Source organism: Scyliorhinus canicula, chromosome 28, assembly GCF_902713615.1.
Source record: "Scyliorhinus canicula chromosome 28, sScyCan1.1, whole genome shotgun sequence".
NCBI classification, from domain to species: Eukaryota; Metazoa; Chordata; class Chondrichthyes; order Carcharhiniformes; family Scyliorhinidae; genus Scyliorhinus; species Scyliorhinus canicula.
Genome location: NC_052173.1, coordinates 518,701 through 590,542, shown reverse-complemented (window position 1 = coordinate 590,542; position 71,842 = coordinate 518,701). Strand labels below are relative to the sequence as shown.

Sequence of the window (71,842 nt, the reverse complement as noted above, 5' to 3'; positions counted from 1 at the left end):
TATATGACAGTGTATGAATGCTTAACGCAAGCAGTTGGAATTCCTTCTCTGTTATTTTACAAGAGGTGCTAACACGTGTAACATGAATTAATGACTTGAATATAACAGCAGTAAGGAATTTCAGATGAAGGTGCTTTTGTACACTAGTTTCCCTCGGTGTCATTTCAGCACCCAAGTTTTTTAAAATTTTCCCTCCTTTGTGCCACACTCCTTTCCTCATGATCAATAAGATGGTATATGTCTTCCCGCCAGGGGAGCTCTGCCATTCTCACCTAACTGACTGGAAGCAGTAATAGGCTTTTCAGTTTATTTCTGCTTTCTCTCTACCTCTGTCAGTTCTGAGTGTTGATTTACAGCCTGTATGGAGTCAGGAACTTGTCGAAAGGGACTGAATTTTCTCTCCAGAATTTTGAATTCAAGTACTCTCTTTGAAAGAAAACGGAGTTGGGTCACGATCCTGTCAAACAATTGTTGTGTCTAGGATACAAAACCCGCCTAATTGTCGAACCCAATTTCAGATGCTGCATGCGACAGCTTTGGCTCAATGTTCTTCAGACAGATTTTTAATGAGCTCGCCAGTAGATTATTTGTGTTTGTGTATTGATGTTGTACTGTTTAGACCTGGAACATGATGGGCAGACACGTAATTGGAAATTGAAAAGAATGGCTACTAATTAAAGCCATCAGTTCATTTTACTCCTCATTAAAACATTATTGGGATATTTATATCTGTTGGCTGAATCAATTTTATTAAGATTTGGAAGATTAATATGCAAACCATGTGGTTTTGTATAGTTTCTGGAAATACAGATGTATTTAATTCAGTGCTAATGGGCCGACGCCAGGAAGAATGGGGAATTTTTTTTCCTTTAAATTTAGAGTACCCAATTATTTTTTCCAATTAAGGGGCAATTTAGCGTAGCCAATCCACCTACCCTGCACATCTTTTGGGCTGTGGGGGTGAAACCCACGCAGACACGGGGAGAATGTGCAAACTCCTCACGGACAGTGATCCAGGGCCGGGATTCGAACCCGGATCCACAGTGCCGTAGGCAGCAATGCTAACCACTGTGCCACCATGCTGCCCAAGAATGGGGAATTTGACACACAAAATACAAGTGTACAAGGTATGACAACATCGATCTCCGAGGCCCACAGGTTCTGTTAATTCCTTGTTATGGTGCAGGACAGTAAGAATACAAATGTTTTATATCATGGTAAAATGTAGGACCATTCCATAAACTCTATACACTGACAGGGGGGTGGTTGCGGGGAGTGTTGTTCTGCACAATGTAACGTGCACAAAGCAAATCTGTTAAACCACAGGACTTGTACATTGGTTCTGTCAAATACCAGGGCCACCTCCAATGTTACCAAAGTCCAAGTGCCCCAGTGCTGCTAATTCCATAAGCACCAACTGCTCAAATGCTGCAAAATATGAGCTTACATTCACTCTGATACTTTCCACCATCTCACCCTTGAATGGAGTAAAAAGGCGAGATAATAATGTGACACATATGCAAAACAATAATCGAGGCCACAGTTAGTTTCTCAGAAAAATGAACAGGATCACAGAAATTTATCCTCCACATTCCAGAATACCATGTAATAAGCACACAATTTGATTTGTTCAGCTGCTGTAAATAAGTGGCCCTGATGGATAACTATTGTTATAAAATAACAACTTTAACTATCCATAAACAACACTGGGGAGCTATTACAATCCAATAAATCTCTCACCAGGAATAATTAATATTACACTTCCCCGCCGGTTAGTTTGGGGCTTATAAAATGCAACACATGGCCTGCCTGCCTGCTCTGAACCTGTCTCCCATTTTACAGGAGGCAGTGGGCAGTCCACCTACTCTTGGTCCTATTGAGGCCCTTAAGTGGCCAATTAACGACCATTTAAGTGCCTCATGCTGCCCCCACTGCTATTTTACCCACTGCCGAGGGAGGCTCACATCAAACTGGAAGCCCAGCAGTTTCAGCTGTGCAGACTGGTAAAAGGGTTCCCGCGTTGCCCATCAGAGGCACCTCCACAGGGTCACACTCCCTCCTTTAACCCTCCCTCCCAGGGGAAACCATTATCGATCTCCTCATTGGGCTACTGGAGTACGAGCTTTCCAGGTGGGGTGCAAAGGCCCACCCAGCTGGGGCTCATTGGAACTGACTATAAAAGCCGGCCTGAGCAGGGACTGGCATGTTGGTTGTCCCAATGGGGACTTTGATTGTAGATAGTTACTGCCATGACCAGATTATTGTTTAGAAGTAAATAAATCTAGGGGTGGCATGGTGGTGCAGTTGTTAGCACTGCTGCCTCATGACGCCGAGGACCCGGGTTCAAACACGGCCCCGGGTCACTGTCCGTGTGGAGTTTGCACATTCTCCCCGTGTCTGCGTGGGTCTCACCCCCACGACCCAAAGATGTGCAGGGTAGTTGGATTGTCCTCGCTAAATTGCCCCTTAATTGGAAAATAAATAATTGGGTTAAAAATATAAATAAATCTTTTCCGTTCTACTGCTGGCTTCCTTGGTCATTAAACTGGCGGAGAGGAAAAAGGAGATTCCGGACTCGCTTCTCAACACACCCAGCTACCCTGGATGACTAACGTGCAGAAATGTGAGGATATAAGATTTGAAAATGCCTCTGTTTGGTAAGCTGGAGGCCTTCGACATGGGCCTGGAGGATTGGAACTAATATGCAGAATGTATGAGGTACTTCTTTCAGGTATCTGGGGGAAGACCGTTAAAAGGTGATTCTCCTGACATTCTGAGGGTCCCCGACTTTTGGAATTATAAAAAGCCTCACCGACCCACCGGACTGTGAATTGTTCGATGAGTTGGTTGCACTGGTGGCTGAACATTATAATGCAATGTTATATGTTCACCACGGCTGTACGGTCTCCGGGTGAGTCGGTAACTGACTTTTTGTCCTGCCTTAAGCGGCTGGCGGAGGGCTGCGAGTTTGGGCCGTCGCTCTCGGAAATGATGAGGGATAGGCTTGTTTGTGGAATACATAATACGGCCACACAAAGGAAGCTGTTGGCGGAACCCATGTTAGACTTGAAATGGGCCATTGAGTTGTCACTATCCCAAGAAAATGCAGAGAAAGGGGTCCAGGAACTTCAGGGGTCCATGGACTATGACGTCCAGAGCTTGATCCGCCCTCTCTACTGGACTCCTGCAAATCACAGGGCAGTGCCAGAATGGCCAGATCACCTCCCAAGAGGCAGCCCTAGGCGCAGGCTCAGTACTCTGGAGCCGCTGCAGACCTCCGGATACGTCCCTGAGGATGAAGGGGAAGTCCGGTCACATTGTCAGGTGTGTGGACGGAGGACATGTGGCGGTCAGGACTGCCGAACTGCTAATGAGAACGTCACCCAGGGCTGCGCGATGTCACCACGAGCCAGGGCCCTGCACGTGGCCCCACCAGAAGATGATAATATGAAAAACATGGAACATAGAACAGTACAGCACAGAACAGGCCCTTCGGCCCTCGATGTTGTGCCGAGCTTTGTCCGAAACCAAGATCAAGCTATCCCACTCCCTGTCATTCTGGTGTGCTCCATGTGCCTATCCAATAACCGTTTGAAAGTTCCTAAAGTGTCTGACTCTACTATCACAGCAGGCAGTCCATTCCACACCCTAACCACTCTCTGAGTAAAGAACTTACCTCGGATATCCCTCCTATATCTCCCACCCTGAATCTTATAGTTATGCCCCCTTGTAACAGCTACATCCACCCGAGGAAATAGTCTCTGAACGTCCACTCTATCTATCCCCCCATCATCTTATAAACCTCTATTAAGTCGCCTCTCATCCTCCTTCGCTTCAATGAGAAAAGCCCTAGCTCCCTTAACCTTTCCACATAAGACCTACCCTCCAATCCAGGCAGCATCCTGGTAAATCTCCTTTGCACCCTTTCCAATGCTTCCACATCCTTCCGATAATGAGGTGACCAGAACTGCACACAATACTCCAAATGTGGTCTCACCAGGGTCATGTACAGTTGCAGCATAACCCCACGGCTCTTAAACTCAAGCCCCCTGTTAATAAACACTATAGGCCTTCTTCTCGGCTAAATCCACATGAGTGGCAACCTTCAGAGATCTGTGGACATGAACCCCAAGATCTCTCTGATGCAGCTGAACTGCGTCGCGTCCCGAAGTTGGGGCCGATCCAGGTCACAAGTGAACAGGCATCCTCTAGTGATGGAGATGAACACAGGTGCTACTGTCTCCACTGTAGACCAACAGACATTTTGCTGACTTTGTACAGGGATCTTACCACTAACACTGCAAGACACCAAGGCCTGGTTGGCAACCTATGCAAGCGAACCGCTGAGCATCTTGGGGACCACCGTGACTCCAGTGTCACATGGACAGCAATCGGTCAGGCTACCCTTGTCGTAATGCAGGGACCGGAACCCAATCTTCTGGGTTACAAGTTTTCCATTTTGATTGGCAATAAATTTTCCAGACAGGCACTGGAAACTTATATGACATCCTGAGCAAGTACCCTGAGGTATTCCAGGAAGGTCTGGGCAGAATAAAGGGGGCCAAGGCTCGTAAATACCCAGAGGCTCAAACCAGGTATTTTTGGGCAAGACCTGTTATCTACGCCTTACTCGCCAAGGTTGATAGAGCTGCAGCGCCTGAAGGATTTGGAATCATACACCCAGTGCAGTTTGCGGAGTGAGCTGCACTCATAACCTGGACCGTTACCCAATGCTCAGGGTGAAGATTTTTACACAAGATTGGCTGGAGGGTGTTCCTTTACAAGGCTTGATATGAGACATGCCTACTTGCAGGTGGAACTGGACTCCACATCCAGGAAATAACGCAACTAGAAAAACCCTTAGGGGGTTGTTTGAGTACGCCCGCCTCCCATTTGGGGTCTTGTCGGCTCCGGCAATCTTCCAAAGAGTATTTTGTTCCAATTAAGGGACAATTTAGTGTGGCCAATCCACCTACCCTGTACATCTTTGAGTTGTGGGGGTGAGGCCCACGCAGACACGGGGAGAATGTTCAAAGTCCACACGGACAAATCATTGTTTGAAAGTAAATAAATCTTTCCCTTCCTACTGCTGGCTTCCTTGGTCATTAAAGGACAGAAGTCCTGCCCTTAGCTATTGTTTTTTAAAATTTAGAGTGTCCAATTCATTTTTTCCAATTAAGGGGCAGTTTAGCATGGTCAATCCACCTACCCTGCACATCCTTGGGTTGTGGGTGTGAAACCCGCGCATACACAGGGAGAATGTGCAAACCCCACCCAGACAGTGACCCAGAGCCGGGATCGAACCTGGGACCTCGGCGCTGTGAGGCAGCAGTGGTAACCCACTGCACCACCGTGCTCCCCTTTGCCGTTAGCTAATTAACACCCTGTTGAATGCTAAATGATGCAGGGCAATCAGTATTGATGTGGATGCGTTCCCCACCAACTCTTGAAATGAATGAAATGAAAATCGCTTATTGTCACGAGCAGGCTTCAAATGAAGTTACTGTGAAAAACCCCTCTTTGGGTGGCAGGGTGGGATACCCCACCATCCAAAAAAATCTTGCCCTAAGTTTCATAAAATTTGAGTCCCACTTTCTTATCTGCATGTTCTGCAAAATGTTCGCAACAGACTGGCTGCTGAACAGATTAATCCTAGCTCAACAGAAATTAATTTCAGTTGATGGGCTAAAAACAATTTATCAATTGACGGAAATTTATGCTGAGGCTGTTTAGCACACTGGGCTAAATCGCTGGCTTTGAAAGCAGACCAAGGCAGGCCAACAGCACGGTTCGATTCCCGTAACAGCCTCCCGAACAGGCGCCGGAATGTGGCGACTAGGGGCTTTTCACAGTAACTTCATTGAAGCCTACTTGTGACAATAAGTGATTTTCATTTCATTTCATAATACACATTCTAATAAGGCCAAATAATCACATTTCACTTTTTTGAAATTTTTTGTCCACCATTTATTTTGACTTCAGGCTGCCAAGTATTGGCTGCAAATAAGGTTTCTAACGTGATAAAGTATTAAAAATGACTCTTTGGAATTTTCAGCTCAGGTTTACACCTATCAGCTGTTAGATACGATCATAGATCATGGCCAGGATTCTCCGAGCCACCGTGCCGAAATCGCGCTTGGCGCGGGGGCAGAGAATGGGGCCTCGACCCACGACCGGAGAATCGGCGCCGGTCTGGGGCCGTTGAAAGAGTCCCCCGCGGTGATTCTCCGCGGTCGACTGGCCGATTCCCGCCGCCGTGGTTCAGGTATGGTTCCACCCGATTGGGAGCTCGGCGTCACGGCTGTGGTGGCCGTCCTGGTAGGGGTGGGGGATCAGTCTCCGGGGGGGGGTGTGTGGCCTCCACGACGGCTAGGCCCGCGATCGGTGGCCACCGATCAGTGTGCACGCGCAATCTGGGGGGAGTCTACCTTCTTCCGCGCCGGCCCGTTGTGTGGCTCCGCCATGTTGTGCGGCGCTGGCACGCAAGCGGCCGCTGCGTGCATGTGCAAGCCCGTGGTGAGCAGTGCTGGGCCGCGTATGCCAGCTGGAGCAGTGCGTCAACAGGCCTCTTGGCCAAGCATTTTTAGAGAATCCTGGCCCATGTACCCGGGACACAGGACAGCAAGCAGGTGAGAGTGGCCTCCTCACAGCACAGGACTGCTCTGGGTCTGGCCAAGGTGGCCATGCCCAGGTACTCTTCAAAAAAAAAGAGGAAGACAATTTCACAGTTACACCATGTGTAACATTTGCTCGAAAAGAGTTCCTTCGAAGAACTGGTTGGCCTCAACCTGACCAATCAGCAGTAAAATCCTGTCTATCGTCCCATCCTTCACTATATGGTTACCTCTTTCACCTGTTCTCGTCATTCTTCCAGACAATGGGCAGAGTACACTTCCCAAAGTGTTGAGGGACCAGTTCTTTTGCGGAACTTTTTTTAATATATAAATTTAGAGTACCCAATTGTTATTTTTTTTTTCACAATTAAGGGCAATTTAGCATGGCCAATCCACCTACCCTGCACATCTTTGGGTTGTGGGGTGAAACCCACGCAGACACGGGGAGAATGTGCAAACTCCACATGGACAGTGACCCAGGGCCGGGATTCGAACCTGGGTCCTCAGAGCCGTAGTCCCAGTGCTATCCACTGCGCCACCGTGCTGCCCTCTCTGCGCAATTTTTTTCATGTAACAACTGTGGTTTCTTCCAGCAAGTTTTACATTGAGTAATACAATTTAGTGGTTACACCATGAAAACCTTCAAACAACTTTTAATTAGCAAAGGGTTGGCATAGTTCCGAGACACTCAGCAATGCAGGGATAATGGGCGAAATTCTCCGACCCCCCGCAGGGTTGGAGAATCGCCCGGGGCCGCCAAAAATCCCGCCCCCGCCGTGGCAGAAATTCTCCGCCACCCGGGAATTGGCGGGGGCAGGAATCACGCCCCACCGATCGGCGTGCCCTCCGCGCCGATCGGCGAGCCCCCAGCGGCGATTCTCCGGCCCGCGATGGGCTGAAGTCCCGCCGCTGGGAGGCCTCTCCTGCCGCCGTGGTTTGAACCACCTCTGGTGGCGGGTGGATCAGCGGCGCGAGCGGGCCCCCGGGGGGGGGTCTGGGCCGATCAGACCCCGGGGGGTGCCCCCATGGTGGCCAGGCCCGCGATCGGGGCCCACCGATCGGCGGGCGGGCCAGTGCCGTGGGGGCACTCTTTTTCTTCCGCCGCCACCACGGCCTCCACCATGGCGGAGGCGGAAGAGAATCCCCCAGCGCGCATGCGCCGGTGGTGACGTCAGCGGCAGCTGACGCACCGGCACATACGCGAACCGGCGAAGGCCTTTCGGCCAGCCCCGGGCGTCAAAGGCCGTTGTTGCCGGTTTTGGCGCCACTCGGTGTGGTGCCAACCGCTCCGGCGCGGGCCTAGCCCCTCAATGTGAGGGCTTGGCCCCTGAAGGTGCGGAGAATTCCGCACCTTTGGGTAGGCCCGACGCCGGAGTGGTTGGCACCACTCTGCTACGCCGGGACCCCCCGCCCCACCGGGTAGGCGAGAATCCCGCTCAATATCTTTCCTCATCCTAATTTGAGTAAATTAAATTAATTTTATAAAGTTTTCATGGAAACAAAGGCCTGTGATGACCATCAGTTGTAGTTGTAAATATGGCTACTTAATTGCAGCTATGCAAGAAAAGGTATTCTACTAGGGAGGCGCGGTGGCACAGTGGTTAGCACTGCTGTCTCACAGCGCCAAGGACCCGGGTTTGATCCGGGCCCTGGGTCACTGTCTGTGTGGAGTTTGCACATTCTCCTGGTGTCTGCGTGGGTCTCACCCCCTCAACTATGGGCGACACGGTAGCACAGTGGTTAGCACGGTTGCTCGCACGGCTCCCTTGTCGATTCCGGTCTTGGGTCACTGTCTGTGCGGAGTCTGCACGTTCTCCCGTGTCTGCGTGGGTTTCCTCCGGGTGCCCCAGTTTCCTCCCACAGTCCAAAGATGTGCAGGTTAGGTGGATTGGCCATGCTAAATTGCCATTAGTGTCTAAAAAAGGTTAGGTGGGGTTTATGCGTTATGGGGATAGGGTGGAGGTGTGGGCTTGGGTAGGGTGCTCTTTCCAGGGGCTGATGCAGACTCGATGGGCCAAATGGCCTCCTTCTGTACTGTAAATTCTATGAACTACTCACTGCTATCCTCTCCACAAATGTCTGCCTTCCTGCCCCTTTAATTTCCTATATGTAACCTTTCCTGAATCTTGACAAACTCATTGTTCCTCTCCAAAACAACAGATTTTCTCAATTAGTGTAAACAATAACAATGAGTATCCACTCTCTCTCATAAACTCTTTCTGAGTTCATGTACATAGATCCTTAAAATGTCACAAACAGGTGCAGAAAAAGGCTTGTGGAATATTGATCTTGAAGGAGTGGAGTGTCGGCCTATCAGAATGATACCTGGACTCCAAAGGTTAAATGATGAGGAGAAATTATACAAACTAGGGTTATATTCACTGGAAATTAGAATTTAGAATGATGTGTAGGCACAGAGAGTGCTTTAGAGATTTACGGGAATTGTTCGCAGGATGAGGAACTTCAGTGTTCTCCTTCGAGAAGAGAAGGTTGAGAGGAGAATAAACTGTGAAGGGCTCGGACAGAGCAGATAGAGAGAAACTGTTCCCATTGGCAGAGAGGGTCGAGAACCAAGCACCAATTTCAGGTGATTAGCAAAAGAAACCATGATGTGGAGATGTCGGCATTGGACTAGGGTGAGCACAGTAAGAAGTCTTACAACACCAGGTTAACCAGGAGCAAAAGAAACAACAGCGACATGCGGAAAACCTTTTACATGCAACGAGTGGTTAGGGTCTGGTGTTAGGATCTGGTGTGCACTGTATGAGAGTGTAATGGAGACTGATTCAATCGTGGTTTTCAAAAATAATGATCTGAGAAGGACAAAGAACAGCTCACAGAGGGCATGAGGCAAGACATAGAACATTACAGCGCAGTACAGGCCCTTCGGCCCTCGATGTTGCGCCGACCTGTGAAACCACTCTAAAGCCCATCTACACTATTCCCTTATCATCCATATGTCTATCCAATGACCATTTAAATGCCCTTAATGTTGGAACTGAATTGTTACTGAAGACAGGCTGAATGGGCTCCTTGTGTGTTGTAGACATTGGCCGGAATTCTCCGGTCATTCACATCGGCGGGATTCTCTGGTCCTGCCGGCAGCGCACCCTCTGCCACGTGTTTCCCGGCGGTGTAGGATGGCTCAATGGGAGACCTGAATATCCGCCCATTCATTTAGGACAGAAAGAAATTATCTCCACTGTTTGGGACGTCTAGAACTCGACAAATAGTCTAAGAATAAGAGCCAGCCCTTTCAGGAGTGAAATTAGGAAACACTCAAAAAACATTTAAAAAGGAAATGGAGAGAGTACAAAGCCACCATGTTCCCGTAAAGGTAAAGGGTGGGACCAAAAAGTCCAGAGGACCCTGGATGTCAAGGGATATACAGGATTGGGTAAGGAAAGAAAGGAAGGCATATGGAAGGTACAGGGGGCTGAAAACAGTGGATGTCCTAGAGGAGTAGAGAAAGTGCAGGGGCGGGTACTTAAAAAGAAATTAGGGGGTCAGGAAAGAACACTGGCAGGCAAAATAAAGTAAAATCCCAAGGTGTTTTGTAAGTATAATAAGGGCAAGAGGGTAATCAGGGAAAGAGTAGGACCCATTATAGATCAAAGTGGCAACTTCTGTGTCGAACCAAAACATGTAGGTGAGATATTAAATGAGTATTTTACATCTCTGTTCACTATGGAGGACGATGTAGGCATAGAAAGCAGGGAGGGGACTGTGATATACAAGGGGAGGTGTTAGTGTAGTGGTATTGTTACTGAATTGGTAATCCACGGCAGATGGAGCAATTTGAATTCAATTTTTAAAAGTCGAATGTTGACTATGAAATCATTGTTCACATGTTTTTTAGGGAAGGAAATCTGAGGGCAACACGGTGGCGCAGTGGTTAGCAAGGCTGCCTCATGGTGCTGAAGATCCAGGCCTCGGGTCACTGTCCGTGTGGAGTATGTACATTCTCCCCGTTTCTGTGTGGGTCTCACCGCCACAACCCAAAGATGTGCAGGGTAGGTCAATTGGCCACGCTAAAATTGCCCCTTAATTGGAAAAAAAAGAATTGGGCCCTTTAAATTAAAAAAAAAAGGAAGGAAATCTGCCATCCTTATCCGGTCTGACCTACATGTGAATCCAGACCCACACAATGTAGTGGATTTTCAAATGCCCTCTGAAATGGAGGGCCTTTAGGGATGGACAATAAATGCTGGCCCAGACAGCAATGCCCACATCGCGTAAATTAATTAAAAATATATATATAATTGAACAGATCAGCATTGAGAGGGAGGAGGTGTTTAGTAGTTTTGGTGGGATTGAAAGCAGTTAAATCTCCAGCCCCAGATGAGATGTGTCCTTGGTTGTTGTATGAGGCAAGAGAGGAGATTGCAGGAGCTCTGATGTTAATTTTCAAATCCTCTCTGGCCACAGGTGAGGTGCCATAGGACTGGGGATAGCTAACATGGTGTCATTGTTCAAGTCGGGACATAGAGATAAACCAGGCAATTACAGGACAGTGAGTCTAACATCAGTGGTGTGGACATTATTGGAAAAAGTTCTGAAGGACAGAATTAATCTCCATTTGGAGAGGCTAGGATTAATCAAGCATAGTCAGCATGACTTTGTCAAGGGGACGTCATATGTAACAAATTTGATCAAATTTTTTTGATGGGGTGACTTGGTGTGTAGATGACTGCAGTGCAGTTGGAGACATGGACTTCAGTAAGGCTTTTGACAAGATCCCCAATGGGAGAATGATCAAGAATGTAAGAGCCCGTGAGATCCAGGACAATTTGGCAAATTGGATCCAAAATTGGCTCAGTGGCAGGAGGCAGAGGGTGATGGTCGAAGGTTGTTTCTGTAACTCGAAGCTTGTGTCCAGGGGTGTACCTCAGGGATCAGTGTTAGATTCGTTAATGATTTTCATTAACGAATTGGATGAGGGAGTTGAAGGGTGGGTCAGTAAATTTGCAGATGATACGAAGATTGGTGGAGTTGTGGATAGTGAGGAGGGCTGTTGTCGGCTTCAAAGAGACATAGATAGAATGCAGAGCTGGGCTGAGAAGTGGCAGATGGAGTTTAACCCTGACAAGTGTGAGGTTGTCCATTTTGGAAGGACAAATATGAATGCGGAATACAGGGTTAACGGTAGGGTTCTTGGCAATGTGGAGGAGCAGAGAGATCTTGGGGTCTATGTTCATAGATCTTTGAAAGTTGCCACTCAAGTGGATAGAGCTGTGAAGGAGGCCTATGGTGTGCTAGCGTTCATTAGCAGAGGGATTGAATTCAAGAGCCGTGAGGTGATGATGCAGCTGTACAAAACCTTGGTCAGGCCACATTTGGAGTACTGTGTGCAGTTCTGGTCGCCTCATTTTAGGAAGGATGTGGAAGCTTTGGAAAAGGTACAAAGGAGATTTACCAGGATGTTGCCTGGAATGGAGAGTAGGTCATACGAGGAAAGGTTGAGGGTGCTAGGCCTTTTCTCATTAGAAAGGAGAAGGATGAGGGGCGACTTGATAGAGGGTTATAAGATGATTAGGGGAATAGATAGAGTAGACAGTCAAGAGACTTTTTCCCCAGGTAGAACACACCATTACAAGGGGACATAAATTTAAGATAAATGGTGAAAGATATAGAGGGGATGTCAGAGGTAGGTTCTTTACCCAGAGAGTAGTGGGGGCATGGAATGCACTGCCTGTGGAAGTAGTTGAGTCGGAAAAGTTAGGGACCTTCAAGCGGCTATTGGATAGGTACATGGATTAGGGTAGAATAATGGAGTGTAGGTTAACTTCTTAAGGGCAGCACGGTAGCATTGTGGATAGCACAATTGCTTCACAGCTCCAGGGTCCCAAGTTCGATTTCGACTTGGGTCACTGTCTGTGTGGAGTCTGCACATCCTCCCCGTGACTGCGTGGGTTTCCTCCGAGTACTCCGGTTTCCTCCCACAGTCCAAAGATGTGCAGGTTGGGTGGATTGGCCATGAAAAATTGTCCAAAATTCTATGATTAACCTAGGACAAAAGTTCAGCGCAACATCGTGGGCTGGAGGGCCTGTTCTGTGCTGTATTTCTCTATCATCTCTTGCTGTTTGTAGTGTACATTTATGATCTAGGTGGGAATGTGGGGGGTATAATTAGTAAGTTTGCAGATGACACATAAATTGGTGGTGTGTTAAATTGCAAGGAGAAAAGCCTTACATTACAGGGCAATATAGACAAAGAACAAAGAAAAGTACAGCACAGGAACAGGCCCTTCGGCCCTCCAAGCCTGCGCCGACCATGCTGCCCGTCTAAACTAAACAAGCTGGTCAGATGGGCAGAACAGTGGCAAATGGAATTTCACCCTGAAAAGTATGAGGTAATGCATTTTGGCAGGACTAACAAGGCAAGGGAATACACAATAAATGGTAGGACACTGGGAGGTACAGAGGATCAGAGGGACCTTGCGGTGCATGTCCAAAGGTCCCTGTAGGCAGTTGGACAGGTAGATAAGGTGTTAAAAAGGCATATAGGGTACTTGTCTTTATTACCTGCAAGACACAGAATATAAGAGCAGGGAGGTTATGATGGGGCTGCATTAAACGATTGTTAGGCCAGAGGTAGTGCTGTTCTGATCGCCACACTATAGGAAGTAATTGACAAGACAGGGTGCAGAGGAGATTCACCAGGATGTTGCCCATGCTGGAGTGTTTCAGCTATGAAGAGAGGCTAGTTAGATTTAGATTTAGAACAGTACAGCACAGAACAGGCCCTTCGGCCCTCGATGTTGTGCCGAGCAATGATCACCCTACTCAAACTCACGTATCCACCCTATACCCGTAACCCAACAACTCCCCCTTAACCTTATTTTTTAGAACACTACGGGCAATTTAGTATGGCCAATCCACCTAACCCGCACATCTTTGGACTGTGGGAGGAAACCGGAGCACCCGGAGGAAACCCACGCACACACAGGGAGGACGTGCAGACTCCGCACAGACAGTGACCCAGCCGGGAACCGAACCTGGGACCCTGGAGCTGTGAAGCATTGATGCTAACCACTATGCTACCGTGATGCCCCAGTTAGGCTGGGGTTGTTCTCCTTCGAGCAGAAAAAGCTGAGTGAGGGGAACAAAATTATGGAGGACATAGATAGAGTACATAGGAAGAAACAGTTCCTCTTAGTAGAGAGGCTAATCACCAGGGGGCATAGATTTAAGGCAATGGGCAGGAGATTTAGAGGGGATTTGAGGAAATACTTTTTCACCCAGAGGGTGGTGGAAATCTGGAATTCACTGCCTGAAAGAGTGGCAGAGGCAGTGTCCCTCACAACATTTAAGAAGCATTTAAATGAACACTTGAAATGCCATAACATACAAGGTTACAGACCAAGTGTTGGAAAGTGGGATTAGAATAGAAAGGTGCTTGATGGCCAGTGCAGGCAGGATGGGCCGAAGGGCCTCTTTCTATGCTGTATGACTCTATGACTATGACACTTCTAATGATAATCTTTATTGTCTAGACTCTAAAGAGTAAGAGAAGTTTGAAATTCTCTTCCACAAATGGCAATTGCTGCTGGATCAATTGTTAATTTTAAATCTGAGACTGATATATTTTTGTTAAACAAAGATATTAAGGGATAAACAAAGGTATTGGGGCAAAGGCAGCTATATAGAGTTAGGTCACAAACCAGCCATCATCTCAGTGAATGATGGGTTAAATGGCAGCCTCCTGTTCTCAAGTGTTCCCATGACAACTCCACAGAATTTACAGTTGAACATCACCTCAGTGGCAGTAACCTTTGGTCCAGCTCATGGAAGTCTTAGCTGATTTGCTGAATATTAAACCAGAGTTGAATATCCTTAGTGGTATGGTAATGATGGTTACAGGAGCATAAACATCTTGATAATGTGGTTCTGGATGCTTACTGATGCTCATGGTTGCTTTCCTGGAAGTCAGAGAAAATATCAAACTTTCATCTACTCACGGAACAAAAGAGTTAAATGGGGAATTATATGATGCCCAGTTGGTGTATGGAAATCAATCAGATCACACTATTCAGTAACATAATAAAATGATTGCCATTTATAAACTTCTAAAAAGCATTGACAAGTTTTACTGTAGCAGATCTGGTACATCTAGCAATACAAACTTGCAGTAGCTGAGTTTATGGAACAGACTGTTCCAGGATCTGAATCTATGTCCACTCTGTAAACAATGTGATAACACTCTTTTATTATGAAGTTCTTATGATTGTCACAAAGAAGCAAAAGTGTTATTATGGCTTGAAAAATGACACATTTTGATGCGGGCAGCGTAAGTCAGCTTATTGAATATTACAACAGATTTTCAAATTGAGAGTCCTTAGCCTCTGGAGTTGTCAGAATTTTTGTAATTCTGGACTTAGCAGCACATTACTTTCCTTCCTTCATTAAAAATGACCTCTGGGATCCTGACACCAACTTGTTGGGCATTAGGACAGGAGCTCTACATTTGCAGGTGATCTCCCACAGAAAAGTTTTGAAAATAACTGTTGCAGCTACCTATTAAATATGTCATTTCGGCAAAGTGGTGATTTGCAAGTCAACTGTCATTTAATTTTTATTCACAAACCAAAATATTATTGATATCAAGCAGCTTCTCCTGACCAAGCTCCTTGCTGTGTTTTTTTCTTCTTTAATGTTCCTCTTCATTTTCAGAAACAGGTTTAGATTTAAAAATAACAGCACTATAATGTTCAAATTGATCTTACAGTTTGATGTTTGTTCCACTCTTGTGCAGGCCGTTTACTGTTTCCTGGGGGAGGGAGGAGGAGTTCCAACTTCAAATTTGACAAAAAAATATTTTCCGTCGGTACAAAGGCACTGCACACTTCTCCGCATGCGCGGTTAACCGGTGCCTGCCGGGAGAGGTAGTCACCCAACGATGCCATCACCAATATAAAAGCCTGGATTGGCCGCGGCGCTGGACTACATTTCCCAGGGAGCATGGCGGTGCAGGTTGGTGCGGGGAAAGGCGGTGGGCGGGAGAACCACCGTGCGGACTTGTGGGTAACAGGAGGGAAAAGATGTCGGACGATGAGAGCCAGGAACAGACAATCGCCGAAGACCTGGTGGTCACCAAATACAAGATGGGTGGAGACATCGCCAACCGTGAGTGCGGGGCTCTCAGGGCAGGGAAGGGAAGGGAGGCAGGCGGCATCGGGGCGGCGGGGCCTTCAGCAGAAATCGCGCCGCGTGAGCGCGGCGTTGCCATGTGGGCGCATGGGGAGCGGGGAGGCCGCGGCACCGACGCGGGCTCCGCTTCGGCCAAGCGGCTCCTCGGCCCATCCGCTGCGTCAAGAGTTAAGCACGGGGTGGCTACTTTCTAACCCGCCAGAAGCACACTCTCTGTCCGGCCACGAGGAAATGGAGCCAAAGAGCCTGGATAAGGGCGCCTTCTGGCAGCGGCCAGCGTGTCCCCCTGCTCCCCACCATGAGGGATTACGGAGGACGAAAATGCCTTTTGCAAAGGCGATGCTTTGAAAATCTCGACCGCTCCAGTTGGGTTGGCTTGTACAAAACCAAAAGTAAAATACCGCAGATGCTGGAAATCGGAGGGAAAAATAAAATGCTGGAAATACCCAGCAGGGTTAGGCTTCCAGATGGGATTGAAAATCAGAAAATGTTGGAAATGCTCAGCCTTTGTGAAGGGAGAAAGAGTTTCAGGTCCATGACCCGGGTCATCGTGGAAGGGAGCTGAAGCGTTAACTCTTCCTCTACAGAAACTACATAACTTGCTCAGTATTCCGGAGCATTTTCAGTTCGTATTTTTTTTTCAGATTCTGATCACATTTTCTAACGTTTCTGTTTATAAGGTGTTAAGTTTCAGTTTGAACCCAGGATGTACGGATGCAAAAATACCTTTGTTTTCTTTCCCAAAATGTCCTGTTTAAGGCATTACTATTGCTACCACCACGGTTGCCTGTGAGCTGCAATGGTGAATGCCATGGGCTATTCGAGCACATGGGCATCACGTGTGTCCTTTGCGCTTGATGGTTCAGGCTAATTGTAGCTCACCTATGGTTGTTGCTGAGATCAACCATCTAACATGGATACCCACTTTCCTGAGTGATACAATACATTTTTATATGGTGAGGGTAAATTTAAATTTTCAGTGTGCATCTTTTAAAATAATTAAAAAGAAATTGATTTTAGACGTATGTGGGGCACTTGCAGCAAACTGCTCCAAAAATAGTTTCATGTCCTGTAGTCTAATGTTAAGTTTACATTTTTATATAGAACTTGTAGACAATCTTAATTTGGGACTGGAACTGAGCTTTTGATCAAATTCCTACTTCTGAAATGAAGTTGTACGTGGACTGACAAATGAAGGGACAGGAAGTGTCTGTGTGGTATCACAGAATAATTGAAAGTGGGGAAGAAAATAATCTTTGCTTGTGGTCTGAATTGATGATGTAATTGCTAACTTTTATGACTCTGGTGCCAATAAAAGAAGGTGGCTGTGTGAATTATTTTCATTAAAAAAAAAAAAAATCTGTATGGTAAAGTAATGCATTCTGTATACTCTTGTGAATAAAAAAAAACATTAAAATCATGTGTCGGACAATCTGCCAGTGCTTTTTATTTATCAATGTTTGTGTTCTAGGCTGATTGTAGACTTGGAGTTTGTTTTAGTTTTGTAATTCCATTCCGAGTTCAAATACCTTAAAATGGTCCTGCCATCCTGGTTAGTTTATAAAGTTGTTGGATCTCTAGATCATGTTACTGGCTTAGTACTGTGCCACCTAACCGATGTATTCTATTCTCTGGGGACAGCAGTTTAGCCCAATTTATGAAGAGTGAGATATAAGTGTAAATTGATCCGATTCTGGGAATTGGATTTCCTCATGTTTTTAATACTTTTGGCACCCATATCCCAGGTAAAATTACAGACCCAGTTATTTTACGGGACCCAGTTATTTTACGGGTCTATGATTCTGTGTTCAGGATGAGGGAGCCAGGTTTAGCCATCTATAAGCAATGAGCCAGTTCATGCTGGTGTCCCCAAATCATCTGATCTAAGGAGTGCTGATTTACAAATGACTACTGTACACGTGTCTCCGGTTTTGATACTCTGTACAAATTGTGTGCGGAGGTTTGGAAGGAGTCCACAATTCTCCTTGTCCTTGAGGTCGATGCAGAAAGCATCTATTCATGGATATTAAATAAGGACCAGATTTGTTTCCCCATCATGGTTCACAAGAGTCAAATTGGCTGATGCTTATCATAGCCATTATTCACATGCAGGGGCTTTGGCAATTTGGTCAAAGTGCCATGGGTATTCCAGCAGCAGCCTTAAGGGGAGGAGGATGTGAAGAGTGAAGAAAAATAATCCATTTTTAACTGAAACCATTGTGGAGAATTAGCCCTTGTGTAACTGGGCCATACAGATCAGAAGGTTCCTGTTTTAATTCCTGATCTGGGCTCAGATAGTTGATCTCGCTATGGCAGCTTCATGTTGCTGAAGCACCCCTGTTCTTGGGTGTAGAAGAGCAGCCTGTCTTGCATTCTATTTGTCATTTCAGTGGCCTGTGCTTTGTGTTCCTGCCTGAATGCCAAATACGGGTGAGTTTGATCATGGCTGTGATGCCACCACGATCAGTCCGATGTTCAGTACGCGCTGTTTAGGCCTTTGTGAAGAGTGGTCATTTGTGGAAGGTAGTGGAGAGCTGCCAATATTTGTCGAAGCTATACTGTGGCAGGAGGGAAGACTTGAAAATTGGCAAAATATAGTCACTGCTCAGTAATTGAACAGCTGTTTGCATTGTAGAAACTGAACATTACATTTTTCTGAGTATGTGCTAAGCTTGTTCCATAAACGTTTATGGTATCCTGAAACTAAAATTATTTAACATGCTCCATCTTTCTATTCTGCATAGTGTCCATTCAACCAGTTGCCTGGAGTTGTTTCAGGGGAGAGTTTTATTTTGGGATAAATATGTTAACAATTAGAGTTTAATTGAACGTGAGTGCTGCAATGCATTGTTGCATATTGTATGTCCCGATGACCTCAGTAGTTGGGTTAAGAATGGCAAGATCTATATAACTTGAGACTGAAATTTGGATGCAGGTGTTAAGATGGATGTGTTTCTGACTAGTGACTCAAACCCTAATAATTTTTAATACATTGGCCTAATGTGTAACTGGTTGTAATCTGTAGAAACTGAATCGAAGTGACATTTTTAGATCAAAGGTATTTGAGAAATCCCTCCTCCACCCTGATTTAATCCCAGGTCAAAGACCAAGTGGGTGACTGTTATGCCTGTAGAACTGTGCGGAGAATGACCTGAGAGGCAATTTGTAAGTTTCCCAAGCGATGCCAGGTTTACGACAGATCGCTGGGGAAATAAGTAGTAGGTCTAAATAAGGAATCTGGATTGCCGAAGGCTTGGTAGGCACCATTGAGGAGAGCACCCAGCTTGAGATCAACAACTCTAATGGCTGTGATCAAGAATTTGGAACGGAGTGCACCGTCTGGACATGTGTCACTGACTGGTTATAAGATAGGAGGAGCATTGGGCCATTCGGCCCATCGAGTCTGCTCTGCCATTCAATCATGGTCGATATGGTTCTCATCCCCATTCTCCTGCCATCTGCCTTGTTTAAGTTTAACTAAAAATGAAACTTGCTGTCTTGGATGGAAATGTCACTGCTTTTGTAGCTCTTCTTCACTCTTATCAGTACTACCTTGAGTTGATGATGCTATTGAGCAGGATAAGTACAGCTAAACTAGATGACTTTGGGGATTCAGTATTTACTTTGAAACTGTGTCAAGGAAATAGTTTTGGCACTGCAGCTCCTGTGAAGCCAACTTTTGAATTTGCCTAGCAGGTTGCATGATCACCATTACATTCTCCATTTAAAGAGCAGACCGCATTGTTCTCTCTGAGAATTCAAAGTCGCCTCCAGTCTGATGCAGTGCTCAGAGCTCTTCACTCAACGAGAGCAGTGTTGAAACCGTGGTACAACTTGCATTTCTAAAATCGGGTTACCACTTACCAAAATTATCATGTGTTAATTGCAGTGTATTTCAGTTGGATATAGTCAGATGGAGCCCACGGTTAGCCCCCATGTTCCAGGTAATGCTGTCGCAATCTAGGCATTGAATAATAACGGACAATTGGGCGATAACTGGAGAAAGGTGGCTTTGCAAAGCTCTGCATACTCAGCGATAGCATGCAAGTGCAAAAGACGAGGCTGAAATATTTGCAACCATTTTCTGTCAGAAGTGCCAAGTGGATGATCCATCTCTATCTACTTCTAAGGTCCCTATCCATGCACTGTTGCCCATCTTCTATTTTTAAAAATGTATTTTATTTCACGTATCAAAGCAGGTTACAGCAAATAAACACCCTGGGGAAACATATTTCCCAACAATCAACTACGCAGTCTGTACAGGGTTTCCCCCTTTTTTAACCCCCCCCCCCCCCCCCCCCCCATGACGAACAGCTCCTCAAACACGGTCACAAACTTCCCCCACCTTTTCTCAAACCCTCCTGCTGGGCCCCTTAACTCATACTTTATCTTCTCCAACAGCAGGAAGTCGTACAGGTCACCCAACCATGCCACTACCCCTGGCCGACCGCCACTCCAGCAAAATTCGCTGCCGTGTAGTCAGAGGTGAAGGCCACGTCATTGGCCTTCCTCCTCTCCATGAGCTCCGGCTTCTCTGAAACCCCAAAATTCGCCACCCAAGGGTCCGGGGTCACACTGTTGCCCATCTTCAACCAATTTGATTCACTTGAGTGCACTGGGCACAAGACAAAGACCTCCGGTCCTGGCCACATTCTGGGTTGTAATCATCACCGTGAGGTGATGATGCAGCTGTACAAAACCTTGGTCAGGCCACATTTGGAGTACTGTGTGCAGTTCTGGTCACCTCATTTTAGGAAGGATGTGGAAGCTTTGGAAAAGGTGCAAAGGAGATTTACCAGGATGTTGCCTGGAATGGAGAGTAGGTCATATGAGGAAAGGTTGAGGGTGCTAGGCCTTTTCTCATTAGAATGGAGAAGGGTGAGGGGGCGACTTGATAGAGGTTTATAAGATGATATGGGGAATAGATAGAGTAGACAGTCAGAGACTTTTTCCCCAGGTGGAACACAGCATTACAAGGGGACATAAATTTAAGATAAATGGTGAAAGATATAGAGGGGATGTCAGAGGTAGGTTCTTTACCCAGAGAGTAGTGGGGGCATGGAATGCACTGCCTGTGGAAGTAGTTGAGTCGGAAAAGTTAGGGACCTTCAAGCGGCTATTGGATAGGTACATGGATTAGGGTAGAATAATGGAGTGTAGGTTAACTTCTTAAGGGCAGCACGGTAGCATTGTGGATAGCACAATTGCTTCACAGCTCCAGGGTCCCAAGTTCGATTTCGACTTGGGTCACTGTCTGTGTGAAGTCTGCACATCCTCCCCGTGACTGCGTGGGTTTCGTCCGGGTACTCCGGTTTCCTCCCACAGTCCAAAGATGTGCAGGTTGGGTGGATTGGCCATGAAAAATTGTCCCAAAATTCTATGATTAACCTAGGACAAAAGTTCGGCGCAACATCGTGGGCCGAAGGGCCTGTTCTGTGATGTATTTCTCTATCTATCTCATGTTGTACCTGAGCTCCAGAACAAGCTGTTCCACTGCAATGACAACATTGGCATGTATCAGACAATGTGGAAAGGTTGTCCCAGTATGTCCTGTTTCCAAAGTAGGATAAATCTAACCAGGCCAGTTGCTGCCCTATCTGCCTATGCCTAACTAGAAAAATGGAAGAAGCTGTTGAAAGTGCTATCAAGCAGAATGTTTTCACCAGTCACCTGCTCGCCGATGCTCCTGTCCAAATTGAGTGCCAAATCTATTCAGAATTTTAAAAGGCGCAAGATAAAAGGAAAATTCAAGTTCATGGTATTAATTCAGAATGTATGCCGTGTAAGCATTTTGTAATAAAATTTAAACTTCTGTGCACCAATTTCCAATAACTAAGAAGAGATTAATTTTTATTTCATCATATAGTTTAATCAAACTTTTTTTTTCTTGTGGTACAGCCAAGAGTTGACCAAACCATGCAGGTGTCCAATTTAATAAGTGAGTTAATATGGCTCTAACATGCATAAAATTATTCTTATTCCCTGCGGCTGCAACAAAATGATTTATTCTCAAAAACTACAATTGGGGAGTCTACCATTAATCGTGGAGTTATTTCAGACAATGCTATAGCAAAGTCTATTCGTGTTCCTGATCAGTGCTTCCCATCCATGATGTATAATTAGCAAATACTAGGTTTGGTCTCTAGGATGCTGATTTGCCGGCTTCATATCTTTTAGATATTGAAGGTTTAAACCTAATGAATTGCCCTGTTCAAGTGTTACTGTTACTAACATGCTTTGGTGAGGAGGGTGAGCCTACATTTGGTGCTGAGGCGATGGCCCCTTTTAAGAACTGGGTTTCTCCAGGATATGATTTCTGGGAAAGCACCTGGCTTTTAGTAAATGATGATGTGACCAGTTGCCTGGGAGATGAACAATACAGGAGAAAAATGGTTAACATAAGTTAACAATGGGATGTAATTCTCTGCTCAAGCAGTTAAGAGTTTGAGAACAAGCTGAGTGTAGATGAGAAAACATGTTCAGTTGAAGTTCTGTGTTAGCTAAGAGTTTAAAATCTTGTTAACTGCAGGACTTCTCCATCGAGTTGAACTTCTGGTATAGCCAAGTAAGGAGTGAGAGAGTTTTAGATACAAAATTCCAGAGTTAAAGAATATTGGAACCAGGGGAGTTCTGACCCACGGTCATTTGAGACACTGGTATTGAATGGGGGAATTTATAAAGGTAGGACATTTGGAGACCCTTCCCGGAAGTAAATGGAAAGCCCAAGAAGTCTCAACCCTTCGGGTCACTGTCTCTGTGGAGTTTGCACATTCTCCCCGTGTCTGTGGCCCTCAACCCCCACAACTCAAAGATGTGCAGTGTAGGTGGATTGGCCATGCTAAATTGCCCCTTAATTGGACAAAAGTAATTGGGTACGCCTTAAAATTTTAGGGAAAAAAATAAATCTCAACCCTTGTATGAATCCTCGAAGCAGTACCCATACTAGGTGGTGAACCGTCCAGTTTGTGATGAGTATCTGACTTGAGTTAATTGGTGGGATGTAAATTTAATAGATGGAGAAGGCAATGTGGTTTAGAACAAAGTAAGTGGGGTTATTGTGCTTTTTTATTGTCTTCAACCTTGCCATTCATGTTATTTGACTTTTGAGTAATAAACTCTTTTGATTTTAAACCATGTGGCTTCATTATTTTGGTAAATACCTTGTTTTTTTGGATTTTTAAAATATGTCACTGGTCTCTACCAAGTCTGAGGTGGCAAGATGTGTGGAGTGCCACATGGATCAGTCCTGGAGCCTCATATATAAATGACTTGATGAAGGGACCGAATGTATAGTTGCTAAATTTGCTGATGACTGGGTAGGTAGATGAGTGAGTTGTGAAGAGGACTCGAGTCTGCAGGGGCTGGTTTAGCTCACTGGGCTAAATCGCTGGCTTTTCAAGCAGGCCAGCAGCACGGTTCGATTCCTGTACCAGCCTCCCCGGACAGGTGCCGGAATGTGGCGACTAGGGGCTTTTCACAGTAACTTCATTGAAGCCCACTTGTGACAATAAGCGATTTTCATTTCATTTCAAAGGATATAAATATGGAGTAGACAAAAACGTGGGGGTAAATGTGGATTTGCCTTTTTCTGTAGGAAGACTTAAAACGCAGCAGATTAGTTAAATGGAGAGAGGTTGTAGAACTCTGATACAAAGGGATCTGCGTGTCCTGGTACACAAAGTTAGTATGCAGGTACAGCAAGTGATTAGAAAAGTAAATGGAATGTTGGTGCTTATTGCAAGGGGAGTAGAAAAGAAGGGATGTTTTGCTACAGTTGTACAGGACATTGGTGAGACCATCACATCTGGGGTAGTGTACAATTTTGGTCTCCTTATTTGGAAAAAGGTATTGGAAGCACTTCAGAGAAGGTTCACTAGACTGACTCTGGTTAAGGGGTTATCTTTTGAGGCAAGGCTGGACATGTTGGGCCTGTATCCAGAGTGGAGTCGGGAAGAATGAGGTGATCTTATTGAAACGGGATGCTGAGGGGATTTGACGGGGTGGATGATGTTTCAGCTTGTGGGAGAGATTAGGACTTGGATTCATTGTCACGTGTACCGAGGTGCAGTGAAAAGTATTGTTCTGCATACAGTCCAGGCAGATCATTCCAAATGTGAAAAACATAGGACATATGATAAACACACAATGTAAATACGCAGACATCCAGTGAAGCATATGGAGTGTAGTGCTACACAGTAGAGAAGATGCGTTGAAAGACCAGTTCAGTCCATAAGAGGGTCATTCAGGAGTCTGGAAACGGCAGGGAAGAAGCTGTTTTTGAATCTGTTAGTGCGTGTCAAAAAAAGGAACGTAGTTTTAAAAATGAGGGGTCTCCCATTTAAGATTGAGATGAGAAGAAATTATCTGTGAATATTCAGTCTGGAATTCTCTCCCCATGAAAGCAGTGGAGGCTGGGGTATTGAATACTTTTGAGGCTGAGTTGATATGTTTTTGACTGACCAGAAGGTTGAAAGTATAGCGGGGTAGACAGGAAATTAGAGACCACTATCCGATCAGCCATGATCTTATCAAATGGTCGAGCAAGCTTGAGGGGCTGAATGGCCTACACCTAATTCATATACTTGCGTGTTCAAGATCGTAACATTAATAGGTGTGTTTTAACTGCAGGTGTCCTGAAGATGGTGGTGGATGCAGCAAAGGTGGGAATGTCTGTTGTAACCCTGTGTGAGAAAGGCGATGAAATGATCATGGAAGAAACGGGAAAAATTTTCAAGAAGGAGAAAGAAATGAAAAAAGGTAAATGACTCTACACACAAACCCATCTTCAATGTCAGTATGTTATGTTGTATGAGACCAGTGTGCGTTTGAGGTTGCGCTTTTGCTTAATATTTTCAGTTTTGCTCTGAAGCAAACGTGATGTAAATGTTGCAATGAAGGATTTATACAGGTTCAGATACAAAATTGCCTTAAAGTGGAAGCGATGCTTTATGTAAATCGCCCACAATAATGAAGCATCTAAACTGTTACTGCCTCGGGGTGATCTATGGCCTTTAAACCTAGTGTGTTGTATGTTATGTGATCCACCGCATTATGTGCTTGAGCTGTTTATACTATTCGTGAATGTCATGAATGAATGTGATGTATGGTTAAGGTACATTGTAATGGACTGGACTGTCACACTGATGGATAGTATTAACAGAAAATCGGCAGGATTTATATTAAGATACCAAAACTTATATTTGCTCAAGTGATAACCTTTGTTATGAAGACTCCTATAAAGGTGCTCATGTTTCCTGGGTAAATAAAGGTGATTGTGAAATTGATCTCTGAATCACTGGTAAATGCCTCCATTTTCCCCCCCAAAAATTCAAAGTAAGCTAATTTTCTTGGCTACAATATACCAGATTTGCTTTCCATCTTGTTGCTGTCCAATGGGGCAGAAAGACCTTGTGTTTTGATCAATGAGTAACCATGTAGAATAAACACAATAGCTTGGTCTTTTTAATTGTCTGTTCAGTTAACCCCCTCTGTTATAAAGGCGTCAAAGTCAACACTAATGGCAATCTATTTGTGAGAGATTTAATTCTGGTCGTGGCTCATGTGCCCCTTTTATTTCAAGGAATTGCCTTTCCCACCTGTATATCGGTGAACAACTGTGTTTGCCACTACTCTCCTCTCAAGAGTGACCCTGACTACATTTTGAAGGAGGAAGATCTTGTTAAAGTGTAAGTACATTTTCAAGCTCGCATTGTGTTTGATTTTAGTGTGTTAAGTCGCTTCATAAAAATGTGAAATTGTCTAACAGTTGGATATAACGTTGGGATACCTGGGAGTGTCGTCAGTAAGGGGGCTGACTTCGACTCCAGTTTGATGTGTTCTGAGATGGCTAATCTGTCCAATGCACGATCTGCAGACTGCAAATAAATGTACGTATCGGTCATGTGTGTTTTTTTTTTGAAAGGCCAGTTAGATGTGTTTGCAGGTTTTTGCACTCTGCCATTTTTGTCTGTGTTCTTGAAGGCTTACTCCTCTGCCTTCGTGAATGAGCCATCTCCTATTTTGATCGATGGAGATGCTTTGAGGGCATCTCCAAAGTTTCAGCGGAGGTGGCTTTGAGTGTTTAGCATCTCCATGCTGGGCATGTTGGCTTACCATCTTCAGCAAATGCCCCTCGCACCGGTTTAAAATGGTGCCTCTACCTCATTTGCTGAAAGTCTGACAAAAGGCCAGACTTGGGGTTCCAAAATTAACCAGAAGATTGCAGAATCAGACTTCTGAAGGGTAAATACTGCCTGCCTTTTTCACTCAAACAAGCCCTGAGACTAGGAAAACAATTTTACTTACTTCCCGTAGCAAATGCCCCTCTTTCTGATTTTTAAAATGGCCTCACTGCCTCACACAAATGTAAACCTCCACAGCAGTCGCACACCTGGGGCTCTAATTAAAATCTGCTTGCATAGCGACGGTATGGACCTTTTCTGCACAGAAATAAGTAGCTCAGGCTTATTCCTTATTCCTCGCAAAAAAAATAGTAGCTGTTGGTTTGGATATTCTTCATTGAGAACTTGGCTTCAGAAGTTTTTTTGGGAAAAATATTGTGGTTCCCTCTTGTGCAGGTGAGTACTTCGGTTGCACTTGCTTCAGAATGGCGCCAATCTCCGGTTGCACTCGCTTCAGAATGGCGGCAATCTGGTCATGGAACGCAATGCCGCAAAAGACGCAAAGCCACGCAGTGAGAAGGCGCAGAAGCAACCCGCGAAAGGCGCGAAATTACAGCAAATCAAAATTGAAGGCGCAAATCGGGAATACTGATAGTTAAAAGCTGCGCTACAAATGACTATCAGCCAGGCAACTTAAAACGGGAACTTGTTGTTTGTTGTGGTGTAATCGGTGTTCACTGAGCGTAGGGGTGAAGTTCAGAAAACTTTGAAGCTATTTTAAATCTCAAAATGAAGAGACGGTGGCATGATCAGAGATACTGCCTATTTGAAGGGAATCTGAGTGCTCGGATAGGCATGAAAGATTACATAATGCTATTGGAAGAACAAGGTGTTCTAATCCAGTTCCTACTCATCATTCACTTTCACGAAGTGGTCACTGCAGACTGATCTAAGGGTGGCAACACTGCTTGATTCTTTTCACTTTTTTTTTGTTCTCTTCCCTGCTTCCTCAATCCAGGCACACTGAAGCCAATTGCAGTATCCCTACGCTGCCTCGACTGATGAGAATGACTCTGGTATTCTTGGCTTGTATGCTTTCGCCAGCTGATGCCATTGGAGGAAGCTCTTCATCCATAAACCTGTGTTTGTAGTGATGGAGGAGCTTTCAAAGCTGTGAATGAATAGCATATTTACAGGTGCAATATGTGTGTACGAGCTACAGATGAGATTTATGCCAATTTTGTTTTGCAGTGACTTGGGCGTTCATGTAGATGGATTCATTGCTAATGTGGCACACACTTTTATTATTGGTGTTAATAAGGTACGTTTATTTTGCGAGCACTATTTCTGGAGAAGTAATGTTCTGCCTGGTATGGGGGGGGGGGTGTATTCCCAGGCCGGGTGGTCAATAATGCCATTTAGGAGGCAGCATGGTGGCGCAGTGGAATAGCCCTGTTGCCTCACAGCACCGAGGTCCCAGGTTCGATCCCGGCTCTGGGTCACTGTCCGTGTGGAGTTTGCACATTCTCTTCGTGTTTGCGTGGGAAGAAGTAATTTCTTAAATTTAAAACCACCCCCACCCTCCCATGCCTTGCGCCAAGCAGGGAGGGCAGGCAATCTTTTACAGACCCTCTCCAATAGTAGTCTGAAACTACCCATTAGCAGATGAACAGTGACCTGCCCCCCTCAAGCAGAGAGGGGAAATGAAAGAAGCTCTTGTGTTCCTCCAGAACGTCTCCACAGTACTTTTTATTTTAAAAAAAAGTACCCAATTCATTTTTTTTCCCAATTAAAGGGCAATTTAGCGTGGCCAATCCACCTACCCTGCACATCTTTGGGTTGTGGGGGTGAAACCCACGCGCAAACTGGGGGAATGTGCAAACTCCACACGGACAGTGACCCAGAGCTGGGATCGAACCTGGGACCTTGGCGCCATGAGGCAGAAGTGCTGCCTACCTCTCCACCACACTGACCAAGGTCAGTTATTCAACACTATGATCATGGGTACAGGTCTGCTTTCTGCTATCCCTCTGCAAAGAACAAAGAAAAGTACAGCACCAGAAGCTGGCACTCTATTGTACTTCCACAATGCATTAAATTTACCATTTCTCCCTTTTTTAAAATTGACTGGACCAGCTCTTGCACTACTTCGTTTGGAACAAAATCATTTGGTTGTAATCCAGACTGAGCACTAGGGCAGGTTTGTAGGGAAACCAATAAAAGCAGCAGGTCTGGCAGCATCTGTGGAGAGAGAAAGAGTTAAAGTTTTGAGTGCAATATGACACTTTGTTTCGCGTTCCAAAGAAGAGCTATTGGTTTCCGCGTTAACGCTCCTCTCGCCACAGATGCTGCCAGACCTGCTGAATTTTCCAGCACTTTGTTTCCATTTCCGATCTCCAGCATCCACAGTATTTGCTTTTATTTGTGGAGAAAAGAGTTCTAGGTTAATGTTGCATTCAGACTAAATGTCTTTCATCTTTTCGCGCTTATTCAAAATACTTAATTTTCCAGGATACTCCAGTGTCTGGTCGCAAAGCTGATGTCGTTAAAGCTGCACACTACTGCGCAGAGGCGGCCCTGCGGCTCGTGAAGCCAGGCAATCAGGTAAAGAACTGGGAAAGGAGACCAATATTACAATGGTAAATATATTGTTTAGCCCATTCACCGTAGCAGCTGAAATTGCCTATTGAAGTTTCTGCCCTCGCCTTGCCCCGAGAGAAGCACAAGTTCCTGACTTTAGTTAAAATTATTTATTGGGGCCATCCACCCATGGTTAGGGTGGCAGTAGTTGAGCTTTAGGTTGCCAAAACTATGCCAAAGTTCAGACCTTGGTCTGATATTGACTTGGCTCTCTTTGATTGGGGATAGGGGTGAGTTTGCTTGTATGAGGCTACATTGTATGAAACTTGGGAAAGGGGCAACTTGGAGACCAATTCGAAGCCCAGGGGAGACATCTGCATTGGCCCATCGTAGAGCAGTGATTTCTGTCCTGCTCTCTAATTGGGTGGTGCCATGAGTAACCAGCATGGACCTGAAAGGGCAGAGAAAACGCTAGGAACACAAACTATTGATGGAAGTCAGAAATGTATTTTTTAATATTGATATTAACGGGAATTTTCTTGATTTCTTTTTTGCCTCAGAACACTCAAGTGACAGTAGCTTGGAATAAGATCGCTCAGTCCTTTAATTGCACTCCAATAGAAGGTGAGGTGACCGATTCTGATTTGCTGAGAATATACGTGCTTCTTCCAACTTCCAAAGAAACTCCCAGTTTTCCCAACTATTTAAAGCATTTTGTAACTGGAGCAACCCTTCAGTGCAGGGAATATCACATTCAACTGAAACACATCCACTTTTGGCTAGTTGGGAGGGGATTGCACTTTTCATTAAGTACACAATGAATTCAAGCTGGGTCATTAAGGGGAATTGGGAGTTTGTGTCCTGGGCCATATTCAGGATGGGTTGGGAAAATTCCTGGTAGCAGGCCGCCAACCTCCCCAGTTGACAAGGGGCATGGTAGGTACTCCGCCTGAAGGAGAACAATTACTGGCAGCCACATTGTTTGACAAAGGAGGCAAAAAGGTCTGCTGACCGTTGTGGTATGGACACAATGCAGGAAGATCCTGCTGTCTACATTGCTCTGGCAGATCATCTGTTGCTTGTGTTGTCTGTATACATGGCTTGTGGATGGAGGGATTTTAGGCCTGAGTATTTACCTGAAAGGGGTGAGTGCTTTACAATAAAGCAGTAGTCTGCTCTCCATTTCTGAGAAAAAGATTGGTGCATTTGTGGCTTTTTTCCAAATGCAAGTATTCAAACCAATTAACCGGGGATGTTTGAAATGCATCATTTAACAGGAGGCCTTGTGGCACCATGGGTAGCGTCGCTGCCTTGGAACCATAAGCTGCAATTTCAAGTCTCACGATAGGACTTGATGGCCACGGAAGATGCTTACGTAACGCAGCCAAACAGGTTGAATATCAACCAATTCTTCCAATTTATGCCAATGGCAGGCAGTTGGTGTGGGAAATTTCTGGTCATGTAACGGAAAGAACTTTAAGCCTCTACCATCACTATTGATGGCTCCAGACTGCAACATACTTGGTGCCAACAGCATAAGGTTTGATCCCGTGCTCTGCTTGAGGATGGACGTCATGGCACTGTGGGTCAGACTTGACTTCGGACAGACAACCCGAAGAAGATGATGATTAACCATGTCTGGTAATAAAGGTGGTGTTGAGGTTTGCAATTTCATAATGATTAATGTTGAATTGTGGTTTAGGATGAGGTATAAATACATGAATCCTATTTTGTTCACCGGGTAGGAACAGTGAGATTCTTTTTTTCCCCAGATACATTTTCTGAAATCATTCACTAGATTTTGTTTTTAAAATTAAAAAAATCCTCTTGACATCACTCCCCAGCTTATCTAGAAGGTGTCTGGGTGTGGATGCTGGGGTTCTCTCCCAAATGGTCAGACCTGAACCTTGATGGGATTCACCAACAGGCATTGTCGATGAAAAAAATGAAAATGAAAATCGCTTATTGTCACAAGTAGGCTTCAATAAAGTTACTGTGGAAAGCCCCTAGTCGCCACATTCCGGCGTCTGTCCGGGGAGGCTGGTACGGGAATCGAACCGTGCTGCTGGTCTGCTTTAAAAGCCAGCGCTTTAGCCCAGTGAGCCTGAAGCAGTGTACAGATGTCGATCGCTACTAGGATTCACAGAATAACGGGCACAGGCAGGATCCTGGGCTGTTTTCCTTGCACTATTTGAGGTGCGAAGACCAGTTTGTAGCGCACTACTCTTATCTCAGCCGAAATTAGATGTGATAGAACCTGGAGCATTCCTAGTCAGTACAGCTCAACCACTCCGAACCAGATTGAATGTTTTAATCTGCTGGAGCCTTGTATTCGCTGAAAAATGATCCTTTCAGCAGTGCCACACTCCTTTGGTGTCACAGTGCAGGGGTCAACCGAGATTATGTGCTCAAATCTTGTAGTGAGGCTTGAACCCATATTCTTTGAACTTGAATGCTACCAGCTAAGTATGCCCAGTGGTTTCAGATGAGATATTAAGCTGCAACCCCATCTAAATGGATATTAAAGATGCCACGGCACCATGCAGAGACCAAAATCCTGGCCAATATTCCAGCATTAACCAATACCACCAAAACTAGATTAGCTGGTCATGCATCTCACTTCCTGATAGCATCTTGTGGTTCTTGCTTCAAAAGTAAGTCATTGGAGCCCTGATGTCGTGGGAGGGTATTGAAATGCTGTACATATGCAGGTTAGATTTTTATGTCTCCAGAATTTGAGCTGCAATTTCTTTTTTTTCCAGGCATGCTATCACATCAACTTAAACAGCATGTTATTGATGGGGAGAAGACTATCATTCAGAACCCCACAGATCAGCAAAAGTAAGTCTGATCAGGGAGATACGGGTTTTGTTTGCGTGCTCAAAGCTTGGGTTTTCATTATATTTATTTAGGTTGGCATAAATGGATATTTTTCTGGTTGGCAAGCTGTAACAAATTGTGTGGCGCAGGGATCAGTGCTCGGACCTCAACATTTTGCAAAATGACTTGGATGAAGCGATTGAAGGTGTTGCGAAGGTTGATGATGACACAAAGATAGGTAGGAAAGTTAATTGTGGAACGGATATACGGAGGCTACAAAGACATCAATAGGTTGTGAGTGGGCAAAGACCTGGGAAATGGAGTACAATGTGTGAAATTGTACAGTTTGGCAGGAAAAACAAAAATCTGGCACAATGGAGAGCAGTGGTTTGCACTGCTGCATCACAGCATCAGGGACCTGGGTTGGATTCCCACCTTGGGTGACTGTGTGGAGTTTGCACATTCACCCCATATCTGCGCGGGTTTCCTCCGGGTGCTCTGGTTTCCTCCCACAGTCCAAAGATGTGCAGATTAGGTGGATTGTTGTTCAGAGACGTTTTAATGACTCCCATGTACCGGGGATAATGCCGGCCAAACTGGCGCGGGTGTCGATTTCTTTGATTTTAAAAAATGATCAGGATTCAACAGTGTGGGTCATATTGAACTATTTCATTATTAAATGTGGATGCCAAGTTTTTGCCAAAGGTTTTGGCGATGTGCTTTGAGCCCTGCCTTCCAGAGGTTGTATCAGAAGAACAGGCTGGGTTTGGACTCTTCGTTTTGGGCATGGGGGAGGAGGGGTTGGAGCAGTTCGGGGACATGTTTGTAGAAGGGACGTTCGCTGGCTTTGAGGAGTGGTTGAGCATGATCCAGCTCCAGCTCCCAAGAATTAATTTGTTTAGGTATTTTTGCGCAAGGAGGTTCCTTCCTTCCTCTGGATACCCTCTCCCTCGTTGATGGATAGGGTTCTTTGGCTGTTGAGCTAGGAGAAGGGAATATATTGAATATTTGTAGTCTGCTGTCGTTGGTGGAGCAAGTGCCATTGGATGAGGTTAAATGGAAGTGGGAGAGGGAGCTGGTTTAGATTTTAATGGGGCGGGGGTGGGGGGCGGGGGAGGGTGGTGTGGAGTGAGGCTCTTCATAGTCAGCTCCATCTTTTCATGTGCTCGGCTCAGCTTGATTCTGTTCAAGGTGGTGCTTGGGGCACACCTGACCATCGTACTGTTTCCCTTGGGTAGCAGACCGGTGTGATTGTTGTTCACGGGGTATGGCAAATCATACAAGTTCTGGTCTTGCCTTAAACTTGTGAGCTTTTGGGTCGTCTTCAGCATCATGTCAGGAATTCTTGGGATTGAGTTGGAGCCTTACGCTTTGGTGGCTTTCTTTGGGGTTTCGGACTCGCTGCAGATGGGGCGAAGGTGGGTGCTGATAGCCTGATGGAGAGTTCTGCTTGGGTAGAGGACTCCTTGTGTGCTGGGTGATTTTTGGGACAGTTGTTACAGTTTAGACATTAATATATTTGATCAGCCAGAATAAGAAAAAAGTTTGAATGGTCCTCCAATTTAAACAGTGCTATGCTTTCTATTTAATCTTGTTGCCTTGATTTGGCATCAATGATTCACAGGATTAGTTCCTGGGATGAGAGACTTAAGTAAATTGGGTTGATATTCTCTTACGTTTGGAACATTGAGACGAGATCACATAGAAGATTCTGAAGGGGTTTGACAGGGTGGATACAGAGAGATTGTTTCCCCCTAGCTGGGGAATCTACAACACGGGGTCACAGTCTCAGGACTGAAAGGGCGGTGAATATTTTGGAATTTGTGCCTCAAGAGGGCTGTGGATGCTCCATTGTTGAACGATTTCATGCTGGGGTAGGCAGATTTTTTTGTCTTGGGGAATCGAGGGATATGGGAAGTGAGCAGCCGAATGATACATTTGCAGAGTGTCTATATTGTGGTTCAGAATTGGCTTTGGCATAGAATCTTTGGACTGTTTCTACGTTGCAGCATTCATTCGGCCATTCAAGTCTGTAATTAATTGCTTTCTCCTCTCAATTAATTACCTTGTCTAATTCCACTTCTGCTTTCTCCCAATCCATTTGAATGACTTTCAAGTAATGTTTTAATTCTCTGCAAACTACTTAACGGATTCTACTTCAGTAATAGCTTACATCAGATAATTCCACAGATAATCATAACTTATGTAATAAAATAGTTTTTTCCCCCCATCTATCCTGTGCTGTTCCATTTCATCCCAATTTCACTGATCAATAGAAACAATCAATCCTGTAATATCACTTTATTATCTTCTTGCAGGTCACCCTTAATCTTAGTTGTGGGGAGAGGATTGGAAGGAGTGTAACCTGTACTTGTGTTCCTAGAACTCGCTGCCCTTTAGTGCAGTGAAGTCTGAATCATTGAATGGTTTCAATACGGAGATAGATACATTTCTGACTTAGAAAACGGGCTGAAGGGATGTGGACAACAGGTGAGGAGGTGGATTTTAGACCAGGAAGAGATCAGCTATGATTGAATTGCGCAGCAGGCTCAAAGGAGGGGCACATCAGAAGGGGTTAGAAGAGAGACCATTGCAGGTGACTCTGGCTACGACTGGATAGGTGAGAATTCACCCAGGTAAGTGGAGTTCCACCTAGATGGACGCCAGTTGAGATGTTGGGTGAGGATGGTGTGAGGGGCGGGCCTGATGTAGGATGTGGTTTATGACTTTGCTGAGGACCATTTTAGTACTGTGGCAATGGTGGAAACCTGATTGGAGTTTTCCTGTGGCACATGGGGAAATCCAGCAGTGTTGGATGTGCTGTTTGGGTGATGGTGCTGACTGATGTTCCTTTTCCTGTACAGGAAAGACCACGAAAAGACTGCGTTTGAAGTTCATGAAGTTTATGCTGTCGATGTGTTAATAAGTACTGGAGAAGGCAAGGTGAGGAATTGTCTCGTTATTGATCTTTAATTTGTTTTTCAAATTTGTTTTTTCCATTTTGTTGATGAGGTGAAAGGTGTGCTGATGGTTGGAATTATGAAGGAATGATGCTGTGAATCATATCTTGCTCATGAGTGAGTGGTAATACAGTGTGAACTTGTACCGTCACTTTTTGCCACTGAGTAAAATGAGAGCAGCCATGATGTGTATATAAATCCACTGTGGAGTGATGTCATGAGTTAATAACTGGTAATGGGTAGATTGCGGTACTGATGTTTACTGAATGTGTGTCCTTGTGCTTAAAAAGCATTCATGGAGATCCTTTATAGTCCTGCATTTGAGCATGCTGCATTGTTACGTTTTTGAAGTTTGGTTGTCCAAAACTATGACTTAAATTAGTTCCATTTAATAAAAAAAAAGTAAAATTCCACCCTGTCTAATCCTTTCACTAAAGCGATTCCAGTTAATATTGGCGAAGTTGAAATCTACTACAATAACCCTATTCTCCTTGCGCCTATTTTTTAAAAACAAATTCCAATTAAGGGGTAATTTAGTGTGGCCAATCCACCTAACCTGCACATCTTTGGGTTGGGGTGAGACCCACACACACATGGGGAGAATGTGCAAACTCCACACAGACAGTGACCCGGGTTTGGGATCGAACCGGGGACCTCGTCGTCGTGAGACAGCAGTGCTAACTACTGTGCCACCGTGCCCCTTTCCTGCTTTCTGTAACAGGAAATTCGCCTAGCTGGAACAAACACTTGTTGCAAAGACCTAACTTCATCCCGCATTAATTTTTCTTTTTCGTGTCCGTTGGTGCCTGGAGACCTTTTTTTACTCCTTTACTGTATTTTGCACTTCTGATTTCCTACTACAGGGGATGTTGTTTAATTATGGTAATGGTTAGCCATAGAACAATATAACCAGTCGTTGACACAGTGCAATCCAAACTCCTAGGTGGCTTTTGTTTAAAGGGAAGACAAAATTGCACAGTAGATGTGAAAACAGTGTGAAGTTGATCAAATAGTTTGGACTAGTGAGAAGGGAAAAATGGATTTTAAATACTCAAAGGAATAACGTCTAGTTGATTCTTTGTGTCAATATTTGTGTATGTCTGTGTTATAAAAGAACCTCATAACAATGGTTTGTTTTCAGGCAAAGGATGCAGGTCAGAGAACAACCGTGTACAAGAGAGACCCAACGCAGCAATATGGTTTAAAAATGAAAACATCCCGTGCCTTTTTTAGTGAGGTTGAAAGGCGGTTTGATGCTATGCCCTTCACTCTCAGGTATGTCTAGCATGTGACTGTTCATTTGTCAGGTTAAATTGATTGATTGAATTTTTAATGTGCAGATTTATTTTTTCTCCTGAACCTTGGAACATCGAGCTTCACCATTAAGACTTCATTAGAATGCTTGTAAAATCACGGCTTGTCTTTTCAAAGGGCATTTGAAGATGAGAAAAAAGCCAAGATGGGGGTTATGGAATGTGCCAAGCATGAGCTGCTTCAACCATTCAATGTGCTGTATGAGAAGGAAGGTGAGATCCTCTGAACTGTTTATATCCACTGAGCAAATTATAGAGGAATTTCACTTCCGATCCTTAAGTAAACAAAAGTAGTGCCTGTTGTAGAATGCGCCATTTTACTCCCACATTCAGTCTGCCCGCGATGTTTCCTCACATGGATATGTGGATGAGTTGAAACCTGTTTTCTAGCATCCTTGGTACTGTAACAGGACCCCAACTGTTCACACTATATTAATCCCAGAATAATACAGTGCAGAAGAGGCCCTTTGGTTAATCGAGTCTGCACTGACACATGAAAGCCATCTGACGTGTCTACCTAATCTCATTTGCCAGCATTTGGCCCATGGCCTTGAATGTTATGTGCCAAATGCTCACCCAGGTACTTTTTTAAAAATAAATTTAGATTAGCCAATTATTTTTTCCAATTAAGGGGCAATTTAGCGTGGCCAATCTACCTACTCTGCACATGTTTGGGTTGTGGGGGCGAAACCCACGCAGACACGGGGAGAATGTGCAAACTCCACACGGACAGTGACCCAGAGCCGGGATCGAATCTGGGACCTCAGCGGCGTGAGGTGGTTGTGCTAACCACTAGGCCACCGTGCTGCCCTACCCAGGTACTTTTTAAAGGATGTGAGGCAATCCGCCTCTACCAACCTCCTGGGCAGTCCATTCCAGACCTTCACCCTCTCGGTGAAAAAGGGTTTTCCTCAAATCCCCCTTAACCTCCTGCCCCTCACCTTGAGCTCGTGTCCCTCATATCTGACCCTTCAACTAAGGGGAAGAACTGCTCCGTATCCACACCACTCGTAATCTTGTACACGTCAATCAGGTCACCCTTCAGTCTTCTCTGTTCCAGTGAAAACAATTCAAGTCTATCCAACCTCTCTATGAACTTAAATGTTCCATCCCAGGCAACATTTTGGTGAATCTTCTGTGTACCCCCTCCAATGTCATTACATCCTTCCTATAGTGTGGTGACCAGAACTGCACACGGTACTCAATGTCCTCCCTGCTTTTGTAATCGATAATGCCGATTGATAGAATCGCGTGGTTCCACGTGCCTTTTTCACCACCCTATTAATCTGCCTTTAGAGATCTGTGGACAAACGCTCCATGGTCCCTTTGTTCTTCGGACTTCCCCGTGTCGGACCTTTCATAGCATATTTCCTTGTTAAATTACTCCTTCCAAAATGTATCACCTCGCGCCTTTCAGGATTAAATTCCATCTGCCACTTATCCGCCCACTTGACCATCCCAGCTATATCTTGCTGTAACCCAAGGCACTCAAACCCCACTGTTAACCGGCGCAGTGGTTAGCACTGCAATCACAGGGTGCCGAGGACCTGGGTCTGATCCCAGCCCCGGGTCACTGTCCATGTGAAGTTTGCACCTTCTCTCCGTGTTTGCGTGGGTCTCACCCCCACAATCCAAAGATGTGCAGGCTGTGTCGATTGGGCACGCTAAATTGCCCCTTGTTTGGGGGGGGGGGTGTAATTTGGTACTCTACATTTAAAAAAAAACTCAGTTAACCAACCACCCGGCCAATCTGTCATCCGCACACCACCCAACACACACACACGCACGCAGTCATTCATGTCATTTATATAAATGACAAATAATAGGGGGCTGAACGCTGATCCCTGCGGTACGCCACTGGTCACTGGCTTCCAGTTACTAAAGCAGCTGTCTGTCATCACCCTCTGTCTTCATAACCCAATTATGAATCCATCTTATCAAGTCGCCCTGTATCGAGTGTGCATTTGCCTTCTTTATAAGTCACCCATGTGTGGGGCCTTGTCAAAGGCTTTGCTGAAATCCATGTAAACTACATTAACTCACTATCCTCATCGACCTACCTGGTCAGCTCCTCAAAATTCAATCAAATTTGTTAGGCATGACCTCCCTCTGACAAAGCTATACTGACTATTTCTGATCAAATGTTGCCTCTCCAAGTGGAGATAGATTCTCTCCTTCAGAGGTTTTTCCAATAGCTTCCCTACCACTGACATGAGACTCACTGGTCTGTAGTTCCCTGGAGTATCTCTACAACCTTTCTTAAAGAGTGGGACCACATTAGCTGTTCTCCAGTCCTAAGGCACCTCCCCAAAGCCAGGGAGGAATTAAAAATTTGGGTCAGAGCCCCTGCAATCTCTTTCCTCACTTCCCACAGCGTCCTGGGACACGATTCAAGCGGACCTGGAGATTTGTCCATCTTTAAAAAAATTTTAATAATTTGTATTGAGATTTTCAAAAACATATCAAAAACAGAAAATAACAACAAGAAAACAGTATTAACAGCAACAACAAAAACAAACAAAACACACTAACTCCCAAAACCAACCCCCCCCCCCCAGTAACTACAAAAAGAAGAAATAGATAAATACCCGGCATATTCAATAAACGCATATACACATTTCTCCCTTGCCCCGAAACAAACCCCCCTTCCGTTTGCTACTGCTGCCGGCCTATTTTCCTACCATTCTGCCAGGAAGTCCAGGAAAGGCTGCCACCGCCTAAAGAACCCCTGTACTGATCCCCTCAGGGCAAATTTCACTTTCTCCAATTTGATGAACCCCACCATATCATTGATCCAGGCCTCCACGCTTGGGGGCCTCGCATCCTTCCATTGAAGCAGGATCCTCCGCCGGGCTACTAGGGACGCAAAGGCCAGAACGCCGGCCTCTTTCGCCTCCTGCACTCCCGGCTCCACTGCAACCCCAAAAATTGCAAGTCCCCAGCCTGGCTTGACCCTGGATCCTACCATCCTCAACCCCGTCCTTGCTACCCCCTTCCAAAACTCCCTCAGCGCTGGGCATGCCCAGAACATATGGGTGTGGTTCGCTGGGCTCCCCGAGCACCTAGCACACCTGTCTTCGCCCCCGAGAAACCTACTCATCCTCGTCCCAGTCATGTGGGCCCTGTGCAGCGCCTTCAACTGTATGAGGTTAAGTCTCACACAGGAAGAGGAGGAATTCACTCTTTCCAGGGCATCCGCCCACGTCCTCTCCTCAATCTCCTCACCCAGCTCCTCCACCGAGGCCTCAACCACCTCCTGCATGACGTGGTACACGTCCGAAATCCTCCCCCCTCCAACCCACACCCCCGAGAGCACCCTGTCCCGTACCCCACGCGGGGGCAGCAGAGGGAACCCCTCCACCTGCCGCCTGGCAACCGCCCTAACCTGCACGGTAGCATGGTGGTTAGCATAAATGCTTCACAGCTCCAGGGTCCCAGGTTCGACTCCCGGCTGGGTCACTGTCTGTGCGGAGTCTGCACGTCCTCCCCGTGTGTGCGTGGGTTTCCTCCGGGTGCTCCGTTTTCCTCCCAAAGATGTGCCGGTTAGGTGGATTGGCCATGCTAAATTGCCCGTAGTGTCCTAAAAAGTAAGGTTGGGGGGGGTTGTTGGGTTACGGGTATGGGGTGGATACGTGGGTTTGAGTAGGGTGATCATTGCTCGGCACAACATCGAGGGCCGAAGGGCCTGTTCTGTGCTGTACTGTTCTATGTTCTGCATGTACCTAAACATGTTCCCAGGGGGGAGCCCAAACTTCCCCTCTAACTCCCCCAGGCTCGCAAACCTCCCATCCACAAACAGGTCCCTCAACCTCCTAATACCTACCCTGTGCCAGCCCAGATACCCGCCATCGATGCTCCCTGGAACAAACCGGTGGTTCCCCCGTATCGGGACTCCATCGAGCCCCCCACCTTCCCCAATGCTGTCTCCATTGCCCCCAAATTGTGAGGGTAGCCGCCACCACCGGGCTCGTGGTATACCTTGTTGGAGGGAGCGGCAACGGCGCCGTTACCAGCGCCTCCAGGCTCGTGTCCACGCAGAACGCCATCTCCATCCTCTTCCATGCTGCCCCTACCCCGTCCATTACCCACTTACGCACCATCGCTGCGTTGGCAGCCCAATAGTATCCACAGATGCTGGATATCGCCAGCCCTCCCCTATCCCTGCCCCGTTCCAGGAACACCCTTCTCACCCTTGGAATCCCATGCGCCCATACAAATCCCGTAATACTCCTGTTGACCCTCCTAAAAAAGGCCTTCGGGATAAGGATGGGGAGGCACTGGAACAGGAACAAAAACCTTGGGAGCACCGTCATCTTGACGGACTGCACCCTGCCCGCCAGCGACAGCGGCAACATGTCCCATCTTTTAAACTCCTCCATTTGCTCCAACAGCCTAGTGAGGTTAAGCTTGTGAAGGGCCCCCCAGCTCCTAGCCACCTGGACTCCCAGGTACCGAAAGCTCCTCCCCGCCCTTTTCCGTGGGAGCCTACCAATCCCCTCCTCTTGATCCCCCGGGTGCACGACGAACAGCTCACTGTTACCCAGGTTGAGCTTGTACCCAGAAAAGCCCCCAAATTCCCTAAGGATCTGCATCACCTCCGGCATTCCCGTACCAGCCTCCCCGGACAGGTGCCGGAATGTGGCGATAGGGGCTTTTCACAGTAACTTCATTGAAGCCGACTCGTGACAATAAGCAATTTTCATTTTCATTTCATTCCCCCCACTGGGTCCGCCACATAAAGCAACAAGTCATCTGCGTATAATGACACTCTGTGCTCCTCCCCACCCCGTACCAGACCCCTCCAATTCCTCAACTCCCTCAATGCCATGGCCAGGGGCTCAATTGCCAACGCAAAGTGGACAGCATGGTCGCATTGTGGATAGCGCAATCACTTCACAGATAGAGGGTCCCAGGTTCGATTCCGGCTTGGGTCACTGTCTGTGCGGAGTCTGCACATCCTCCCCGGGTGTGCGTGGGTTTCCTCCGGGTGCTCCGGTTTCCTCCCACAGTCCAAAGATGTGCAGGTTAGGTGGATTGGCCATGATAAATTGACCTTGCTGTCCAAAATTGCTCTTCGTGTTGGGTGGGGTTATGGGGATAGGGTGGAGATGTTGACCGTGGGTAGGATGCTCTTTCCAAGAGCTGGTGCAGACTCGATAGGTTGAATGGCCTCCTTCTGCACTGTAAATTCTGTGATCTATGACGGGGACACCCCTGCCTCGTCCCCCGGTACAACCGAAAGTACTCCTATCTCCTATTTGTGGCTACGCTCGCCATCGGGGCCTCGTATAACAACCTCACCCAACTGACAAACCCCTCCCCGAACCCAAACCTTTCTAGCACCTCCCACAAGTACCCCCACTCAACCCTATCAAAGACCTTCTCCGCGTCTAATGCTACCACTATCTCTGCCTCCCCTTCTACCGCTGGCATCATAACATTCAAAAGCCTATGTATATTGGTGTTCAGCTGCCTTCCCTTCACAAACCCCGTCTGGTCCTCCTGAATGACCCCTGGCACACAGTCCTCGATCCTTGTGGCCAAGATCTTCGCCAACAGCTTGGCATCCACATTTAACAGCGAGATCGGCCTATATGATCCACACTGCAGGGGGTCCTTGTCCCGTTTAAGGATCAAGGAAATCAGCGCCCGTGACATAGTCGGGGGCAAAGCCCCCCCCCACCCCCCGCCTCGTTAAAGGTCCTAACCAACAGGGCCCAACAGGTCTGCATACATTTTGTAAAATTTGACCGGGAACCCATCTGGCCCCGGCGCCTTCCCTGACTGCATGCTGCCTATCCCTTTGACCAGCTCCTCCAGCTCAATCGGCGCCCCCAGCCCCTCCACCTGTCCCATCTCCACCTTCGGAAATCGTCTCGCTTATGTAGCTGATGCGCCAGCATCCTACCCTCCTTCTCCCCATACTCGTACACCGCTCCCTGTTCCTTCCTCCACTGAGCTTCCGCCTTTCCGGTGGTCAGCAAGTCGAACTTGGCCTGAAGGTTACGTCGCTCCCTCAACAGTTCCTCCTCCGGAGCCTCTGCGTATCTCCTATCCACCCTCACCATCTCGCCCACCAATCTCTCCCTCTCTCTTTGCTCTCCCCTCTCCCTATGGGCTCGGATGGAAATCACCTCCCCTCTAATCACCGCCTTCAATGCTTCTCAAACCGTCCCCACCCGGACCTCCCCATTATCATTGGCCTCTAAGTACCTCTTGATACACCCCCGAACCCGCCTGCCCACCTTCTCATCTGCCAGCAGTCCCACCTCCAGGTGCCTGAGCGGGCGCTGGTCCCTCTCCTCCCCCAGCTCAAGGTCTGCCCAGTGCGGGGCATGGTCCGAAATGACTATGGCCGAATACTCGGCATCCTCCACCCTCGAAATCAGCCCCCTGCTCAGGACAAAAAAATCGATCCGGGAATAGGCTTTATTCACGTGGGGAAAAAAATGAATACTCCCTGGCCCTTGGCCTCGCGAACCTCCAAGGATCCACCCCTCCCATCTGGTCCATAAACCCCCTCAACACCTTAGCTGCCGTGGGCCTCCTGCCCGTCCAGGACATGGATCGATCCAATGGGGGATCTAGCACTGTGTTAAAGTCTCTCCCCCCCCCCCCCAGGCTAGGACCCCTCCCGGCCGCGTTACTCCCTCCGTAGCACTCCAGCGAGCCAGCTAACTTCTGCTGACCCTGGCAGCTCCTGCCACACCTCCGACCCCCCCCCCCCCCCCCCCCCCCCCAACGTGGGACTAGTTCTCCTCCCCAGACCCATCAGCAGACCCTCCACCTCCCGCTCTCGCGCGGGAAAAAAGCCCGTGCTTCTCTGCTCTGACCCCGCCCCCATCCACCCTCAGCGCGGGAAATGAAGAAAAGCCCGCGCTTTCCCTCTGACCGACCCTGCCCACGCAAAAAAGACAGCACCCCACCCGTCCAAGAACCAACACACAACCAGCATAAAACCGAGACCCTTCCCACCAAAAGTTAAGTTATTTACAAACCCCCGACCCTCAGTCAGAGTCCAACTTCTCGGCCCACACAAAGGCCCACGCCTCCACCGGGAACTCAAAATAAAAGTGCCGTTCCTTGAAAGTGACCCAAAGACGCGCCGGCTGTAACGTGCCAAACTTCACACTTTCTGTGGAGCACCGCCATCGTCCGGTTGTACCCGGCCCTCCGCTTAGCCACCTCCGCACTCCAGTCCTGGTAGATCCGCACTACCGTGTTCTCCCACTTGCTGCCCTGCTCCTTCTTGGCCCACCTAAGCACGCACTCGGTCAGCGAACCGGTGGAACCGCACCAGCACCGCCCGTGGCGGCTCATTCGGCTTGGGCCTCCTGGCCAGTATTCTGTGGGCCCCCTCCAGCTCCAAGGGCCCCTGGAAGGACCCAGCTCCCATCAGCGAGTTCAACAAAACGACCACATAGGCCCCCAGGTCTGATCTCTCCAGCCCCTCCGTGAGGCCCAGGATCCGCAAATATTTCCACCTCGACCGGTTCTCCATCTCCTCGAACCGCTCCTGCCACTTCTTATGGAGCGCTTCATGCATCTCCACCTTTACCGCGAGGCCCGCGACCTCATCCTCCCTTTCGGAGGCTTGTTGTCGGAGCTCCCGGATCTCCACCCCCTGGGTTGCCTGCGTCGCCAGCATCTTGTCCGCGTTTGCCTTCAGCGAGTCCAGCAGCTCCACTTTTAGCTCCTGAAAACATCGCTGGAGAGTCTCCTGCTGCACCTGCGCCCACTGCCTCCATTCCTCGAGGCCTCCGCCGGCCGCCATCTTGATTCTCTTCCCCCGCTTTTTCTTCGGTGCTGCCACCGCTATTTTGCTGGCCCCACTCCTGGTCAAGACCTTATACCACTGGGGATCCGCTGCAGACAACCGTCCGACGTCGGGAACCGTCGAGCAAGTACCGCTGTGGGCCCTTAAAAGAGCCCAAAAGTCCGTTCCTGGCGGGAGCTGCCGAACGTGCGGCTTAGCTCCGCATAGCCCAGGGGTGGGCAAACTACGGGCCGCATGCGGCCCGCCAAAGGTCTTTATGCGGCCCACCAAGATCAAGCCATAAAAAAAATTTTTTTTTGCTGTTGGGTTACTGGTATAGGGTGGATACATTGACTCGAGTAGGGTGATCATTGCTCGGCACAACATGTGTTTCATGTGAAGTTTCTACTTTAAAATATTAATTAATAAAAATTAATTGCTTTTTTTTCTTTAAAAACCTTTTATTTTGGCTATTTTAAATATTAATTATTTTACTTAATATACTATGCGGCCCTTTAAAATTGTGAATTTCTGAATGTGGCCCTTGCACGGAAAAGTTTGCCCACCCCTGGCATAGCTGCAACCGGAAGTCCCAGATTTGTCCACTTTAAGCCTGCCAACACCTCCGCAATACCTTGTCACTCCCTATGACAATTGCTCAAGAACCTCTAGTCTCTTTCCCCGAGTTTATATCTACCTCCTCAGATATGAAGTATTGATTCAATATCCTACCACTGTCCTCTGGCTCCACCCACCGATTTTCCTAATGGGCTGTACTCTCTTCCTTGTTATCCTGTTCCCATTGATATATTTATAGAATATCTTGATTTTTTTTCTTCATGTCCTCTCTTTGTCTCCAAATTGCTTTCTTGAACTCCTCCAAACTTAAATGATTTGGATGGGGTAACTAAAATTATTATCTTCAAATGTGCAGATTGCACCAATATCCTGGGAGGGAAATTTGCTGCGGCTCTTCCGGGGGGGGGGGGGGGGGGGGGGGGGGGGGGGGGGGGGTTGGTTTAAACTAATTTGTCGGGCTGGGAAAACGAGCTGTAGTCTAGAAGCCAGTGTTGAGAGTAGTGAGGTACTGAGGAGGGTATCAAGGTCGCAGGAGTGTACCGGCAGACAGAAAAGGTGGGTTGAAGTGTGTCTACTTCAATGCAAGCAGCATCCGGAATAAGGTAGGTGAACTCGGAGCGTGGATTGGTACTTAGACTTACAATATTGTGGCCATTACGGAGACATGGTTAGAACAGGGACAGGAATGGTTGTTGGAAGTTCCGGGGTATAGATGTTTCAGTAAGAGGAGGGAAAGTGGTAATAAGGTGGTAAAATAAATTTAGAGTACCCAATTATTTTTTTTCAATTAAGGGGCAATTTAGTGTTGGCCAATCCACCTACCCTGCACATTTTTCTGCTGTGGGGGGCAAAACCCACGCAAACACTGGGAGAATTGGCAAACTCCACACGGACAGTGACCCAGAGCCGGGATCGAACCTGGGGACCTTAGCGTCGTGAGGCTGCAGGGCTAACCCACTGCACCACCGTGCTGCCCAGGAGTAGCATTGTTAATCAAGGATAGTTTAACGGCTGCAGAAAGGCAGTTCGAAGGGGATCTGCCTACTGAGGTAATATGGGCCGAAGTTAGAAATAGGAAAGGAGCGGTCACGTTGTTAGGAGTTTTCTATAGGCCCCCAAATAGTAATAGAGATGTGGAGGAAGAAATTGCAAAAACAGATTATGGATAGATGTGGAGGTCTCAGGGTAGTTGTCATGGGTGACTTAACTTTCCAAATATTGATTGGAACCTCTATAGGTTGAACATTCGGGGGCACATTGGATTTGGTACTGGGTAATGAACCGGACCGGCGGGTGGCCTCCTTCCTGCAATATAATTCTATGATAATCTAGGATTAATCTAGGACAAAGGTTTCGGCACAACATTGTGGGCCGAAGGGCCTGTTCTGTATTTTTCTATGTTCTAAGTGTTAGATTTGTTTGTGGGACAGCACTTTGGAGATAGTGACCACAATTCGGTATCTTTCATTATTGCAATGGAGAGGGATAGGGCCATACGCAGGGCAAGGTTTATAATTGGGGAGGGGTAATTATGATGAGATTAGGCAAGAATTAGGGAGCATAAGATGGGAACAGAAACTGTCAGGGAAAGACACAAGTGAAAAGTGGAGCTTGTTCAAGGAACAAATACTGCGTGTCCTTGATAGGTATGTCCCTGTCAGGCAGGGAGGAAATGGCTGTGTGAGGGAATCATGGTCCCTGTTGCTCAGAAGGGAAGGGAGAAGAGGAACAGAGCACTTGTCATTGGGGACTCCATAGTTAGAGGAACAGACAGGAGGTTCTGTGGGAACGAAAGAGACTTACGGTTGGTGGTGTTGCCTCCCAGGTGCCAGGGTTCGTGATGTCTCTGATCGTGTTTTTGGGATCCTTAAGGAGGAGGGGGAGCAGCCCCAGTCGTGGTCCACATAGGTACCAACGACACAGGTAGGAAGAGAGATGGGATTTGAGACAGAAATTCAGGGAGCTAGGGTGGAAGCTGAGAGCTAGAACAAACAGAGTTGTTATCTCTGGGTTGTTACCCGTGGCCACGTGCTAGCGAAGTGAGAAATAAGGAGAGAGAGAGGAGTTGAACACGTGGCTACAGAGGATGGTGCAGGAGGGAGGGTTTTGGTTTCCTGGATAATTGGGGCTCATGTGGGGGTAGGTGGGACCTCTACAAACAGGATGGGTCTTCACCTGACCAGAGGGGTACCAATATCCGGGGGGGGGGAGATTTGCTAGTGCTCTTCGGCGGGGGTTTAAACTAATTCAGCAGGGGGATGGGAACCAAAATTGTAGTCCCAGTGTACAGGATGTTGAGAGTAGTTGAGGTCAGGGATAGGGTTAAAAGGTCGAAAGAGGGCACCGCAAGCAGGACGCTGGTTGAAGTGTGTCTACTTCAACGCCAGGAGCATCCGGAATAAGGTGGGTGAGCTTGCAGCATGGGTTGGTACCTGGGATCCTCGATGTTGTGGCGATTTCGGAGACATGGGTAGAGCAGGGACAGGAATGGTTGTTGCAGGTTCCAGGATTTAGATGTTTCTGTAAGAACAGAGAAGATGGTAAAAGAGGGGGGGGGGGGTGTGGCATTGTTAATCAAGGAAAAGTATTACGGCGGTAGAAAGGACGCTTGAGGACTCGTCTACTGAGGTAGTATGGGCCGAGGTTAGGAACAGTAGAGGAGAAGTCACCCTGTTGGGAGTTGTCTATAGACCTCCGAATAGTTCCAGAGATGTAGAGAAAAGGATTGCAAAGATGATTCTCGACAGGAGCGAGAGTAACAGGGTAGTTGTTATGGGGGACTTTAACTTTCCCAAATATTGACTGGAAATACTATAGTTCGAGTACTATAGATGGGTCAGTTCTTGTGCAGTGTGTGCAGGAGGGTTTTCTGACAGTATGTAGACAGGCCAACAAGGGGCGAGGCCACATTGGATTTGGTACTGGGTAATGAACCCGGCCAGGTGTTAGATTTAGATGTAGGTGAGCACTTTGGTGATAGTGATCGCAACTCGGTTATGTTTACTTTAGCAATGGGCAGGGATAGGTATATACCGCAAGGCAAGAATTATAGCTGGGGGAAAGGCAATTATGATGCTATTCGGCAAGATTTAGGATGTATAGGATGGGGAAGGTAACTGCAGGGGATGGGTACAATCGAATGTGGAGCTTTTTCAAGGAATAGTTACTGCGTGTCCTTGATAAGTATTGTACCTGTCCGGCAGGGAGGGAAGTTGTCGAGCAAGGGACCGTGGTTTGCTAAGGAAGTTGAAGCACTTGTCCAAGAGGAAGAAGAAGGCTTATGTTAGGATGAGACATGAAGGCTCAGTTAGGGCACTTGAGAGTTACAAGTTAGCCAGGAAGGACCTAAAGGGAGAGTTAAGAAGAGCGAGGAGAGGACACGAAAAGTCCGTTGGCGGATAGGATCAAGGAAAACCCTAAGGCTTTCTATAGGTATATCAGGAACAAAGAATGACTAGAGTAAGATTAGGGCCAATCAGGATAGTAGTGGAAAGTTGTGTGTGGAATCAGAGGAGATAGGGGAAGCGTTAAATGGATATTTTTCGTCAGTGTTTACACTGGAGAAAGACAATGTTGTCGAGGAGAACACTCTGGTTCAGTCGACCAGGCTAGATGGAATTGAGGTTCAAAAGGAGGAGGTGTTAGCAATTTTGGAAAATGTCAAATAGATAAGTCCCCTGGGCCAGATGGGGTTTATCCTAGGATTCTCTGGGAAGCCAGGGAGAGGAGATTGCAGAGCCGTTGTCCTTGATCTTTGTCGTCTTTGTCGACAGGGAATAGTGCCGGAAGACTGGAGGATAGCAAATGTTGTCCCCTTGTTCAAGAAGGGGAAGTAGAGACACCCTGGTAATTATAGACCTGTGAGCCTTACGTCGGTTGTGGGTAAAATGTTGGAAAAGGTTATAGGAGATGGGGTTTATAATCATCTTGAAAAGAACAAGTTGATTAGCGATAGTCAACAACGGTTTTGTGAAGGGTAGGTCATGCCTCACAAACCTTATTGAGTTTTTGAGAAGGTGACCAAACAGTGGATCAGGGTAAAGCTGTTGATGTGGTGTATATTGGATTTCAGTAAGGCGTTTGATAAGGTTCCCCACGGTAAGCTATTGCAGAAAATAAGGAAGTATGGAATTGAAGGTGATTTAGAGGTTTGGATCAGTAATTGGCCAGCTGAAAGAAGACACAGGGTGGTGGTTGATGGCAAATGTTCATACCTGGAGTTCAGTTACTAGTGGTGTACCGCAAGGATCTGTTTGGGGCCACTGCTGTTTGTCATTTTTATAAATGACCTGGAAGAGGGTGTAGAAGGATGGGTTAGTAAATTTGCAGATGACACGAAGGTCGGTGGAGTTGTGGATAGTGCTGAAGGATGTTATAGGATTCAGAGGGACATAGATAAGCTGCAGAGCTGGGCTGAGAGGTGGCAGGATGGAGTTTAATGCGGAAAAGTGTGAGGTGGCTCACTTTGGAAGGAGTAACAGGAATGCAGAGTACTGGGCTAATGGCAAGATTCTTGGTAGTGTAGATGAACAGAGATATCTCGGCATCAGGTACATAAATCCCTGAAAGTGCCACCCAGGTTAATAGGGCTGTTAAGAATGCATATGGTGTGCTGAGCCTTTATAAGCAGGGGGATTGAGTTTCGGAACCACAAGGTCATGCTGCAGCTGTACATAACTCTGATGCGGCCGCACCTGGAGTACTGCGTGCAGTTCTGGTCAACATTATAGGAAGGATGTGGAAGCTTTGGAAAGGGTTCAGAGGAGATTTACTAGGATGTTGCCTGGTATGGAGGGAAGGTCGTACGAGGAAAGGCTCAGGGAATTGAGGTTGTTTTCGTTAGGAGGAGAAGGCTGAGGAGGTGACTTAATAGAGACATATAAGATAGTCAGAGGGTTAGATAGGGTGGACAGTGAGAGTCTTTTCCTCGGATGGTGATGACCAACACGCGGGGACATAGCTTTAAATTGAGGGGTGATAGATATAGGACAGAGGTCAGAGGCAGTTTCTTTACTCAGAGTAGTAGGGGTGTGGAACGCCCTGCCTGTAACAGTAGTAGACTCGCCAACTTTAAGGGCATTTAAGTGGTCACTGGATCACATATGGATGAAAATGGAATAGTGTAGGTCAGATAGGCTTCAGATGGTTTCACAGGTCGGCGCAACATCGAGGGCCGAAGGGCCCGTACTGCGCTGTAGTGTTCTATGTTCTACAATAGAGGTTGAATGTCTTGTCAAGAGGAAAAAGGAAGAGAATGTAAGGATGAGAAAACAAGGTTCAGTTGGGTCGCTTGACTAGAAAGGAATGAGTTTTTAAAAAAAGGACTTAGGACTTCCGGTGGTGGCGATGATGTAGGGAGCCGCACATTTGGGAGCTCCCGATTCAAACGGACTTTTCGGCTCTTTATAGAGCCCAAAACGGAATTTTTTTCGACGTCTCCCGGTGGGAGAAGGTGTGGTGATCGACCTTCCCTGCAGTCCATGACTCGAACTCGGAGTGGAAAGGGGGAAAAATCGGCGGCAGCTCCCCAGAAAAAACGGGGGAAGGAATCCAAGATGGCGGCCGGCGGAGCACCAGAGGAGTGGAGGCTGTGGGTGCAGGAGCAGCAAACTGCTCTCCTGTGCTGTTTTGCAGACTTTAAGGCTGAGGTGCTGAGCTCTCTGCAGGAAACGAATAAAAGGCTCTCGGAGATTCAGACGACCCAGGGTGCTGCCATCCAGGCGTTGCAGACGCAGGCTGCTGAACGTGAGGAGGAGGTCGTGGTCCTCGTGAGTAAGGTGGAGGGGCACGAGGCACTACATAAGTGGCAAGACCGCTTCGAGGAGCTTGATCACCGCATGAGACGGACGAATCTGAGGATCTTGGGCATTGCGGAGGGACTGGAGGGGTCGGATCTGACAAACTACGTGGCCACGATGCTGAACTCGCTAGTGGGGGCCGGGTCTCTCCATCTGCCCCTGGAGCTGGAGGGAGCACACAGAGTACTGGCCAGGAGGCCTAAGGAGAACGAACCCCGCGTGCGGTGCTGGTGAAGTTCCACCGGTTCAGTGATCGGGAGTGTGCTGCGCTGGGCCAAGAGGGTGAAGAGCAGCAACTGGGAGAATGGGGTAGTACGGATCTACCAGGATTGGAGTGCGGAGGTGGCTAAGCGGCGGTCTGGGTTTAATCGGACGAAGGAGGTGCTCTATAAGAAGAAAATAAAGGTTTGGAATGTTGCAGCCTGCGCGCTTGTGGGTAACTTATCTGGAGCCGCATTATTATTTTGATTCCCCGGAGGAGGCGTGGGCCTTCATGCGGACGGAGAAGCTGGACTAGGGGTTGCGGGGTCGGGCGGGGGTGCTGGCCTGGGGCGGGCAGTCGACGGGCTTATGGCTAGTCGAAGGGGGAGGGACGCCCTCTGATCCGGTTGGTCACCTGGAATGTGAGAGGACTGAATGGGCCGGTGAAGCAGTCTAGGGTACTTGCTCATCTGAGGGGACTAAAGGCAGATGTGGCAATGCTTCAGGAGACCCACCTGAAGGTGGCGGACCAGGTCTATCTGAGGAAGGGGTGGGTGGGGGCAGGTTTTCCACTCCGGGCTGGATGTGAAGAACCGGGGAGTGGCGATTCTGGTGGGGAAAAATGTGTCGTTTGAGGCATCTGAGGTGGTGGCGGATAAGGGGGGTAGGTATGTTACGGTAAGGGGCAGGCTACAGGGAGAGAAGGTGGTACTTGCTAGTGTGTATGCCCCAAATTGGGATGATGCGGGGCTTTATGAGGCTTATGCTGGGACGTATCCCGGATCTAGAGGCGGGAGGTCTGATTATTGGGGGGGGGGGGGGGGGGGGGGGACGGGGACTTCAATACGGTGTTGGATCCTCACTGGATCGGTCCAGTTCACATGACGGGGCGGTGGCCAAGGTGCTGAGGGGGTTTATGGGACCAGATGGGAAGGGTGGACCCATGGAGATTTGTGAGGCCAAGGGCACGGAGTACTCTTCTCCCATGTACATAGTTTTTATTCTGGATAGACTTCTTTGTGTTAAGTAGGGGACTGATTCTGAGAGTGGAGGAGGCGAATATTCGGCATTGCAATCTCCGACCACGCTCCGCAATGGATGGAGTTGGAGATGGGGGAGGTGCGGGGACCAGCGCCTGTTGTGGCGGTTGGATGTGGGGTTGTTGGCGGCGGAGGAGGAGGTGTGCAGGAGGGTCCGGGCAAGTATTGAGGGGTACCTCTGTGAATGATACGGGGGGAGGTCCGGGTGGGGATGTTCTGGGAAGCCCTGAAGGCAGTGATTCGTGGGGAGCTGATATCCATCCGGGCACACAGGGAGAGGAGTGAGAGGGATAGACTGGTGGGGAAGATCCTGGAGGTAGATAGGAGGTACGCGGAGGCATCAGAGGAGGGATTGTTGGGAGAGAGGCGTAGCCTGCAGGCTAAATTTGATCTGTTGACCACTAGAAAGGCGGAGGCACAGTGGAGGAAGGCACAAGGGGCAGTGTATGAACATGGTAAAAAGGCGAGTAGGATGCTGGCTCATCAGCTCCGCAAGCGGGATGCGGCTAGGGAAATTGCTGGAGTGAGAGATAAGAGTGGGAATGTGGTGCGGAAGGGGGTAGAGGTGAATGAGGTCTTCAAGGACTTTTACGGGAACTGTACCGGTCGGAGCCAACGGTGGAGAGGAGGGGAATGGAGAGTTTTCTCGACGGGCTAGCTTTCCCGAAGGTGCAGGTGGAGGGGTTGGGGGCGCCGATTGAGCTGGTTAAGGGGATCGGGGCAGATGCAGTCAGTGAAGGCGCTGGGGCCGGATGGGTTCCCGGTGGAGTTTCTACAAAAAGTTTGTGGACCTAGTGGGCCCCTTGCTGGTGCGGACACTGAATGAGGCGTGGGAAGGGGGGGGGGCTTTGCCCCTAACGATGTTGTGGGCGCTGATTTCTTTAATCTTCGAGGGACAAGGACACCAAGCAGTGTGGTTCATACAGGCCCTATCTCTCCTTAATGTGGATGCCAAGGTGCTGGCAAAGATCCTGGCCATCAGGATAGAGGACTGTGTGCCAGGGTTGTACACGAGGACCAGGCAGGGTTTGTGAAGGGAAGGCAGCTGAACACGAATGTGCGGAGGTTGTTGAATGTCATCATGATGCCGGCAATTGAGGGGGAGGCTGAGATGGTGGTGGCGCTAGATGCGGAGAAGGCCTTCGATAGAGTGGAGTGGGGGTACTTATGGGAGGTGTTGGGGAGGTTTGGATTTGGTGAAGGGTTATTAGATGGGTGAGGCTGCTATATGAGGCCCCGATGGCGTGTGTGGCCACGAATGGGAGGAGGTCCGGAGTACTTCCGGCTTTACCGAGGCACCAGGCAGGGTTGCCCCCTGTCCCCCTTGTTGTTTGCATTGGCAATCGAACCGTTGGCGATGGCGTTGAGGGATTCGGGGAGGTGGAGGGGTTTGGTGCGGGATGGAGAGGAGCATAGGGTGTCGTTGTATGCCGATTACCTGCTACTGTATGTGGCGGACCCGATGGGAGGGATGCCGGGGGTGATGGAGCTGCTAGCTGAGTTTGGGACCTTTCAGGCTATAAACTAAATCTAGGCAAGAGTGAGGTGGTTGTGGTGCACCCTGGGGACCAGGAGGAGGGAATTGGTCAGCTCCCGCCTACCAATTACGAGGGCAGGGGAAAGTTTTAGGTACCTGGGGGTTCAGGTGGCCAGGGACTGGGGGACTCTTCACCAGCATAATTTCACCAGGCTTGTGGATCAGATGGAGGAGGAGTTCAAGAGGTGTGACCGGCTAGTCGTTGGGCGGGGATGGTGCAGTCCGTCAAAATGACGTGCTTCCGAGGTTCTTGTTCATCTTTCAGTGCCTGCCCATCTTCATTCCAGGGCCTCTTTAGGAGGGTGACTAGCAGTATTTGAGCTTGTGTGGGCACACGGACTCCGAGAGTGAAAAGAGTTTTTCCTGGAACGAGGGAGGGGTAGAGGCGGCTGGCGCTGCCCAAACTTTTGGGGGTGCTGTTGGGCGGCCGGTGTGTCGGTGGTGCTGTGGTGATGATGGAGGAGGAGGAGGGGGGGGGGGGGGGGGGGGGCGGAGCGTGGAAATGAATGGAGATGGCGTCTAGTAGAGGTACGAGCTTGGGCGCCTTGGTGGAGGCGCCGTTGCGGCTCTCTCCCTAAGAGGTATACCACGGGCCCGGTGGTGGCGGCGACCCTGGGGGCGTTGGGGACGGCATGTGGGGGGGGGGGGGGGGTCGCGCGGCGGGGGGGGCTCGATGGAGGCTCCGCTGGGTGGAGATCATCGGTTCATCCCGGGGAGCACGGGGGCATTTGGGGGATGGCATAGGGTGGGCATCGGTGGGTTGGGGGACCTGTTTGTTGGCGGGAGGTTTGCGGGCCTGGGGGGAACTGGAAGATTATTTGGGCTCCCCAAGGGATATTGTTCAGATACTTGCAGGTAGAGGCGTTTGCTGGGAGAACGGGTTGGGGGATTTCCTTTGCTGCCCTCGCGGGGGGCGATGGGCGGAGTGCTTTCGGGGGTGTGGGTCGGAGAGGGGAGGGTGTCTGACATTTATACGCTGATGCGGGGGGTGGGGGAATCGTCGGTGGGAGGGGGAGCTGGGGAAGCGGATGGGGGATAGGACTTGGGCGGATGCCTTGGGGGGGGGGGGGGGGGCAAACTCTTCTCTTCCTGTGCAGGGCTTGGCCTCGTCCAGTTTGGGGTGCTGCATGGGCTCATGTGTCTGTGACTCGGATGGGGGGTTCTTTGGGGTGGGGACGGGTGCGCGGGTGTTCGGGGAGTCCGGCGGATCGTGCCCGTGTGTTCTGGGTGTGCCTGGTGTGGGGGGGTTCTGGGGTGGGGGGGGGGATGGTGTCGGGTGTGGTTGGATCCGGGGTTGGGCCGGGTGGGGACTTGCGATTTTTGGAGTTCGGGAGGGGCCGGTGTTTTGGCCTTTGCGTCCCTGGTGGCCCGGCAGAGGACCTTGCTGGAGGAGGTAGACGTTCTGAGGAAGGATGTATTAGCAATTTTGAAAAACTTGAGGGTCGACAAGTCCCCTGGGCCAGATGGGATATATCCAAGGATTCTTTGGGAGGCAAGGGATGAGATTGCAGAGCCTTTGGCTTTGATCTTTGGGTCCTCACTGTCACGGGGGTAGTGCCAGAGGACTGGACAGTGGCGAATGTCGTTCCTCTGTTCAAGAAAGGGAATAGGAATGACCCTGGTAATTATAGGCCGGTAGTCTTACTTCGGTGGTTGGTAAGTAATGGAAAAGGTCCTGAAGGATAGGATTTATGACCATTTGGAAAGATGCAGCTTAATCCAGGATAGTCAACACGGATTTGTGAAAGGTAAGTCTTGCCTCACAAATTTGATGAATTCTTGAGGAGGTAACTAAGTGTGTAGATGAAGGTAGAGCAGCTGATGTCGTATACATGGATTTTAGCAAGGCGTTGATAAGCTTCCCCATGGTCGGCTGATGAAGAAAGTAAGGAGGTGTGCGATAGTGGGAAATTTGGCCAGTTGGATAACGAACTGGCTAACCAATAGAAGTCAGAGTGGTGGTGGATGGCAAATAGTCAGCCTGGAGCCCAGTTACCAGTGGCTTACCGCAGGGATCAGTTCTGGGTCCTCTGCTGTTTGTGATTTTCATTAATCACTGGATGATGGAGTTGAAGGGTGGGTCAGTAAATTTGCAGACTATACGAAGATTGGTGGAGTTGTGGATAGTGAGGAGGGCTGTTGTCGGTGCAAAGAGACATAGATAGGATGCTGAGCTAGGCTGAGAAGTGGCAGATGGAGTTTAACCCTGACAAGTGTGAGGTTGTCCATTTTGGAAGGACAAATATGAATGTGGAATACAGGGTTAACGGTAGGGTTCTTGGCAATGTGGAGGAGCAGAGAAATCTTGGGGTCTATGTTCATAGATCTTTGAAAGTTGCCACTCGAGTGGATAGAGCTGTGAAGAAGGCCTATGGTGTGCTAGCATTCATTAGCAGAGGGATTGAATTTCAGAGTCGTGAGGTGATGATGCAGCTGTATAAAACCTTGGTAAGGCCACATTTGGAGTAGTCCGTGTGCAGTTCTGGTCACCCCATTTTAGGAAGGATGTGGAAGCTTTGGAAAAGGTGCAAAGGAGATTTACCAGGATGCCTGGAATGGAGAGTAGGTCATACGAGGAAAGGTTGAGGGTGTTAGGCCTTTTCTCATTAGAACGAAGAAGGATGAGGGGTGACTTGATAGAGGTTTAAAGATGATCAGGGGAATAGATAGACAGTCAGAGATTTTTGAGACCGGGTTGAACAAACCATTACAAGGGGACATAAATTTAAGGTGAATGGTGGAAGATCTAGGGGGAGGTCAGAGGTAGGTTCTTTACCCAGAGAGTAGTGGGGGCATGGAATACACTGCCTGTGGAAGTAGTTGAGTCGGAAACATTAGGGACCTTCAAGCGGCCATTGGAGAGGTACATGGATTATGGAAGACTAATGGAGTGTAGATTAATTTGTTCTTAAGGGCAGCACGGTAGAATTGTGGATAGCACAATTGCTTCACAGATTCAGGGTCCCAGGTTCGATTCTGGCCTTGGGTCACTGTCTGCGGAGTCTGCACTCCTCCCTGTGTGTGCGTGGGTTTCCTCCGGGTGCTCCGGTTTCCTCCCACAGTCCAAAGATGTGCAGGTTAGGTGGATTGGCCATGACAAATTGCCCTTGGTGTCCAAAGTTGCCCTTCGTGTTGGGTGGAGTTACTGGGTTATGGGGATAGAGTGGAGGTGTAACCTGGGGTAGGGTGCTCTTTCCAAGAGCCGTGCAGACTCGATGGGCTGGGTGGCCTCCTACTGCACTGTAAATTCTTATGATAATCTATGATTAATCTAGGACAAAGGGTGGCACAACATCGTGGGCCGAAGGGCCTGTTCTGTGCTGTATTTTCTATGTTCTACGATTCATGGCGCTGAGGACCAGTCTTCGATCCTAGCCCCGGGTCACTGTCCATGTGGAGTTTTGCACATTCTCCCCGTGTCTGTGGGTCTCACCCCCCACAACCCAAAAATGTACAGGGGAGGTGGATTGGCCACACTAAATTGCCCCTTCATTTAAAAAAGAATTGTAGGTGATACGAAGTTGGGTCGGAGGGTGAGCTGTGAGGAGGATGTAAAAATGTTTCAGCAGGATTTGGAGATGGTGTGTGAGCAGGTGCAGTATAACGTGGATAAATGTTAGATTATCCGTTTCAGTAGCAAAACGAGGAAGGCAGATTATTATTTGCATGGGTTTAAATTGAGAGAGGCGAATGCTCAACGAGACCTTGGTGCCCTTGTGCATCAGTCACAAAGTAAATGCTTCACAGCTCCAGGGTCCCCGGTTTGATTCCCGGCTGGGTCACTGTCTGTGTGGAGTCTGCACGTCCTCCCGTGTGCGTGGGTTTCCTCCGGGTGCTCTGGTTTCCTCCCACAGTCCAAAGATGTGCGGGTTAGGTGGATTGGCCATGATAAATTGCCCTTAGTGTCCTAAAAAAAAATAATGTTAATGGGGGTTGTTGGGTTACTGGTATAGGGTGGATACGTGGGCTTGAGTAGGGTGATCATTGCTCGGCACAACATTGAGGGCTGAAGGGCCTGTTCTGTGCTGTACTGTTCTAATTCTAAGTGCGCAGGTACAACAGGCAGTAAAGAAGGCAAATGGCATGTTGACCTTTATAACGAGAGGATTTGATACAAGAATAGGAATACTTCATAGGACTTTATTGAGGCCACACCTGGAGTATTGTGTGCAGTTTTGGTGTCCTTATCTGGGAAACGATATTCTTGCTATGGGGGAGTGCAGGGGAGGTGGATTGGCCACACTAAATTGCCCCTTCATTTAAAACGAATTGTAGGTGCTACGAAGTTGGGTCGGAGGGTGAGCTGTGAGGAGGATGCAAAGATGTTTCAGCAGGATGATGAGCCAGGATTAGCAGTGAAGGTTTACCAGGCTGATTCCTGGGGTGGCGAGACTAAGTGGTTTAGGATTATATTGAATGAGAGGGAATCTCATAGAAATTTACAAAATTCTAACAGGATTAGACAGGGTAGATTCCGCAAGAATGATCCCGATTGTGTGTGTGTGTGTGTGTGGTGTGGGGGGGGGGGGGGGGGGAAGGAGTCCAGAACAAGGGGTCATAAGTTTGAGGATAAGACTGAGGTGAGGAGAAATTACTTCAACCAGAGAGTGGTGAATTTGTGGAATTTGCTACCATAAATTAGTTGAAGTGAAAATGTTGTCATTTCTAGAATTAACTAGATGTAGCTTTTGGGCTAATGGGGCAAGAATAAGGGGGGTGCGGGAGGCTGGATCAGTTTATTGAACTCCATGATGAGCCAGGATCATAATGAATGGCGGAGCAAGCTCAAAGGGCCGAATGGCCTGCTGCTTCTATTTTCTATACTAAAAGAAGGTGCAACACCAGACGAGCAGAAACATGCTGTATTATATATTCAAACTTTTTGCAAACAGCATGCCTCGTGTGGGTGACTGTTATTTATGTGTGTGGTACCTTTTCGTGAATGATCAATGCAGACGCCTCTCTTCACCATCATCCCCCCCCCCCCCCCCCCCCATGCCTATTTGAAATTTTGTTTCAATGCCAGTGACTAGATTATATTTTTGGTTGATTGAAGTATTGGGGACATATTAGCACTTTCTATTGTGGCTGATGTGACATTGCACCTTTCACTTGCAATCTGAATTTGAAATTATGCTCTTTCTTTACATGGTATCATCTTTGTGCTTTCCCAGGAGAGTATGTGGCGCAGTTTAAATTCACCGTGTTACTCATGCCCAATGGTCCAATGAGAATCACCAGTGGGACATTTGAAAATGAGCTCTACAAATCAGAATTGGATGTGAAGGACCCTGACCTAAAGGTAAGTCATATTTAAAAAAACTCCTTTAATGCCGACCCTCGTTTTCAATTCCTTTGTAATCAAACGCGGATTGCAAATAAAGTTTGGTTGTTTCTCCCCCCCCCCCCCCCCCCCCCCCCAGTTTTTGGTCTGGGCCGGGTAGTTCATTGTTCCTTAGTTTCATCAAACTCTTTGTTATTGAGTTTTAATACTATGGTTTTGTACCTTCTCTTGTTAATGTTGAAGCACACAACCTAACTTGGGTGCACTGTCTTGGTCTTTTAATTCAAAGAGATTTTAGGAGATTTTGTACGCTCTCGCAGTATGACCTGCCATCTTGCCATTCCCAATTAGAATTCCTGAATGTCCAAGCAAAATACTATGGATGCAAAAATTCTGAAAGCAAAATAGAAAATGCTTAAAGTACTCTGATGTGGAGATGCCGGCGTTGGACTGGGGTGAGCACAGTAAGAAGTCTTACAACACCAGGTTAAAGTCAAACAGGTTTGTTTCAAACACGAGCTTTCGGAGCACGGCTCCTTCACCTGAAGAAGGAGCCGTGCTCCGAAAGCTCGTGTTTGAAACAAACTGTTGGACTTTAACCTGGTGTTGTAAGACTTCTTAAAGTACTCTGGTCAGGGCAGCCTGGGGACAGAAACAAAAGTTAGATTTTCCGAAACGCTAATTCTTTTCACTGCCCTGACCTGTCGAGTATCTCCAGTGTTTTCTGTTTATTTTAGAGCACCCAATCTGGCAACACCCACATTTTGTGCAGTTTGTGGGAATTATGCCAAATATTATGTGTTAACAAAGTGTTAACTGGTCTATTAATGGCATTCCACAAATCTACTCATGACTAATTGGAGACTGATCAGGTTTGTCAATAATACCATACTCCAATTTCTAGTCACTGCAATATCTTAAGCAGAAATGTTACTTCTGTTTTTGGAAGACCATGATCAGCAAATCGCAGCCAACATAGCCACACTCCTAAACTGAAATATGTACCCACACTACATGGACTGTAGCAGCTCAAGAAGGCAGCTCGCTACTACCTTCTTGAGGGCAATGAAAATATTGGCCGAACCAGCAACACCCCCACACCCCATGACAGAATATTTTTTCAAAGCACACTTATTTTCAGGTTTGTTCTTTAAGCTATCTGTTTTGGAGTGTCTCTATACTATACCATAACGGGGCTGGTTTAGCACAGGGCTAAATCACTGGCTTTGAAAGCAGACCAAGGCAGGCCAGCAGCACGGTTCAATTCCCGTACCAGCCTCCCAAACAGGCGCCAGAATGTGCGACTAGGGGCTTTTCACAGTAACTTCATTTGAAGCCTACTTGTGACAATAAGTGATTTTCATATTTCATAAAGGTCAACTAATTTCCAAGCTAGACACTTTTAAAAAAAAAAACAAAAAAAAACGAACAAGTGTTTGATATCAAACCTAACTGTGTTTGCAAGTCAAATCTAGCGCTTCCATTGAATCTTGTGGGTGACTGCATACACATTAAACCATGAATCTCCCTCTTTAATATTCTAATAAATGTTTCTTAGCTGTTCTTGCGTATGACCACTGCTCTTAAAGAGCATAGAACATTACAGCGCAGTACAGGCCCTTCGGCCCTCGATGTTGCGCCGACCTGTGAAACCACTCTGAAGCCTATCTACACTATTCCCTTATCATCCATATGTTTATCTAATGACCATTTAAATGCCCTTAATGTTGGTAAGTCCACTACTGTTGCAGGCAGGGCATCCCACGCCCTTATTACTCTGAGTAAAGAACCTACCTCTGACATCTGTCCTATTCTATCTCCCCTCAATTAAAGCTATGCCCCTCGTGCTAGCCGTCACCATCCGAGGAGAAAGAAATCTCACTGTCCACCCTATCTAATCCTTTGACGTCTTGTATGCCTCAATTAAGTCACCTCTTAACCTTCTTCTCTCTAACGAAAACAGCTCATGTCCCTCAGCCTTTCCTCATAAGATCTTGCCTCTATACCAGGCAACATCCTGGTAAATCTTCTCTGCACCCTTTCCAAGCTTCCACATCCTTCTATAATGCGGCGACCAGAACTGCACGCATACTCCAAATGCGGGCGGCCGCACCAGAGTTTTGTACAGCTGCAACATGACCTCATGGCTCTGAAACTCAATCCCTTGCCAATAAAAGCTAACCACACCGTACGCCTTCTAACAACCCTATCAACTGGGTGGCAACTTTCAGGATCTATGTACATGGACACCAAGATCTCTCTGCTCATCCACACTACCAGACTCTTACCATTAGCCCAGTACTTTGTCCTCTGTTATTCCTTCCCAAATGAATCGCCTAACACTTTCTGCATTAAACTCCATTTGCCACCTCTCCGCCCAGCTCTGCAGCTTATCATGTCCCTCTGTAACCTGCAACATCCTTCTGCACTGTCCACAACGTTAGGGCACTCTCGCACGCCCTAACTGAACCTTCTTTACATAAGCCTCCTTCTTCCTTGACAAGTGATTCAACGACTGTAGTGTCATCTGCAATTTACTCACCCATCCTTCTACGCCCTCCTCCAGGTCATTATAAAAGTGACAAAACAGCAGTGGCCCCAAAACAGATCCTGTGGTACACCACTATTAACTGAACTCCAGGCTGAACATTTCCCATCAACACCACTCTATCTTCTTACAGTGAGCCAATTTCTGATCCAAACTGCTAAATCACCTTGAATCCCATGCCTCCATATTTTCTGCAATAGCCTACCGTGGGAACCTTATCAAACGCTTTACTGAAATCCATGTACACCAATCAACTGCTTTACCCTCGTCCATCTGTTTGGTCACCTTCTAAAGAACTCCATAAGGTTTGTGAGGCACGACCTACCCTTCACAACCGTGTGACTATCCTAATCAAATTATTCCTTCTAGATGATATAAATACTATCTCTTATAAACCTTTCCAAGACTTTGCCCACAACAGAAGTACGGCTCACTGGTCTATAGTTACCGGGGTTGTCTCTACTCCTCATTGAACAAGGGGACAACATTTGCTATCCCAGAGAATCCTAGGATAAATCCCATCCGGCCAGGGACTTATCTATTGTCACACTTTCCAGAATTGCTAACAACACCTCCTTATGACCTCGAGCCCTGCTGGTCGGTAGCCTGTATCTCCGTATTCTCGACAATATTGTCTTTTTCCTGCGTGAATACTGATGAAAAACTATTCATTTAGCACTTCCTATCTCCTCTGACTCCACGAACAACTTCCCACGACTGTCCTTGACTGGCCCTACTCTTACCCTAGTCATTCTTTATTCCTGAAATCCTATAGAAAGCTTTAGGGTTATCCTTGATCCTACCTGCCAAAGACTTCTCGCGTCCCCTCCTGGCTCCTCTTAGCTTCTCTTCTTTTTAGGTCCATCCTAGCTAACTTGTAACTCTCGAGCGTCCTAACTGAACCTTCTTTACATAAGTCTCCTTCTTCCTCTTGACAAGTGATTCCTACTTTAGTAAACCACGGTTCCCTCGCTCGACCACTTCCTCCCTGCCCTGTCCTGGTCATTACCCAGTACCAAATCCAATGTGGCCTCTCCTCTCATTAGCCTTTACATACTGTGTCAGGAAACCCTCCTGCACACATTGGACAAAAACGGATCCATCTAAAGTACTCGAACTATAGTGTTTCCAGTCAATATTTGGAAAGTTAAAGCCCCCATAACAATTACCCTGTCACTTTCGCTCCTATCCAGAATCATCTTTGCAATCCTTTCCTCTACATCTCTGGAACTTTTCAGAAGCCTTTAGAAAACTCCCAACAGGGTGACCTCTCCTTTCCTGTTTCTAACCTCAGCCCATACTACCTCAGTAGACGAGTTCTCATCAAACGTCCTTTCTGCCACAAAAACTGTCCTTGACTAACGATGCCACCCCTTCCCCTCTTTTACCACCTTCCCTGAGCTTACTGAAATAGCTAAACCCGGGCACCTGCAGCAACCATCCTGCCCCTGCTCTAGCCAGGATTCTTGATGAACAAAACAATTGTATAGTTTTCACATTTTTGCCTTTCTACCCATGTGGTGCACATTGAAGTTGTTTTCCTTTGTTGTCCTTTTTCAGGCCCTACTTCAAAGTTCTGTTAGCCGAAGGAACCAAAAGAGGAGGAAGAAGAAGAAGGTGGTAAGTAGTGTGTTTTCACAATGGAGTGAACTGGCCAGAAACTACTTGTCCAATCTTTCCCTTAAAATTCACTGACTGCAGCAAAGCTGTCATTGGATCCTGTTTTCTGTGTCTTCTACTTGATCCTCCCTTATGGGGGTTTTAAAGCTTGCAGATTAATATTTTTTGCTTAGTGGCATGATCGCATTAATCTGCTTATGAGGTCAGTGTAGTCTTGTCATATTGCACACCTTCGGGCAGGTGAAGCCTGCACACATATCCGAGTTCAGGCAGGCTTTATAATTTGTAATTGTTTTATAGTTGCGTGGAATATTAAGCAAATATTTGGTAAATGCTAACAACGTGACACCACCCATTATGTATAAAGCATATCACATCCCCATTGCAATCTCTCAAAGATGAAAATGGAAGTGTGATCTAGTTAGCCTCTAGGTGTGTAGTATTCCACTGGTGCAAATCTCTGAATGAACTGAAGAACTACAATCACGTTGTATGTTTTGCAAGGTATTTAAGAATGCAGTGTGACAGCACAAGGTACCTTTCATGCATCACTGAAAGCATAGAATTTACAGTGCAGAAGGGGGCCATTCGGCCCATTGAGTGCACTGGCCCTTGGAAAGAGCACCCCACCCAAACCTTTATGTTCTTGGTCACTAAGGGGCAATTTATCATGGCCAAGCCACCTAACCTGCAATCTTTGGACTGTGGGAGGAAACCGGAGCACCCGGAGGGAAACCCCACGCAGACACGGGGAGGATGTGCAGACTCCGCACAGACAGTGACCCAAGCCGGAGATTGAACCTTGGGACCCTGGAGCTGTTGAAGCAACTATGCTACCCACTGTTGTCCCCCTGATTCTATTAATTATTTCCATGGTAGGGAAACACGGCCATTGTCATCTGCTCTCTGACCCCCAGAGTATACTGGAAAGTTTCAGACCAATTAGCCCAGTAACAAATGTAACAAACATTCAAATGAGCCACAGCCACTTTTTGGAATATGTTTTTATTGAGGTGGTGCTATTAGCAAGTTAGTTTATTGAATTTGGGATTTTCTCTTGTAGTCAGCAAAGTAACTGATTGTTGTTGATACTCCTCATTCCTGATCAAGGATGTGGAGCTGAAGAGTCTGGCTTCTCAAAAGGTTTGGCGCATGGTGATTAATGGAATGTGTTGGTCAAAGCAGTATTTTAATACACCTGTGTTTTTCCGTCTCCAGGCTTCCCAATCTGCACTCAGTGCCACCACTGGCACCACCAATGAGGAGATGAAGCTGGAGATTGACCTCTTGTAACCTGTAACCCCCAGAACTGACCTGACCTTTGACATAGTTGTCTGTACCTGACAGCGGCCCCATCCCCCAAGCGCTGTTTAGTGTGCAGCTCGTGGGACCTTTTCACCAGCTCCTATATTCTTACACTGAGGGAGGACCACAGGACTCGCATTTATGACTGCAAGACTACTTCCAAAAAATAAAAACAAAAAAAAAAACTTTGTGCTATTTGTATGGTTTTATATTTTCTATCCAAATGAGCATACTGACGTGAAAGTAATTGGTACTGAAGATTGAAAGGTATCTGTAAAATTTATATTCTTGCCGGTCGAACTCAAACACCCAAGCTTCATTTGTTTGCATTTGCAGGTAGGTTGCCTCGAGTGTTGGTACAGTCACCCAACTGTCAGCTGATAATGTTCATTGAGACAGCATTATAGCCACTTGGGGCTGATTGATCAGACCTGGAGATGGTTGGGGGGTGTGGGGTCCTGAACGCATTTTAAACTGTATAGATTATTAGAAGTTAGTTTCCACCATTTTTGTATCTGTTTATGAAATGTTGCCAGTTTCCCCAAATATCTATTGTGGTTATAAAGGAAATAAAATGCTGTCAAATTTGGGTGGTCTTTTCTCCAGTAGAGTTTCAGTAGACTCAAAACAGCTCAGGATAAACTGAAACATACATTGCAAACTCTTATTAATTATCCCAGACTATTCCGAATGATTCGGCAATTGCCACGAGATTGGGCAACTTTTGAATTAAAAAAATCCTCTCGCCCCATGTGAAGATTGGGCCAAGTAACCATTGGCACCAGACCAGTTCAGACTCGCCGTCCATTTTCTCTGCATTCTGAACTGAGATTTTTTTTTTGGTTTTAGGGGAAAGGGTGAACTTCACTTTTGCTGATCTGATTTGCAGGATTGTAAGCGCACTTGTGGATGCAGGCTGAATTGATGAGATTTATATTGTGACAAAATTAATTGTGTGGTTATGCCTGATTTTGTTGGTGTCTTACAAAAGAATGGCGATCGTTCTGTTGACATTGAAAAAGCTGCTGCCCCAACCTTTTTACAAAAATGTATGCAGCTTGCATACGAAGCTGGTTAAGGACTCTTGTTGTGCTAGCTCTTGCCGTCAATGATTTGTGTTTGTGTGAGATAGGAGCTCAGTGTAATACATGATTTGTTTTGGGTCACTGTGGGGATTAAATAAATAACTGAATATTAATCCTGCACTTGGTTTGTCTTGTTTTATGTCCACTGTCACTTCCCCATCACTGCTGCAATGACTTCTGATCGTTTAAGCTGTTTTTGGATGGTTCTGATAATATGGTTCCTAACCATTGAAAGATGATGTTGCTCATTGTAATGCTTCCATGTGTGTTTGTACCCAAACCGGACAGTAACTACCTATTGGTGCACATGGCCATTGCAAGCAGCAAAGCTTCCTTGTTCATGTTTTTTAGCCAGATACAGGCCCTGGAGGTGCTGTTGGCAGCAAACTGGTAATATTAGTGTGGCACAGCTGGGTACTTTCTGCTTTAGCAATTCTATTTTGCTATTCATTTTGAGACTTTCAATTCAGAGGGGTTTCACAGGTCGGCACAACATCGAGGGCCGAAGGGCCTGTACTGCGCTGTTATGTTCTCTGGATTTTTGTCATTTTAAGGAGAGATAATGTTTGTGCTCGTCAGAAGGAATTGTTTGAGACACTTTTTAAAGTGAGACGTTGCAGCTGGTAGTAGTTAGCCTGCCACTACTCTAAGTATATAGGATTTTTCCTAACCTCTTGTAGGCCATTTAAATTCATGACCGTTCATCATTAATTCTCCAACCAGTGGGAATTTTGTTCTCTCTCTCTCCATGCTGCAGAGTTTGTCTTTAAAACTCCTCTTGGCTTTGTCTAGTTCTCCTTAAGGGTAGTTTTATATCCGTGGTCAATTTTGCCCAGTATGTCTTCCTTTGCTTGAATAATATATCCTCTCTTGCCTACATCATTCTTATTTATCCAGTCAATTCCAAAATGTTGTTACATTTGTGAAACCGCTTCTCTTTATCAAATCTACACTGGCTGCCTGTAATTGCCCTTTAAATCTAAATTTGAGTTGATGGTGCAGTACTGATGAAAGTACTTCCATGCTTGAAGAAGGCCTATAGTGTGTTAGTGTTTATTAACAGGAGGCTTGAGTTTAAAGAGCCGCGGGGTTATGCTACCTAATCCAGCTTCTTGCCTGCTCCAAAAATCAATTCAAATTGAATTCATGATCCCCAGAAGAGAGACATACCAGATCCAGGCATTACACCTGACCTCGTGCTCATCTTAGCCAAAAGTTTTTACAATCCTCAACTCAGCTTTTTGATGCATGGCAATTGGACTAATTGTACAAACGTCAATTGGTGTGAACATTATTGGCTGCATTAAGTCTGGCCATTCTGCTGTCTGGATTGGGAGGAGGAGGGGAAGAATCAGCTGTTCAGAAAGTAACATGCAGCGCTGAGGGCAAGGCGCATTCATAGATTTAATAAATGTAATTGGGGAAAAGGCAGAGAACACTGGCAAAGCACAACTCGAGAGGAAATGGGCTGGTAAAGATGTCATGGGGAGGGGGGTAACGAGAACGTTAATACCGCATGGCTTAAAAATAGAAGTTATTGAAAAATGAAAAGACTGACACAGGATAGAACGGCGAAGAGCCTGGACCTGCGTTTGGGCAGAGCACACCATGATACTGACTGATGAAAGGCTTGGCATCTTGCAGTGTCCACCATTCATGGATTTGCAGTCTGACTGTCAGCTCTGCAGGGATTGAAATGTTGGAAGCGGGTTGAATGGCCCCCTGGGCAGGTCCACATGCAGAACTACAGCTTTTTCTAAGTGAATTGTGCACCAGCTTCATGTCAGAACAGTATCTGATGAGAGGTTCCTGTCCAAGACAATGACCAAAATGTCTAGCTGCCAGGGAAACTCCAAATGCATGTTTAATAGAAAATTGCAGCAGTTTGTTAACCCACTTCATTTTTTATTAACTGTTAGAACAAGGGGTCTGAAATGCTGACTGCCAACATAGTCCGTTTCAAGGTTTGTTCAAATTAAAAGCTCAACAGAAAACCTAGGCAAGAAAATGAATTGATATGTATGCTGTGTTGCTCCTGTTTATCGGTTCGAAATATTAGTGGTCAATATGTGTCGCGCCTGGCCTTATCCTAATTATGTTTGCCTCTAGAGTCGCCAGGATCTTTCGATACTATGCCACATGTTCAAACCCGAATACTGATCGAAGAAACCAATGCACCAGTTAGTTCAAAGTCAAAATACGTATTTATTTACACACACAGTAAGTTCTAGTCATATGTGCAAAAAATACCATCAACTAAACTATCTCTAACGCTAACACCCTATACTTAACTTCGGGTGCCCACTCAGTCAAGGAACAATGGCTGTTGGGGTTCGAGGAGGTAACAGGTAAACGGTCGTTGCCGTTGCTGATGGCAAGCGTTGACCTTGGATTTACTTGCTTCTGGTGGACGGGGTAGGTCTCCGCTTCGAGAGCCGAGTCCAAGAGCCGATTCTCTCTCGGGGGGGGGGGGGTGGGGGGGGGGGGTGGGCTTTCTTATACCCAAAGTGGTGCTTCGCGCCCTTTTGGGCGGAGCCTTGAACTTGGCCCCAATAATTGGACAGCATCTGATCACTGGTATTGATCTCCACCAATAAAGGGGTGGGTGCCCTGATGGCTGGGCGCGTCTTAAGTGGCCATTGGCCTTGCTTTGTTTGTGTCTTTCTGGGGTGTACTGCCCTTAGTATTGGGTTACTTGAATGTTATTCCTTGTTCCCGGAGATGGCACCATCAATATGCTAATTGACCTACAGTTTCTGTCTCGTCGGGAGTTGCCTTCTCAATACGCATCCAGGCTCTGTGCCTGCCTGCTTTCTTAGCACTGTCCAGGTTTCCCTATATTCTTTGCAAACATTCATTTTGTATTCTAGAAGTGCCATCCCAGATAGCTACACTCCCTCCTTGTAGATCCTCAACGCAAAGCGTGAAGGATCAAATAACTGCATCTTCTTGTTCTCTGAAGTCGGGCACCCATAAGCACGGACAGGCCCTACGCTACTCTGTCCTATGAAGGGAAATCTTTACCTAAATGACTTTATGTACATACATCATTATAAAATTCTACGGGTGCTATGACATTCAGGCAATGCATTACCAAAATAAAAACACTGGAACCTCTAACTATCCTCAATCAATCAAAAGAATTTACAACATTTTAAACTACAATAGCAGCAACATGGGTCTTTCTGCTTGGCAGTTGAGCAGAGTTTTACATTTTTTTTTATTAGAACAAACAAAAATACGGATGTACTTTAATTCACTTAAAGGAGTTGGGGGGTTTGTTGAAATCCAAAAATAGGAGATCTGAATGTGTATATCGGAGTGCGGGAGGCTTTCCTCTGCCATTTCCTGAGTCTCGGGTGTCTGAATGACACTGTAGAGTATCGCAAGTACTAATAGTGATTCCACAACGTTAGGATAGGGAATACCAAGTTATGAACTTGTCACACCAGGTCGGTGTATCGGTTACTGTCTCGGTCTACAGTGTATGGCAGGGGTGTGAACATTCACGGCATGCGTGGTAGGGGGGTAGCATCTGCGTACAAACACGGGATCCCGCTAAGATCCAACTGTAGAGCATGATGGTTGTCTTCATCTTTTCTTCTTTCTTCCTCTTGAGGCTTCTGTGGTTCCAGAGTTCTATGGACACGAGCATAATTTCTGTTATTATCTTGTTTAAAATCTCGTATGTCTGTCCTCTTATTGTCAATTACCCATTATAATTGGTCACCATCTGTGACTCACTCATTAAAAAAAAAACCGAATCAGTGGGACAAGATATCCAGGAAAAAAACTGACACCGTGCGAGCTGACTCGCAGCCTGTGCGATCTACCAATCCCAGTGCTCGAGGATGTACAATAGCACCTGGAAGCAACCCAAGGGTCGCTATAAACAAAGATAAGAAGTTTTGAACTAAAAGTGGCAATATGGGGTAAGAATGGGTGGAATCGCCGGATAGGTCAGTGACCAGTGCCGTATGTGCGCTACCTGGAGCGTAGCTGACCAGGGGGTCCATCAGGCAGGGTGGGGACCAGTGCCGTTACTCCACTGCCTGAGTGAACTGGACAAGAACGTGTAAGAGTGTGGTGGTCGCAGTTATGGCATCTCCTGCCTCAAAGCAGAAGAGCAGTTATGACTGTGTCTACGGACAAATTGTTCCTTTAACTGCCAGCGGGGCGTTAAAAGAGTGGTGGCGTGGGGCCATGAAAACATTTAGCGAACAAACCACATTCATAATTGACAGTAACAATATTTAAACAACAAACTAACATAACAAATCGTGCAGGTTCCATCAGAAAGGACACCGTAAATCTCCGTCGGTTCCTTTTTACCTATCATATGGACACCTCATTGCTCTAGTGAACAGAGTCGCAAAGGGATTCGTTTGGTGGGAGTCAGACTCTTAAAGTCATCACCTTCTCCTGGTTGCCACTACTCTTGACTGGGAGTAATCGTGCTAAAGCGGCTTGGGACGAATGGTGGTCCATCTCATCATTCCGGATGAGCCTGAACGAATTGTCTCGGTGCCAGTATTTTGTATCGAGGTTGGAGCTACTAAGGTTTAATCCTATAATCGTCAGGCGGTGGGTCTGGATCAGGGGCTTTAATATCCGTTATCTTGAAGGGGGTCGCTGGAATTATGTTCCGAGTCGCTGGGAGTGGGGCCTGGTGCAGGGATGTAATCGTAGCGTGTTGTGCTGGGGGCTGTCGCTATTGCTATCACTGTCGCTGCTGGTTGGGGGAGGGGGAGAGTCGGAGTCGTGTCTCTGGGGTGGAGTCGAAGTCGTGTCTTCGGATTTGGGCTGGACAGGTTGGGGGTGGGTAGGAATACGTCGTTTGTGGGCGGAGCGTGCTCATCTGCTGCTGCAAGCGAGATGTGGTGCGAATGGTTGTTCTGCGAGCCATAGCCTTAAGCTGGTTATGTGGAACCACGCAGACTGCGATTAGGATATGTGATCTTGTTACCAGAGGGGCTGAGTTTGTTCAGAGATGGGGATGTGGTCTGCGATATGGAACTTTTGTTTATTCCGAAATTGTAAGGATGTTTTTCATTACTCGCCCTGTAAAATTGGGAGCCTTTGATCGGACTCTATACTGCGGGAAGTCCCCATCTGGTAAGATGTGCTGAGTGAGGATTTTAGCTGTCATTTTGGCCATGTTCGTCTGGATGGAAACACTTCCAACCCATTTTGTGAAGTTGTCGATGACCACCAACACATACTTGAAACCAATTCCTGCAAGGGGGTAGGGGTCCTATATATCAATTTGTAGTTCGTCCAGGGGCCATTAACGGGGTCGATGTGACTTACGTGGCCCTTTTCTTGCATATCTGTCCGGATTGTTCTGGGCACAGATCAAGCAATTCTCGATTGTAGTGAGTCACATCAGTCTTTAAATCAGGCCACCAACAGAGAGGTCCGAGGTGGGCTAGGGTGGGTTCAATGCCCTGGTGTCCATGGTTGTCATGGAACTGACAAATATCTGATTCCTGCCCCGGCTGGGGACTACCATAAATTCCGTCATTTTAAAATAACACCGTCATGTGTTGTCAACAGTGTTTTTGTACTTATCATAAGGGGGCTGGGAACGGTTGCCTTTTAAAAACTTCCCTGAGCTTCTCATCATCCTTTATGGGCCTTCGCTAGATCCTGAATGTTCGGTCTGTGAGTACCTGAACCCCGTGGGTACTGGGCATATCTGTGGCGGGTGGGTGGGGGGGGGGGGGGGGGGGGGGGGGGGGGGGGGGGGGGGGGGGGGTTCAAAGTAATCCGGAACCTGCCGTTGCTAGGGCAGTCTGCCTTAACATTACGCCCAGGTGGGAGGTGTGGGGGGGGGGGGGTGAACAATGACGATAATGGCTGCGAACTTTAATAATGCCATATTTCCGTTCTTAGCTGTCTCTAGGATATGCCGGAGTCTAGGGGTATGATTCACGCTTTGGGTAGAGTGGTCAAGAAGGCATACAGCATGCTTTCCTTCATCGGAAGGGGTATTGAGTACAAGAGTTGGCAGGTCATGTTACAGTTGTATAGGACTTTGGTTCGGCCACATTTGGAATAACTGCGTTGCAGTTCTGGTCGCCACATTACCAGAAGGATGTGGATGCTTTGGAGAGGGTGCAGAGGAGGTTCACCAGGATGTTGCCTGGTATGGAGGGTGCTAGCTATGAAGAAAGGTTGAGTAGATTAGGATTGTTTTCGTTGGAAAGACGGAGGTTGAGGGGGGACCTGATTGAGGTCTACAAAATTATGAGAGGTATGGACAGGGTGGATAGCAACAAGCTTTTTCTAAGAGTGGGGGTGTAAATTACAAGGGGTCACGTTTTCAAGATGAGAGGGGGAAAGTTTAAGGGAGATGTGCGTGGAAAGTTTTTTACGCAGAGGGTGGTGGGTGCCTGGAACGCTTTGCCAGCGGAGGTGGTAGAGGCGGGCACGATAGCATCATTTAAGATGCATCTGGACAGATATATGAAAGGGCGGGGAACAGAGGGAAGTAGATCCTTGGAAAATAGGCGACAGATTTAGATAAAGGATCTGGATCGGCGCAGGCTGGGAGGGCCGAAGGGCCTGTTCCTGTTCTGTTATTTTCTTTGTTCTTAATGGGCTGAGGGTAGGGTTTTTTGTCTGCGGAAACAAATCCTCTCGATTCCCACAGGGGTAGGAATTCGATGAAACTAGTACAGACATATAAACTGTCAGAATATACGTCGGCTGGGTCGGAAACGAGTCAGGGTGGTCTACAATGTACGCTATAGCTGCCAGTTCTGCTGCCTGTGCGCGCGAAGTGTCCTGGCATTTCAACATCTTCCAGGGGCGTGTCCCTGCGCGTCCTCTACATAGATACCACAACCGTATCCTTTGCCGTTTAAAACTGTGGAGGAGCCAATCCACATAGATTCTAAGGGGTGCGCACGTGTCTGCGGGCTGGGTCTCTGGGGTGAAGTACCTGGTTTCGGGGGAGCTGACTTGGGTATAAAGAGTCCTGTATTGTGCTTAGTGGAGATGATGTCACATTTGTGTGGGGTGCCTGCATAGTGTAAATTATCAGCGAGGAAGGTGTGGGTCTTTGTCCTCTTAACTCTTATGTCCCATCCCTGTAAGAGAAGGATCCAACGGGCTGCGCGGATGTGGCTGACTATGCCATCCTTAAGTCTACCATTTAGTAGTGTTGTGTTGGGGTGTGTTCAGTGAGAATGGTGATGGGGTTGAGTCCTGTAATGTAGGCGAGGTATTGTACTGCCCAAAAACTGCGAGCAGGTGCCTTTCGCTCGACAGGATATAATATGCGTGAGGCGTATGCCACGGGGCCTAAATGATCATGTCTTTCTTGGAGGAGCATGGCCGAAAGGGTTCAGTCGGTGCTTGCAACTTCAATTGCGTCCGGGGAGAGTGGATCTGTGCTGAGGACTATTTTTAATGCATCCACGGCATCCGCATGCTGTGGAAGCCATTCCCAAGGTGCTTGCTTCTTGAGAAGGTCGGATAAGGGCGCTGCCTTTGTGGCGAAACCGTCGATATGGTTTCTACAGTA

At 47.2% G+C, this 71,842-nt stretch overlaps 1 protein-coding gene across 1 annotated transcript; it reads left to right on the top strand.

The window, feature by feature from the left end:
• Positions 1 to 15,583: 15,583 nt before the first annotated feature.
• Positions 15,584 to 64,431, top strand: LOC119958130 (proliferation-associated protein 2G4-like). The gene is made up of 13 exons (XM_038786409.1): positions 15,584 to 15,740; positions 24,393 to 24,521; positions 25,345 to 25,450; positions 27,137 to 27,206; positions 28,397 to 28,489; positions 29,026 to 29,089; positions 31,228 to 31,306; positions 34,150 to 34,228; positions 35,387 to 35,520; positions 35,677 to 35,771; positions 57,644 to 57,771; positions 61,862 to 61,921; positions 63,140 to 64,431. Exons 1-13 carry the CDS (start codon positions 15,656 to 15,658, stop codon positions 63,212 to 63,214), a joined length of 1,197 nt encoding a protein of 398 aa, XP_038642337.1. The 5' UTR covers positions 15,584 to 15,655; the 3' UTR covers positions 63,215 to 64,431.
• The last annotated feature ends 7,411 nt before the right edge of the window (positions 64,432 to 71,842 follow it).

Bases quoted from the DNA above. Each gene is read 5' to 3' on its own strand.
- LOC119958130 (XM_038786409.1), top strand. From the start codon at position 15,656: ATGTCGGACGATGAGAGCCAGGAACAGACAATCGCCGAAGACCTGGTG. The intron at 25,451-27,136 runs GTAAGTACATTT...TTTGTTTTGCAG, and splicing joins GAGGAAGATCTTGTTAAAGT to TGACTTGGGCGTTCATGTAG. The intron at 28,490-29,025 runs GTAAAGAACTGG...TTTTTGCCTCAG, and splicing joins TCGTGAAGCCAGGCAATCAG to AACACTCAAGTGACAGTAGC.